This window comes from Pinus tabuliformis, chromosome 2_2, assembly GCF_031772625.1.
Source record: "Pinus tabuliformis cultivar Carrire ecotype Pingquan chromosome 2_2, CPIR1, whole genome shotgun sequence".
NCBI classification, from domain to species: domain Eukaryota; kingdom Viridiplantae; phylum Streptophyta; class Pinopsida; order Pinales; family Pinaceae; genus Pinus; species Pinus tabuliformis.
This window is the reverse complement of record NC_142300.1, coordinates 191058184-191122338: the sequence shown is the minus strand read 5'-3', so window position 1 is coordinate 191122338 and position 64155 is coordinate 191058184. Positions and strand designations below refer to the sequence as shown.

Sequence of the window (64155 nt, the reverse complement as noted above, 5' to 3'; positions counted from 1 at the left end):
CATGTTTCATCTTCAAGCAAAGAAGGAGTCGGTGTGTGTTGTGAATGATCCTTTGTTTCAAAGCAGCTAATCTCCGTTATTTTCTAATGGGAAGAAAGTTCATAAAGGGCCTCTATGATTTCATAATCTAGACATTATTCATCACCAGAAGTCTCTTAAATGTATTGAATGTAGTTATCACATGATTCACAACAATCTTCGAACATTAAGAATGAATGATGAGATTCTCCGTAAAAATCAAAGAATGTTGTGTGGAATTATTTACGAGAGAATAAGCTACCTGACTTTAATCCTTCATACCATGATCTTGCTTTTCCTTCTCGAGTAGCCATAAACATTTTCATCAAACAATCCTCATGAAACCTAATCCTGAGCTTATGTATATGCCAATGAAATTTTATTAGATGCAGAATAGCCTCATCCCCGTTTCCATCTATGAATTTGGGCAAATTATTTTGCCAATCTATGCAAGGAATTCGATTTGGAGAACCATGAATGTGAGCACGATTCATAGTAGCATACCTTCGAGCAGTTGAATCCATCTTGAAAACAATTAAGTCACCAAGAAGTTCTTCAAACTACCGGTTTTTGAACAATGGAGTCGCCATGAAAATTCTAAACCTTTGGATTCTTCAACACTGGAGTCGCCAGGTGAAATATGCGTAGCCTTTCTTGTGTATGGTCATTTTTCACCATCAACAATAAGATATGATCTTTCTCGATAACTTTATATTATTTATTTTTTTTAAATAGATAATTGATATTTTTGTATTAAAATAATTTTTATTTTATTGACCCTCTAAAGTGGGTCAATTCGAGTTAATTGAGTTGAAAGTTTAACTTAGATTAATTCACTTGGTTGATGTGGGCCCTTAAGTTTTTTTTAAGCAGTCGGAGAATATGTATTTCGCACCCCTATTATGCACCTCTCTCGACTTGTTAGGACTTTTCACCCTTTCCCTGTACCTAGGACTCCACGTCCTAGTAGAATCAAGATTTCACACCTGACTTCACGCCTTGATCTATTACAAAGATATTAGACTCCATGCCTTGATATTTTAGAAATTTTGGACTTTGCACCCTAATATTTTCCATAGATTCGCATCTACGTTTATTTCAAGCTCTAAGGCACTGGCTGTGAGTTCATACACATCTAATGATCTATTGGCAAGGTCTTATTTCCCTAGACTTGCATGCATCATAACCTTGTATATTAAAAAAATCAAGTAAAATTCTTAATGAATTAATTCGATTACATTTTACCCAATTGTATACTTGACCTCCACAATCATTTATTATATGAGCATCCTTCTCGACAAGTAACTAAGTTCCCTGCCAATTCCTGCTAAATACATGGTTAAGCATACATAATCATATAATTCATAGATCATCACCAATATATGGTCAGTTAACTACTTCGCGTAGTAGATATGTTCATGTGTCACAATCATAGACCATCATTTATGTCATGCACCAAAGTCAAAATAAGGATGCCAAAAGAGAAACATTGATAATATGCACTTAACGAAAATCAGTCTTTTACACACAACCATAGATAATATCATTAGCATGCAACAACCATGTGACCCAAACCAAGATTAGAGCATACAAGCTTACACATAATTCTGAGATATATAATATTTATACACTAAATCAAAATCACCCTCTCCATGTGTCACCAAAAATAACTAACCAAGAAGAGACACTACACTTATGCTAAACCAGGACATCATAGTTGATCCCAAGCTAAACCAGCACCCTGAGGTGCTTTTCTTATCCTCTGCACTTTGGGTCCAATCTGAATTAGTATATCCCTACAGCCTCACTTCACCACATAATACATATCTCAAAACATATCCAATTGTATCGCATAGGTAAATCAACACATGCTTTGTTGCAACCCAATGTATCTACTTTGGCTCAATTATATACTAGCTCAAGATGTTCACTGCAAATAAAATATTTGTCTTGGTGTTAACCAGATACATCAAGGATCCAATCAACTTCGTGTACATCATGGGATCCACTAAATATGAATCTGAAGCGAAATCACTCATCTTCTTCAGGTTAGAAACCATAGGAGTATCCATGGACTTGCAGTCCATTGTACCGAGTCTCCTCAAAATCTGGATAACATAATTTCCCTGTTCAAGGAATATATCATCAAGTCTCTGACACAGCTCTAGTTCCAAGAAATAATGCATAATTCTAAGATTCTTCATCTCCAATTTTGAGGTCAACTCCCTCTGACATTGAAGCGGGTCTTCCTCTGGTAATCTTGGTTGCTCCCTCCATCAGGAAAGCAAAACCTCCTACCACTACTTCAATGTTGCTCCCTTTATCACATAAGAAAGTCCTTTTGTTGTCTTACATGGTCCCTTCAAAGAAGGCATACTGCTCCTAAAGACCTTTTGTCTCTGATCATTTTGAAAATCTCAACCCATAACATCCTCTTGGAATGTTTTCTCTTCCACTCTGCCTAACTATTTGCTCGTTCATAACAGGAAGCTCTTCCAGTCATATGGTACAATCCTTGATGTCCTAAAAATATATACAATCCTCCCTCTCAAACACCAAATCACTCCTACTGAGTCTATGCTCGAGTCATTAGGTCATGCAAGAACCTAACCAACTAGAAACCCTATTTTTAGGAGAACCCTCTTGCCACGACTTTGCCTTTTACTTCTCGATGTTGTCATTTGCTGCATGAATAATCTACCTATTCTTCCTTTTTATCTCTTGATTAAGGAAGAAACTACTAAGGATTGTCAACTCCCTCTTTGACAAATCTATAAGAGAAACTTGGAAACCTATCATGTGCCTAGAAACACAACATCCCACAAAGATTACTAGTAGTAGATCCTAAAGGAATCATTCCTTTGACTTCTTTGGAGGTGGATTCTCATCCTCATCCTCTGTTATCCTCCACAATATCCCAAGAATAAGAAAGGAGATCAAAGGAGGTAACCTCAAACCACTTAGGGTTTAGTAGCTAGCCCTACCAAATGAGAGAGGGCTCTCTCTATAAAATTCACAGCCAAATATGATTGGAGTGAGAAGAAGATATTAGGCTAGATATGTTCAGCTCTAGGGTTCTGAAATTTATAGTTTTGTTGGATCGGGAGTGAAAATCAGGGAACTAGATCAAAAGATCAAAGGTTTCAGTTGCAAGAAATATAAAGGAGTAGGGTAGGTATGCCTTTGTGATACTTTGGGGTTTTTTTATGTAGTGTAGGGTGGAAAAGCAAAGATAAAAATGAGCATGGTAAGCATGAATTCATTTATCAAAAGATAGGTGACATAAACATGAAATTCCTAACATAATAGAGCTTAAACTTAAGAATTATTTTTGAAACCTCTTAGGAAAGTCACTTAAAAGAATAGATATGGATAGAAGATGAAATCATCATTCACATAAAACTATAAAGAGAGAAAAGATTATCACAAACTCACAACACAAGAATTCCTTAATAATAGTACCAACTGTCCTTTGATTTCCTGTAAAAAGTGATGAAGTGCAAGCTCCAAGAGTTCTACTCACTGATGTCCAACCCTGAATCTGATTGAAAACTAGATATAAATAAACCAAATAACCATTTCCCCTCTCTCAGGGTCGAATCCTTCAGTTCAGGAACTGATCACATGAAGTTCTCAACAAATCCTAATGTTTAGGGAGGTTAAAACAAATCCTCCTTTTAAACTTTTACTAAACTGCTCCTCATAAATGAGGCCTAAAATTACATGAAAATTACTCAAAAAAACTTATTTACCTCCTATTACATCATTTCAACTCATAAAAGAAGAATTGCATCAGAAAAAGTTGAACTGGACTGAGCAAACAGAGAAAAGTGAGTTCCAGGCAAAAACATAGCGAATTGCCTATAAACGCAGTGTGCATGGAGAAAACGTAGTGTGCTAATTGTAAGTGACTTTTGGAGGGGTTCCTGAGCTCCAAATTAGGATCTGAAAGATGATGGAGAAAGATATACATGTCTACTACATCATAGAATCTTCAAGCGCTGAAAATATTTCTTATAGATCTCCAAAACCATTTCTCCCACAGCTACACCAAAAACATAGCGTGCCTCTGAAAAACATGGTAGAAAGTTGTTTTTTAGGTACTTTTTCTACTTTTTGACTTAGAAAATTTGCTGACATGGATCTCTGGTTACATAAATTCAATGTGCAGGCCATAAGGAATCCAAAAATGCAAACTTTTCATGATTTTGAGGCCTCCGGCAAAAACGTAGCGTGGGGCACGCTACCTTTTCTGCCCAAAAACTATGTAAAAATTCCAAAATTGCCCAAAAATTTCAAAGAAGTCCAAAATCTGTTATATTTGTTTGAAATTTATTCCTTGGATCTAGGTAATGATTATTAAAGCTATGAGTGAAGCCTTAGACAATAACTCAAGCTTTACCCCTTGTTTTGTTGATTTAAGGTTTCCTTTAGTTTTCTCTTCAAGTTATGAATTCTGATTTGGGAAACCCTGTTTCTAGTGTAATAATGTCTAGCCATGTGTCCTTGCAAGTTGGTGGCCCTATTGGACTTTTGAAGGAGCTTCTCCAAGTGGAAATTGACTTTTTCCAGCAAATACTCCCTATTTGTCTCAAAATTTTGTTCAATGGATTTGTTAATGTCTTGTTGCTCCAAAGGTGTAGATGGTTCACTCATTTGGTCTCCTTTCCTCTTCATGCCCTTGGTTCTAGGCCTCTTTAGATTGACTTGAACTTCAGTGTCCTCCATTTTCTCTAAACCAATGAATTTCTTACCTTTGCCTAGCTCATCCTCTACACCCATTCTAGGTTTTGACATTAGCATTTGATTCACTTTGAGTTGCCTATTTTCCTATTGCAAAAATGCAATCATGTAGTTGGCTTTAGCCAAATCATCTTTCAAACCTCTAATCTCAGCCTCTTTCTCCATGACAAGCTGCTTAAATGATTTTCCTTGTTTTTCATGAATATTATCATGGAATTATGTCTCATGGTGATGTGGAGATGCTTCCCTATCGACTGAAGTAGGCTTGGCCCTTTCCTCTTCTCTAGGAGAAAACACAAGCCTCTTCCCTCTGATGTAGGTATGAGTGATTTCTGCCCTAGGTGTCTTCTTCACTGAAAAGCTGCTAGATGAGCCAACCTCCCTTGGTTTGGATGATGTTGGTAGTGTATTGTGGCTAGTAGACTAACTTGTAAAAGGCAAAAATATTGTGGACTGCATGAAGGTTTCCCAAGAGATGTTCCTCAGTTCAAGTTGGTGTAGGAAAGTGATTTTAATTAAAGCATGGTGGTATAGACTAGATTTGTGATCACCCTTTCTGTTTTGCACTTTCTTTTCCATCTTAACTAAATTTCTATAAAGGCAGTGAGGTAGGTTGACAGGCTTTACACAAGTGAAGTGTATCAACAATCTGATATGAGACTTATACACTGCTGAAAACTTTCCCTCGCATGTAAAATATTTCATGATGAACTTCATTAATGGAGAAAACTTTTCAAGCAACAGTCCAAAAGGAAGGATACTCTTGGGAACCTCTTTGAACTAAATTTTGATGAAAGCCCTGTAATTTGAAGTGTCCAAATCTCATTTTTTAAACCACTTTTCCCCACTATTTGGTATCCTTGTGGCAACAACTACTGTCTTTGATGAAATTATGAAGTCCACCCCTACAATCTTGACCTTATCTCCTCTAAGGTTTGTGGAAAACAGGTTGGTTAGTTTAGCATGATAACCCACTTGTTGGATTTGCTCACAAAACCGTAGGCAAGCAACATTCTGGAAACACTTCTTAGCAAATGGTGAGGAAACCAACTCCTAAGTGTTAAGGGGTTAAAACCTTGACACTTGTCCTCCCTTGTTGTAGGTTTTATTGTAATTTTCCATGTTCAAATGTTGCACATCAAGCTAGGTTATGAGGAATGGAAAAAACAGAGTTTTAATTAGGGAAACTGGGGATTTAAGTTTTGCAATTTGAAGTGAGGGGAAAGAGGAGTTAGGGAGGGAATTATGCAATGGAAAAAAATTTGGAGGTGGGTAGGGGTCTTAGGGACCTTAGGGAAGTGATAAATAGGATAGGGAGTGATGGGAAGTGTAGCAAATAATTTTTACATAGTCCACGCTACCCTTTCTGCTGAAAACATAGCGTGGGGTCTAGGGTTTGCCCTAGAAGCTATGGGGATGAATTATAAGGGTTAGAAATAATAGGTGGAATGTATATCAGTGTGAGGAAGGGTAGGAAATGTGGGGAAACTAGTTTAGTTGTGTGCCAATTAACTCACAGAGTGAAAAACTGAAAACGTAGCGTGGAAACCCTAGGAGAGGGTTCCACACCTTCAAACTAAAAATTTCACTTTTATGAGGTGGTGTTTGCCTTTGACATACCTGTACTGAGCTGAGAAGACATTCACCCATTGAAAAAGTGCTTGGAGATGTGTTTCAAGCCACCCTTTCTAGAAAATGTAGTGTCCAGATGAAAACATAGCGAGCAAGTTAAAAATGCAGTGTGAGAGTTTGAGATGCACAATAAGAATGAGATTCAATGTTGAATGAGTCTTTTGGGCTATGGATGATCAATTGGAGTCTTTTTTACATGTGAATGATGAAAAAAAATGTTTGGAATGTCTTTAAAACTTACAAAAACACCTTTTCTTGTATATGTCAAAGGATGACAATATACCCTTCCTTTTGCAGTAATATCTTCATAAATGTTGCTTGATACCTTTATTTCCTAACATGCTATCTCCCTTGGTGTGAAGACTTAAGACACATAACAATGATGGCTCTTTGCTTTGAATTTGGACATAGTAATGACAACACCAATGGAAACCCTAGACCAAGACTTATATGCTGACACTTCAACTGATCTGAGACCAACAATGACATGACCATGACAACTAATGAGAACCATGATTACTGAAGGGAGTAGCACTGACCTATACTCAACAACCAATGATCAAAATTTTTTATTTGAAGACCTAATGAAACCATTAAAGATTTGACCTAAGACCTTAGCAAAAACTTTGAAAGGGCATATTTGATCTCTGGTGACTTACATGACTGACAGGCACTAACATTGGCTCCAACTGTGGATGGAAACTCCTTTAGGAGGTGTCAAGAACACTGTAGACGAGGTAGCCTTATCCATTGGGCATGGAGTCAAAAACAAAAAGACCAAACTCAAAAATAAAAACTAACCGACAAGTCGAATTGACTTAACTCTAAAAATGACTACTAACTAAACTTACTTATGACAGCAGACCATCGAGATTTTAGGGCCTTCACCTCAGGCTTCAAATCCTGATGATAACCACCCACCTGTTGAAGGTATATATACAATCATGTGAAATGATCCCTCTAGTGTAACCAGTCCAGCAAATGGCTACCTATTTGAATCTTGCTCGTACTTTCCTTGAGCAAGCAGAAAAAACAAAAGATTGGCCACTCCCAGTGTCCACTGAACATGTGCTCGTGATCCATAAATATGAGAAAATCCATCTTGCCTGTTGACTGTAGAAAAATAGTGTAAGGATCCTTAAAAATCTGAAATTTTACCTTGTCTTGAAATCCAGCAAAAATACAAGTACTCCTTTCATTTTGATCGGAAGGAATACTTGGTTGTTGATCCATAGGAAGGCATAGGGAATTATGACTTTTGCTACCTATGTGTTGGCTGTAAATTCCTCAAGCATGAGAAAATTTGATTCTATCTCTGGCATACTGTCTATCTCAGACTCATACTCTTCCAATTCATAGTCTAAATCATCCTTGAATAGAAACCATTCTTCAAGATTATTAAACATGCCAACCCTATCCTCCTCATGAAAGAAAATAGACCCTTTTAGTTGATCTTCTTGCAGGAAATCTATATCATAAATCAGCTTACTCACAACAACTTCCAGTATAGTTTCATCAGTCTCATGACTATCATCATTTAAACCCAGATTTTCATTTTCAATAATGAAAGAAATTTCATTCGCACATTCTTGACTGTGTGAACACTCCAAACCTGCCTTAACTTGGGTTCTAACATGGCTTTTCAGGAGCTGATTTATTTCATCTTCAGACAGAGGAGAACACTGAGTTTTATAGAAATCAACATTGTGATTTTCATTTTCAAGATCAGGAATAGACCTTTCTCTTGTTGATTCTTGTTGGGAGGAAAAACCATAAAGGGATTCTAATATCTCTTGTTCCATACATTCTTCAAAAATCTCATCTTGGTCTTCACAAACCCGATCTTGAAATAAAAATTTAGAGAAAGAACAATCTAAAAAAACAAGTGAATGCCTATCTTCATACCTCTCATCCAAAAGACAGGATTTTGGATGGTCATGGAAAGCTTTAAATGTAGCAACCACTTCAAGTATATTTGATTCCTCATGTGCTTTAACAGGAATAATATCAATTTGACTGTCACAATAATCAAGGAAAACAACTTCTTGTTTACTATTTCCTTGCAAAAGTAGATGATCATTTCCATAAGATGGTTCGGTGCTTAAGTCTTTTGTACATGTAATTTCAGAATTCTAACTTGGACCAATTTCTTCTTGACTGTTAGGATGCAGACATGTTTCATCTTCAAGCAAAGAAGGAGTTGGTGTGTGTTGTGAATGATCCTTTGTTTCAAAGCAGCTAATCTCCGTTATTTTCTAATGGGAAGAAAGTTAATAAAGGGACTCTATGATTTCATAATCTAGACATTATTCATCACCAGAAGTCTCTTCAAGGTATTGAATGTAGTTATCACATGATTCACAACAATCTTCGAACATTAAGAATGAATGATGGGATTCTCCGTAAAAATCAAAGAATGTTGTGTGGAATTATTTACGAGAGAATAAGCTACCTGACTTTAATCCTTCATACCATGATCTTGCTTTTCCTTCTCGAGTAGCCATAAACATTTTCATCGAACAATCCTCATGAAACCTAATCCTGAGCTTATGTATATGCTAATTAAATTTTATTAGATGCAGAATAGCCTCATCCCCATTTCCATCTATGAATTTGGACAAATTATTTTGCCAATCTATGCAAGGAATTCGATTTGGAGAACCATGAATGTGAGCACGATTCATAGTAGCATACCTTCAAGCAGTTGAATCCATCTTGAAAACAATTAAGTCACCAAGAAGTTCTTCAAACTACCGGTTTTTGAACAATGGAGTCGCCATGAAAATTCTAAACCTCTGGATTCTTCAACACTGGATTCGCTAGGTGAAAGATGCATAGCCTTTCTTGTGTATGGTCATTGTTCACCATCAACAATCAGATATGATCTTTTTCGAAGATATGATCTTGCGTTCCCACCGAAGATATGATCTTGTGTTCCTTGGCAACGACTCCAAAAATGTTATCCTCCACAATCTTTGAAGGCTGAGAAAGGAGATCGACGGAGGTAACCTCAAACGACATAGGGTTTAACAGCTAGCCCTACCAAACCAGAGAGGGATCTCTCTATAAAAATTCACATCCAAATATTACTGGAGTGGGAAAAATATATTAGGCTCGATATGTTCATCTCTAGGGTTTTCAGATTTATGGTTTTGTTGGATCAGGAATGAAAATCAAGGAACTATGTCAAAAGATTAGTGGTTTTAGTTGCAAGAAATATAAAGGAGCAGGGCAGGTATGCCTTTCTGATACTCTGGGGTTTTGTCGATGTAGTGTAGAGTGGAAAAGCAAAGATAAAAATGAGCATGGCAAGCATGAATTCATTTATCAAAAGATAGGTGACATAAAATTGAAATTCCTAACAAAACAGATCTTAAAATTAAGAATTATGTTTAAAACCTCTTAGGAAAGTCACTGAAAAGAATACATATGGAAAGAAGATGAAATTATCATTCATATAAAACTATAATAGACATAAAATATTCTCACAAACTCACAACACAAGAATTCCTAAATAATAGCTGCAACTATCCTTTGATTTCCTGTAAAAAGTGATGAAGTACAAGCTACAAGAGTTCTACTCACTAACGTCCAACCCTGAATCTGACTGAAAACTAGATACAAATAGACCAAATAACCATTTCCCCTCTCTTAGGATCAAATTCTTCAGTTTAGGAACTGATCACATGAAGTTATCAACAAGCCCTAATGTCTAAGGAGGTTAAAAAAAATCCTCCTTTTAAACTTTGACTAAACTGCTCCTCATAAATAAGGCCTAAAATTACATAAAAAATACTCTAAAAAGATTTTTTACCTCCTATTACATCATTTCAACTCATAAAAGAAGAATTACATCAGAAAAACTTGAACTGGACTAAGCAAACTGAGAAAAGTGAGTTCCAGACAAAAACATAGCGAATTGCCTGAAAATGTTGTGTCCCTAGAGAAAACGTAGCGTGCTACTTGTAAGTGACTTTTGGATGGGTTCCTGAGCTCCAAATTAGGATCTAAAAGATGATGGAGAAATCTCTGCCTGTTTACTACACCATAGAATCTTCAAGCACTAAAAAATACTTCTTCTAGACCTCCAAAAACCATTTCTCCCACAGCTACTCCAAAAACGTAGCATGCCTCTGAAAAACATGGTAGAAAGGTGTTTTTTAGGTACCTTTTTTACTTTTTTACCTAGAAAAAGCTACTGACATGGATCTCTGGTTACATAACTTCAATATGCAGGTCATAAGGCACCCAAAAATGCAAAATTTTCATGATTTTGAGGCCTCCAGCAAAAACGTAGCGTGGGGCACGCTACCTTTTCTGCCCAGAAATTGTGTAAAAATTCCAACATTGCCCAATATCTTCAAAAAAGTCCAAAATTTATTCTAAGTGTTTGAAATTTTTCCATGGAGTTAGGTAATGATTCTTCAATTGATGAGTGAAGCCTCAACCAACAACTCAAGCTTGTCCCCCTTGTTTTGTTGATTTAAGGTTTCCTTTAGTTTTCTCTTCAAGTTCTAAATTTTTATTTGGGAAACCCTATTTTTGGTGTAATAATGTCTAACCATGTTCCTTTTCAAGTTGGTGGCAATGTTGGCCCTTTCAAGGAGCTTCTCCAAGTGGAAATTAACTTTATCCAGCAAATACTCCCTATTTGTCTCAAAATTTTGTTTAATGGATTTGTTAATGTCGTGTTGCTCCAAAGGTATAGATGGCTCACTCATTTGGTCTCCTATCCTCTTCATGCCCTTGGTTCTATGCCTCTTTAGCTTGACTTGAACTTCAGCATCCTCCGTTTGCTCTAAACCAATGACTTTCTTACCTTTTCCTGGCTCATCCTCTACACCCATTCTAGGTTTTGACATTAGCATTTGATTCACTTTGAGTTTCCTATTTTCCTGCTACAAAAATGCAATCATGTAATTGGCTTTAGCCAAATAATATTTCAAGCCTCTAATCTCAGCCTCTTTCTCCATGACAAGCTACTTCAATTATTTGCCTTGTTTTTCATGAATATTCTCATGGAATGATGTCTCATGGAGATGGTTCCCTGTCAACTGGAGTAGGCTTGGCCCTTTCCTCTTCTCTAGGAGAAAACACAAGCCTCTTCCCTCTGATGTAGGTCTAAGTGATTTCTCCCCTAGGTATCTTCTTCACTAAAACTCTACTAGATGAGCCAACCTCCCTTGGTTTGGATGATTTTGGTGGTGTACTGTGGCTAGTAGCTTGACTAGTAGAAGGCAGAAATTTTGTAGACTGCATGAAGGTTTCCCAAGAGATGTTCCTATGTTCAAGCTGGTGTAGGACAATGATTTTATTTAAATCATGGTGATAGAGGCTATCTTGGTGATCACCCTTTCTATTTTGCACTTTCTTTGCCATCTTAACTAAATTTTTGTAAAGGTAGTGAGGTATATTGAGAGGCTTTACACTCGTGAAGTGCATCAACAATCTAATATGATACTTATACACTATTGAAAACCTTCCCTCACATGTAAAATATTTCATGATGAAATTCATTAATGGAGCAAACTTTTCAAGCAACAATCCAAAAGGAAAAATACTCTTGGGAGCCTCTTTGAACTAAATTTTAATGAAAGCCCTGTAATTTGAAGTTTCCAAACCTGAGTTTTTGAACCACTTTCCCCTTTGTTTGGTATCCTTGTGGCAAAATCTATTGTCTCTGATGAAATGATGATGTCCACCCCTGAAATATTGACCTTATCTCCTCTAAGTTTTGTGGCAAACAGGCTGGTTAGTTTATCATGATAACCCACTTGTTGGATTTGCTTAAAAAACCCTAGGTAACCAACATTCTGGAAACATTGCTTATCAAATGGTGAGGAAACCAACTCCGGAGTGTTAAGGGGTTCAAACCTTGACACTTGTCCTCCATTTTTGTAGGTTTTCTTTTCAGTTTCCATGTTCAAATGTTGCACAACAAACTAGGTTATGAGGAATGGAAAAAATAGAGTTTTAATTAGGGAAACTAGGGATTTAAGTTTTGTAATTTGAAGTGAGGGGAAAGAGGAGTTAGGGAGGGAATTAAGAAATGGGAAAAATTTTGGAGGTGGTTATGGGTCTTAGGGACCTTAGGGAAGTGAGAAATAGGATAGGGAGTGATGGGAAGGGTAGCAAATAATTTTTACACAATCCATGCTACCCTTTCTGCTGAAAACGTATCGTGGGGTCTAGGGTTTGTCCTAGAAGCTATGGGGATGAATGATAAGGGTTATAAATGATAGGGTAAATGTATATTAGTGTGAGGAATGGTAGTAAATCTAGGGAAACTATTTTAGTTTTGTGCCAATTAACTCATGGAGTGAAAAATTGAAAACATAGCGTGGAAACCCTAAGAAAGGGTTCCACACCTTCAAACTGAAAATTTCACTTTGTTGAGGTGGTGTTTGCCTTTGACATATATGTAGTGAGCTGAGAAGACATTCACCTTGTTGAAGAAAGTTCTTGGAGATTTGTTTCAAGCCACCCTTGCAAGAAAATGTAGCGTCCATATGAAAACGTAGCGAGCAGGGTAAAAATGCAGCGTGAGAGTTTGAGATGCACAATAAGAATGAGATTTGATGTTGAATGAGTCTTTTGGGCTATGGATGATCAATTGGAGTCTTTTGTACATGTGAATGATGAAAACAAATGTTTAGAATGCCTTTAAAAATTACAAAAACACCTTTTCTTGTATATGTCAAAGGATGACAATATACCCTTTTGCAGTAATATCTTCATAAATGTTGCTTGATACCTTTTATTACCTTTATTTCCTAACATGATATCTCCCTTGGTGTGAAGACTTAAGACACATAATAATGATGGCTCTTTGCTTTGAATTTGGACATAGTAATGACAACACCGGTGGAAACCCTAGACCAAGACTTATATGATGACACTTCAATGGATCTGAGACCATCAATGACATGACCATGACGACTAATGAGAACCATGATTAATGAAGGGAGTAGCACTGAAATAGACTCAACAACCAATGATCAAAATTTTTTATTTGTAGACCTATTGAAACCATAAAAAATTGACCTAAGACCCTGGCAAAATATTTGAAACAGATTATTTGATCACTGGTGACTGACATGACTGATAGGCACTAATATCCTCAACATCAATTGTTGATGCATGCTACTTTATTTTCCTTTTTCTTGTATGAATTGTAAGGGCTATGGTTTCCTAATTCTATGGATTCATTGAGCTATTTGGCCACACCAAGGGCTCATCAACAAGCTAGCATCAACATAAAGTTGTTCCACATTCTTTCAAGGATATAAATCAAGTATGAATCACACAAACTCCACTTGCATATAGAACTCGAAGTCTTGCTCTAAGGTTTCATCCCAAAAACCCTAGGACTTTCTCATCCAAGAATTCAACATAATTTGTAACTTCCAAGTCTTTTATAGGGTTTACAAACCCTAAGCATTCTAACTCTGGTACCACACAAGCATAAATACTCCAATATTAATACATCAATATTAAAACCACGTACTTTAATACACTTGTTATGATAGGTTCTCTTCTTGGTTTATGTAAAGGTAAGTGAGGGAGGCTTTCTCCTCAGCTCCCTCTGGCTCTAGAGCAACTTCCTTATGAATATTTGTAACACTATCTTCCATTCTGAGACTTGGCACCACTTGAAAGGAAATCAAAATCTGGTCAAGTTGTTGAACACTTGTCTCTTAGGCTAACTTCAATGGTTGCTCTTTTAACAAATCTCTAAAACCATGTGAATTTTTCTACAAGATTCATAGTAGAAACCGATCTTTTGATTTGATAATTACTACCTAATGATCTTCAAACAATTTATTTCGTGCCATTGATATCATTGAGCAATTATACACATAAAATATCAACATTAAATGCAGCGGAAACAATAAATATCTTAAAGAGATAGCCATGCACAATAGAGACAATAATTTTACCCTGGGAAACCGGAATATGGGAAAAAATCCAACATAGTTTCTTAGCATAAATCATTCTTCAACAAGGTTTACATATCAATAATTTGTCTAGAAATTTGTGCTAATACCCAAGTCGAAATTCCAAACAAATCAAGTAAAACTCAAACAAGTCAAGTTTGGTTAAATTGACCAAAATAGTCAAAAATCAATGTTGGTCAAACTCCCAAAATTTGTGGTCATAGTAGCTTGGTTAAACTCCAACATGCAGTTATCTATGTGATCAATTTCAACCCTAAAATTGACTACAGTCAAATTTGGCCTGATGTAGCTCAGTAAACTATGGTCAAACTTGACCTCCTACAACTCAGTCAATTTTGGCAAAAGTCAACCCAAAATAAACTTCTTACGGATCGGCCAAACATGGTCAAACAACCCCCTTCCAACTTGATCAAACTCCAGTCCACTCGCCCTCTTTTTGTCACACGTACGAATTCTTTAGGAGAGAGAAGATGTGATGAATGAATTAAGCAAAATGAAGTGTCATGTCATGTATATATATTGATTGAATGGGTGTGAATTTTCTCAAGGGATACACCCTTTCATGGTGGGACCAACTTGTCCTTTTGAGCCTACATGATGCTCCAAAATAAAAATAAAAATTTATTTAATTGTCTTAGGTCGACTTGGATATTTCCTTTAGAAATGCAAGAATACCTCCTGATGCTACACAAAAAATCAACAAGACCATGGGTCTAAAATGTTTAATGGTGTTCTCATTTATGCCAACGTCGAGACTTGAATCCTCTTAATACTTGTATAGTTTGCATCGATTGGAAGCTCCAAAGGACAAGAAGCCCTTGAAATCCCTAGAATCCCAGCACTTGTTGAAGATTTTGAGGGTGAAAATTAATGATTTTTCCTTGGAAAATATCATCACTTGATGCTCCTTGTCATGTCGATTCTAATGGTATGTGGCAAGTCATGAGGCTCCTCACAGTTCTGGAGATATGATTGATTAAATATTAAAACCCCTATTTGTGGTCAAAATCCCCAAGGGAGAATATGTGGAGGCATATAATTGGTTAGAAATATTACTCAAAATTGAGGCCAAAAGGGACTCTTAATAAATAATTATATCAAATATTTTAAATATATTGGAGCGGTTTAAAATTCAACAAAAAATCAATTCAAAAGTGTATTAAATGTGGGTTTTGTTGGCTCGAATGAATTGAAGTTTAAATTTGAATTTGAAAGTATCCCTCCAAAACTTCATGTCGGTCAGCTATCTAGAAGGCACCTTGGCTCCCACATATGACACCTTCCAAATCTATATAAAGGGGACTCAAATGGAATGTTGATCTTATAGTATTTACTCTACAATTTATTGACCTGAAGTTATCTTGAAAATATTCTTAGAGGTCGAGAATTATGAAATTATTTTGGGCTTATCTTCTTGGGCTATGTTTTAGTAGGTGTTGACGGTGTTGGATGTCACCAAAAGTACGGGTCTCCCTGATATGAAGTCCCAATTAGACTTCACACCTTAGGATAGTATGCACATCCGGAACAAAGGCCTGACTGCCATTTATTACTATAGATTTTCCTTAAATGCAATTAACACATAAGAGAGCATACATATACTTTGAGATAAGCAAGTAAGTTAGCCCTGTGAAGCACACAATTGCAATTCATAGATGGTACTTCCATAGATAGAGTAGAGAGAATAAGCCTTTAGAAAAAAAAGTAATAGTAGTATCCTAATAAATACATGCAGATATATATGTAAAGAATCGTTAGTTAAGTTGCAAAATAGTTCACAACGTAACAATGATCATAAAAGCAAACAAGATGCACCATTCAACAAGATGTGTACTAAAGAGAACAAAATAGTTCATTGTCCTTAATACATATGAACACAAACATATATCATAAACATTAAAGGAATAATATTACAACAGCCATGATATGTACATGAAAGTGTGTTAGCTCTAAGAGCTTCAATATATTAAGTGAAAGTACCAAGATACACAATTACGATGATGCATCACTAGCCCTAATAATGGAACATTAAGCCCCCACTTGCTCCTCAAAATAATGATCTTCTCTCCTATGATAATCTTGACAAGCCAAGGTGAAAGTCCTTTACTTGAGGCATGAGAGCCTATTTATAACAAATGGGGTGACCTTTCACCTCCCATGTGACTCTTGACCTCCCTCGTGACTCTTGAGCTCCCTCATGACTCTTGAGCTCATACATGACCTTGGGACTTCCTAGTGACTCTTCATATTCCACGTGTGATCTTTAGGCTTCCACACAAATTTACATTTTCTTATTTTCAAAATTACATGATTACATTCCACCAATAATGTGGTGAAAATACATATAACAAAATAACACTCTTGTGTTCACACTTTGAGAAGCTACAATTTGGTGATTGTGACATGAGACTTCAGTATGGAAAGTTCTTCTCTTTGTTTATATGTATTCAACTTTTCATTATTAATTTGATATATGCTTCATCTTCACCCTCCAAAGGGTTTGGATAAGTATTGGAACCTTCTAAGTCAACATGAGTTGTCATCTCTCTATCGTGCTCCAAGATTCCTTTACTCCAACATGATAGCATCTAGGTTTCTCATATCCACAAGTGTCTACTTGAAACCTCTAATTAATTACGTCATTGAACATCATCTTTCCATGTTAGGATCATAACACCTGCAAATGAATTTCACTTATAAAAATACAATATCAATCCCAAAATAACTTATTCTATCTTGTTTTCTCATGTAAGTTGTTAATTGTGATGTGACAGTGCGCAAGGACTGAGAGAGAGGCCTTCTTCGGTGCAGATCGTAGATTCAAGAGGGAATAGGTTCATGTTTGGGCACTAGGGGTGCACAGTGTTCAATGATTGAGGAGGATACTCTAGGTATTGCACAGGTTTCCACTGCAAGGGTCAAGGGATGACCCTATTGTCCACTAACATTGTGTAATGCGCAATGAAGGGAAGTTTCATTAAGGCTTTGTGTAGAGGTAAAGTCCAGGAGACAAGGGTGATAAGATTACTCACTGAGGATACACATTTTGCAATGATAGAGAAGGATTCTATTGGTATTGTACAGGTTTCTATTGCAACGGGCTAAAGGAGACCTTACTATCCAGTAGGAATGCACAATGTGCAACACAAGCTAGGGTTGATCAAAGCTTTGCATGGTGGGAAAGTATAAGCAGTAAGAGGCTCATAATTGAGGCTTAGAAGTGTGTAATTTTCTCATCACTTGGATAAAGGCTAAAGGTGTTCATAACTTGCACATGATGTTAGGACAAGGAAGAACCCCAAAATTGACTAAGTGTGAGATTAGTGGAACAAATATGAGAGTAAGAGAATGCATAACAGGTTCTGAACATGATCTAACACATACAATAACTCTTTGAAAAGAATATGCACAATGCCCAAAACCAACATATTTTCATTGAAATGACAATAAAACGACACTTATCTCTAAGTGCGACAGTTATAGCGCAAGTCTGTACGACACAATGTCGACTACAATTAGAAAGTGTGTTATGCTATTGGAGAGTGTCCATCACATGTTCTTATCACAGATAACATCAATTAGTGAAAGTGAGTGCACTAGAGCTACCTCTACAAGGTGTTCCAAGATGATCTTAACAAGATATAAGAAAACAAGAGAAAGCGACACATGCAAGAGCAAAAGCAATACATGTGAAAGAAAAAGTGACAAATGCAAGAATGAAAGCAAGCAAAATCGACACTTGCAAAAGAAAAAGTGATGCATGCAAAAGAAAAAGTGACAACTAAGAAACTTACCTGGATGATGGCACACTTGCAACCATGAGTGAGAGAATTTTGTTTGTGATCAAAATTATGTAGAGCTCAAAAGTGAAAGATGAATTTGAGATTAGCTCTGGGCTGGTCTCTTTATATAGGGAGAGCAGGATTACAATTAGGGTTAGGGTTTTTGAGTGTGCTTAGTGAATGTCAGGAAACTAGGACTCAAGAGTGAGATGACAGCCACTAAGAGGTGTGACAGTACTATCTTGAAGAAGTGTGCTCTCACTATCACTAAGAATTGTGCATTGACTCTCAATAAGGAGTGTGTAGTCATTGTCAACAAGAAGTGCGCAATCACTATCTCCCGGCATTGTGCAATGATTGTCTCTAGGAACTACGTAATGTATATTAGAAACGCGTGCACTTGCTTGAACCCCAAGAGTGTGAATTGAATGTCAATAGGGAGTGTGTTAGGCTTTCTTAAAAGAAGTGTGATGTGAAGGCATCATGAGCTAAGCATGTGAAAGCAAGTAGTTGCGACACTTAGGAAGACAAATGCTTAGTGAAGAATGACCTTAATGACTTAGAATGACAGTTCACATGACATTAAGGGGCTCAAAAATTTAGATATAAGCAACATTTTAGAGGGGGGTGTCGTAGCTACACTAGTAGGGTTTCGTTGGGTTTTCTCAAGCCCATTTTTACAGGTAGCTCTAAGGAAGTCTGCACACAGTTGAAGGGTTTGATTCTTTTCTTTCTAGTGTATGGTTTTGGCAAGAAATATTTATGTTTCCTAAGGCATATTGGCCTATCTCTTAAAGGGAAGAATAGAGGTTCTTGGGATATGATATTCTATGTACTTGGATTCCCTCTTCTGATCACTTTTCGAGCTTCTTTGAATCATATTTGAGACAATTCGCTTTCATCTTCATTTTATGTTCATCCCAAAAGATTCTTCATTGAATATTTTTTCATCATTGTAGCATTTCGGCCCTTCTTTAGATTGGTTATGAGGCATTTTTTGAAGGTCATTTTCGGTCCACTCTTTGGCACACAATTTTGTTGCAAACCCCTATTAATACACAGATCTAAAATACTAGTTGATAAGGCACAATTTTAGGGTTACATCTCTACAACAACTTTGGCCTTCTGAAATCACCCCAAGTAACTCTTCCACAAAACTTCAGAATCTTAATTTCCATCCATGGTATTTATCAAGAATTATTTATGATTATTCTTAGAAATAACAGGTCAAACCCTTGAAGAACTTTGTTGGAAATTTAAGGCCGTTCATTCAGCTCATATAAACCATCTTCTTTGAACTTGTATTCATCCCACCTTCTATCTACTGAGTAATACCCTTTGGCACTTGATCAAACATTACAAAGGTAGTTCATTAGGATCAACTCTGCAATGTCAAGTCTAAATCCTTGGGTCTTATTTGAGCAAGTATGACACTGATGAATATTTATTATGCCTGAAGATTGTTGAACAAATTTATGTGGCATCGTTTGAAGCAAAAACTCCATCTACAACAAAGAAGTGCTAAATTAGTGGAAGTCAAATACAGGGAACAATAAAAGTGTTTTTGATAAGTTATTTGGCACCAACAGGTTCGAAATGGGAGGAATCAGCAATGTTGTGTTCACCTGTAAAGACAATGGATAAATATTGTGCACATGAAGTGATAACACAAAAAAAAGAGTGTGTACTCCCTAACCTAAGTGATGGAAAATGACAGAGACAGAGGCGCTGTGCGTGGAGAGACATGGGAGAGGTTGGACAGAGATTTGATAAATGGAAAATATGTAGAGGTTATGGATGTAACTATTGACACAAGTGTGAATGATCTCTTAGCCATGCATCTGGAATAAACATTACAACTGGCCACTGTCAAGTCATAAAGTGGGATAAATAAATTAATGTTTATCTTGTCAATCTAGGTAGGTAAAATTTGAGGTGAAACACAGTATGCGCAAACTGATTCTTAATGCTTTCCTATCAAAGTCAATCACAAGGCATATACAGGTATATCTCAGAGTTGATTCACCTAATACTGATTTCCAGATTCTTAAATTGAAAGAATTATTTACACGGAGTTACAGATTTAGCGGGATATATCACACTTCCTCACCAGATGCTCCATCTGAATTATTTGTTCATTTAAATCAATTAAGATTGTTCTGAAAATAAATTTAACTAAAATCAGTGTTCTGAGTTTCAAAAACAAATGCTAATTACAATCACTCTTTCTATTCTTAAAACATAAATCAAATAACAAAGATCTAATTAATTAAATGATTCAAAGCATCAATGTTAAGAAAATTACTTGAAAACGGCTGATAGGATTTTTTTGTTGCATAGTATCTGTGAGCACGTTTGTCCTATAGAGGCACTGATCTGGAGCTGCGGGAGCGCCCTGCGACTGTGCATCTGACTGCATCCGAGGCCGTCACCTCAACCCTGAGACCGCTTTGGAGGGCTTACCCTTCTCCGCGAGGCGCTGCTACTGTGAGGTGTCGATCTCCTTAACGATGGTTCGGCCTCTGCTATGTTTTCCTGGGGCTTCTTCTTAGCAGATCTGGGGGCTATGTCCATTGATCTTGGGTGATCTCGATTAGATCGAGCTATGGCTGCTTCAATGGAGACTCCTTCGCCCCCTCTCTCTGAAGCCGAGGCTTTTTTCAATCTACTGAGCTCTCTTCAAAAAAAGAAAACGACCGAGGCTTTGAAATTTGTAAAGTGCTTGGATGACATCCCTGAGATCTCGCTTCCCCCTGAGAAACCGGTACAGGTCGCCCTTTCTCTAGCGGAGCGGGCTTTGGTTGGGCAGTTCACTGGGCTCTAGCCCTCCCCCAAATCTACGGAGAGCTGGGTCACAAGGAACTGGGCGCCGCTCATTAAAAACAGAGTCACTTCATATTTTCTGGGAAGGGTTTCTTCCTGTTTGAATTTGCTGTAAAAGAAGATAAGGAGTTGATATTTCGCAATGGCCCCTATTTTATGGGCCCTCAGGGGCTGTATCTCAACAAGTGGACGCCTAACTTTGATCCAGCAGTTGACGTCCCTGTGTGGGTTTGTTTGCCCAACCTGCCAATGCACTGCTGGAATTGGGAATCCCTCAAGCACATCGGAAACACCTTAGGTAAATTCATCGATCGTGCCAACAGCAAAGATCAATTTGATTGCGCTAGAATCTGTGTTGAATTTGACCTTGAGGTCAGTCTGCCTGAGGCAATAAAGCTTAGGGTCGGAGGTTGGACGCATGTTCAAAAACTGGATTACGAGCAGCTTCCGTTCAAGTGCAGGAAGTGCCAAGTCTACGGCCATTTTGCTAGAGGTTGTCCAAAAAACAGTGAAGAAGAGAAAGGCAAGGAGGAAGGATGGACGTAGGTTAAAAGAACCAAAAACAAAGCCCCAAGAACTGGCAATAGCAATGCCAAAGCCCCCCAGACTGGCTCTGGGCTCCAAACCCCTCACATGGAAGAACAAGGTAATAAATTTATCCAGTTAAGTTCAGCAGCAGAGGACTCTCAAGGAATAGAGATACAGAATGAAGAACCACCCTACAAAGAGCCCCCATCGGAGCCAAAGCAATTCGAAAGCAATGTAGACAGAATGGAAGAGATACCCACAGAAGAGGTTAAGGAAGTGCAAAGCTCAGAGGACTCAGAAGAAGAAGGAGAAATAGCAGGTTCACAATCCTCGGCCAGAAGATCACTGAGAGGCCGAAAATCTGCCCACGAAAAAAGGGAGCAGGAGACCTACAAAGATAAATTACAAGGAAGCCAGCCTACCCTAGAGAAACTCTTGGCTAAAACACCGAAGATGACTAGAAATCAGCTCCAGAGCTCTAAAGGAGCTCCCCACTCCAAAATCAAGTGATGAAGATCGTCTCCTGGAACTGTAGGGGTATGGGGAGCAAAATAAAAGAAGAAGCCGTCAAAAGTCTGATAAGATCCGATTCTCCTGACATACCCCTCATCCAGGAGACTAAAATGGAGGATAAGACCTTCCTCCATATCGGCAAAAATCTATGGAAGAGAAGCGAAGGACAAGCAGTCTCAGTCCGAGGTGCCTCAGGAGGTCTGGGCACCCTTTGGAACGCAAACAAATTCTCAAAGGTTAAAGAGGTTGCCAACTCACATTGGCTGTTCACAAAGCTGAAACATGTGGACTCAAAGGAGACCCTCTGTCTCTTTAATGTGTATGCTCCAGTTAGCACAAGAGAGAAAAAGAGTTGTTGGGACTCCATTAGAGGATTGGCAGATTCTGAAGATCTAGAAAACATCACCATTGCCAGGGATCTAAATCTCACTTTAACTTTGGCTGAAAAACGTGGAGGAATCTTAGTAAGGGATTCGGTGCGCGAATGGGTGGAGGATCTGCTCGAGGATTGGGATATGATCGACATCAAACCTTCATCGGGCAAGTACACCTGGTCCAACAGAAGGCTCGGTCCGGGCCACATTGCTGCAAGGTTAGACAGATTTCTTGTTCAAAGTACTTTCCTTCTTCTTGGTTCAGAATCTAGAATGCACATCCTCCCTTGCAGTGTATCTGACCACAGGCCCATAAAACTTGATCTTGTGGCCCATATGGACCAAGGCCCTATCCCTTTTAAATTCAGTCCACTTTGGGTCAAGGAGCAGTCCTTTATGCAATTAGTAAAAAACACATGGAAGCAACCTGTCAATGACTGTACCTTCTACGTTTGGGAAGAAAATCTTAGGAGAGCGAAAGCTGCATTAAAAATTTGGGTTAAATCCCTTCCCAACCCACCAGTGGAAAGGAAGAAGATTCAAGAATGCCTCGAGAACCACCATCTGAAAGCGGAAAATGAAGTGATCACAAAAGAAGTCCTTGACAAGGAGGCGGAACTTCAGCAAAAGCTTCTTAAAGCAAGCTTGGCCGAGGAAGAGTATTGGAGGGTCAAATCTCGTAGACTTTGGCTCAAGGCAGGAGATAGGAACTCTGTTTTCTTTCACAAGCAAGCCCAAGCTCGGAAAAACTTCAACTCTATCTCTGAAATCAAGGAAGAGAACACCACCCACAGAGATATTCAAAGTATAAAAAATGTTGCCTTCCTTCATTTCAAAAATCTGTACAGTGAAAAAGAGGACCTGGGGCACACTTCAATCTTAGCAAATGAGGTGCCCACTCTGATTTCGGCCAGGATGAATCAGCCTTTGGAAGCAGAAGTCACTAGTGAGGAAATCAAAACCACCCTCTTCGCCATGGAGCCTGATAAGGCTCCCGGCCCAGATGGCTTCACTGCTAGATTCCTGCAGAACTGTTGGCAGATTGTGGAGAAAGATTTAGACAGAATGGTTCCAAAATCTCAAAATTGTCAGAAAATAGGAGGAAGCACCAACTCAACTTTCTTTGCCCTCATCCCTAAGGAAAAAGGAGCCAACACCTTCTCCACATTTCGCCCTATCTCCCTTTGCAACATAGGCTACAAACTGATAACAAAAGTGATTGCCAACAGGTTGAAAACTATTCTCCCTTCCATTATTCTAGAGAATCAAGGAGGTTTTATTCAGGGAAGACAGATAGTGGACAATTTTATCCTGGTCCAAGAGGTGATTCACTCAAGCTTGACCTGGAAAGAGAAACGAATGGTTGTCAAATTGGACCTTGAAAGCGCCTTTGATAGAGTGAGGCACAGATTTATGTTGGATGTCTTGCACAAATTTGGGTTTGGACCCAAATTTATCAACTGGATCAAGGCATGTATCAGTGAGCCATGGATCGCCCCTTTGGTGAACGGGAGGGCCACAGACTTCTTCAAAGCCTCTAGAGGGCTTAGGCAAGGGTGCCCTCTATCCCCCTTGCTCTTTGTCCTTCAAGCTTCTGTCCTCAGTTTCCTCTTGAATAAAAAACAGGCAGATCAAGAAATAATGGGACTTAACATCGCAAGAGGTGTCAAAAGCATAAATCATGCACTATTCGCAGACGACTCTCTCCTGCTGGGCGCTGCCTCCTTACCCTTGGCTAAAAGATTCAAAGAAGTGGTGGATGTTTATTGTGAAGACTCAGGAAGTAGCCTCAATAAAGGCAAATGTCACATTTTCTGCTGGAATGCATCGACCAGAATGATCCAAGCCATTTCTAACTGTTTTGGTTTTGCAGCCTCCTCTACTTGGTCATCCTTCAAGTATCTGGGTCATCCTGTCTTCCAAAAAAGATCCCTCAGCAGAGATTGGCTGCCTCTACTGGAAAAATTCAAGTCTAAAATTCACTCCTGGGGATTCAACTGGCTCAATTTAGAAGGTAAGACAATGCTAATAAAAGTTGTTCTAAATAGTCTTCCCATTTATCAGGCTGCAGTGATGATGGCTCATATTGGCATCACGAGGAAAATGGAGGAATATATAAGAAATTTTTTCTGGAAAGGTGGTAAAGAAAATGAGAAGAGAATTCCATTAATAAGTTGGGACACAATCTCCTTGCCCAGAATGGAAGGCGGGCTGCACTTCAAGAACATCAGCAAACAAAATATTGCTTTGGGGGCAAAACTGTTATGGAGGATCATCGCTCCAAATCCGGGTTGGGCTCAGCTTGTGTTATGGAAAAAGTACTTCCGTGGGCAGAGAGCACGCTGCCTGGACAATCCTATCACCACCCCTGGTACTATGATACATAAGTTGTGTGAAAAAGCCTCTGTCTTAATTAAACAGCATGCGCACTGGATTCCTGGAAATGGAAAGCGCATCAACATCTGGGAGGATCGCATTATGGGCAGCAACCCCCTTGCTGAGGATCGCTCTCTGGTCCTGTTAAAAGATTGGATGGATAGAGCAGGCGTTAAAATGTTGTGGGACTTATCCCAATGGGAAAATAATAACTGGCAGAGATGGAGAAACCTTGAGGTGCCAACGCATCTGTCCAAAGAATACACCACCTTCCTCGCCCACTTAAAAGGCAAAGCTCCATTGGATATCAGGAAAGCAGATGCTCGGGGATGGGGATCGATCCCGGGTAGTTACACAGTTTCGCAGGGCTACAAACAGCTTACTCAGCATCCGAATGTGCCGCCTGATCCGAGGCCCTGGCAGGGGATCTGGTCCCATACAACGATCCCCAAGATAGACATCTTTTGCTAGCTCCTTTTTCATCACAGGATCCTGACAGAGGACAGACCTCGTAAAAGAGGCATTATCGGTCCCTCACGCTGCCCGTTGTGCGAAGATCATGAAGAAACTGCCGCTCACTTGATGCTCTCCTGTAAATACGCAGCTGTTCTTTGGAAGGAGGCGTTAAGCCCTTTGAACTCTGACTTTGCTCCTCCTAATCATTGCTCAGAATTGTTTTCAAACTGGAAGCGCTTATATCCTGGTGGCATTTCTCAGAACCCTCATGTCAAAAACACCTGGCTCGCCCTCCCTAAATTAACCTGCTGGCACATTTGGTTGGAAAGAAATCAAAGGATCTTCAATGACAAAAAGAGCGACCCCAAGATAATCTGGGTCAAAATCAAAAGCCACTTGAAAGAGTGTCTGGGAGAACAGCTAGACAGGGCAGACCTTAGTGATCAAGACGCAGCTTGGGGAGACTCTCTGGGCCTTCATTTTGTTGATAATGTCAGGCTTCCCCCCCCCACTAAAGCATTGGAAAATCCGTCTCAAGGCTACAGAACTCGTTGAGTTTTGCAAAAAGAAGGCAAGGAAAACTCTCTTCTTTTACGGTGCTGCAAAAGGCAACCCCAGCAGCTCCGAAGCAGGTGGTGTTATTAAAAATGCAGAAGGCAAAACTGAATCTAGATATGCTTGGGGAGTGGGCTTCAACTCCAGCATTCAAGCTGAAGCTCTGGCTCTCCTTCAGGGGCTCAAGCTGCTCATCTCTCTGGGTATCAAAGATGCAATTATTTTTGGGGACTCCCAGTCCATTATAATGGCCATGGTGGTTAATTCCTCTCCTTCCTTTTTAAGATTATCAAGACTCCTGAGCAGAATTAGATTCCTAACAAATACCTTTCAGAATTTGGAGTTTCTTCATGTAAAGAGAGAAAACAACAAAGAAGCCGATGTTGAAGCCAACAAAGCGGTTCTTCTCCCCCCCGGAGCGCTCCTAAGAGACGGAGACGAAGGCTGGGATCCCATCCCTTAACTGTCTATTTAATATGTTCTACTGTCTTTTATTGAAGCATTTTGTTTGTATTTGCAAGTTAGGAAAGATAGATAAAGCTACAAGAATTACAACTAGCAAAAATCGCAAACTCATTAGAAAGGAAGTCAATTGGATCGTGACAGATGAGAAATCTGATCTCTGTTTACCTCATTGTATTCTGAATTAAGGCTTTCCAGCCAAGAATCAATACATCGATCTAACCGTTTCTGTGTAAAAAAAAAAAAAAAAAAAAAAATTACTTGAAAACACTATAATATGTAATTACAACAAATAAGTAGGATCGTGTGTGATTATAGGATCACTACAAGAAATCATGTAATTGCTACAGCTTTTCCTATGTGATTACAAAGTCACTACAAGAATTCTAATAGGTATTACGGGAGTTCTTGTTGTGATTACAAGATCACTACAAGAATTCTAAACAATTTACAATAATTTAAGCACGTGATTATAGAAATAGTAAGTAATTACAATAATTAAAGTATGTGATTACACGAAAATAATAGATGATTACAAGAAAACGGAGCATACTTCTCACAAATTTTAAATAAAATTCATGCCAAACCATATGAAAGCTTAAAATCATATAACAAAATACAAGCAGCACGTACCAATGGGCCCTCCTGGTAAGTGATGATATAAATATTTCAAACAATTACTGCAACTATATCATAAATTCGTTCTAATATTACTGGAAAAATAGAGTTTTGATACAACAGACTATGTATAAATATACGTCTCCTTTTCTCTCTAACATCTCTATGTACCATATGTCTACTTTTATACAAAGGAAAATCGCTTAACAGAGTTTCCCAAAATTAGGGTCAATGCCATATTTTTATGCTAAATTGACTTAACACAATTGAAACTACAATGTGTATTCTTTTGTTGGAGAAAAATGATGACAATCCCATGATATTATGCCCAATTTGACACCTTGTGTTATGAAACCAACTCACAAAAAGATAGAAAAGAAAGATCAACGCCTTAGAATTCAGCGTCTTCGAGGGGGCAACCTCCTTTACATTACACAAATGAACAATTCTTGGATGATACAAATGACAAGACCTCCTTTCTATATATAGGAGTGTAAGGAGTCATAATATAATTAGAGTTGAGATAACAATAATAATGTAAGGGCGCAATAATAACAATAGTGGGCTTATATGGGGCACAATAATAACAATATGGGGACTACATGGGCACAACAATATAATAAGGGGGTTGTACTAATAACAATAAGGGGTTACACTAGTAGTATAGGGACCTAATATGCCCCTCTCCTTCAAAAAGTGTTGTCCTCAATGCTTGAGTAGTTCTTGATGCTTCTGTATAAAATTCTTGTCCTCTCATGTGGAATCTTCAGCGGGTAAGTTCTTCCAATTGATGAGATACTCTAAAATTGATCGATTTCGTAGTTGTTGGGTTCTTGTTTTTGTGACTGCTCCAGGTTCCAATATGATTTTTCCTTCCTCATCAAGTTCTAGCAATATTGTTTGAACTGGGATCTTCTACAACTTTTGAATGAGTGGCCACACTTCTTCATCCTTCTTCCATTCATCCCTTGCTTCATTTATCCAATCTAGTTGGATAATAGAAATAACACAAAACAATGCTTCCACATCCTCATCCTTTCTTGAGAGTGCATCTGCAACAACATTTTTCTTCCCTTTTTTGTAGATGATTTCAAAGTCATAACCCAACATATTTGTGGCTCATCTTTTTTGTTCTTCTAAAGATAATATTTGTTATAAAAAGTAATTAAGACTATCATAATCCATTTTTACCTTGAAGTGTCTACCCATTAGGTAAGGTCACCATTTCTTAAGTGCATGTAGTATTGCCAACATTTCCTTCTCATAAATAGCTTGCTTGAGATGTAGCCGTAAAAATACCCATTCGCCTACATCAAAACTTCTTTCACTGCGATGTTGATCTTCCTATTGTTTCATTCGATTCTGCACCAAAGTGGCGTTATCCTTTAAAAGTTTGAGAACTTATTGTTGATGCTCGATGTGATCTTTCACTGCTTGAGTCTTTTTCTTCTTGATATGTCATTCTATATTGAGAGTTTGAGGAGTGGTAATTTCTTCCAATGCATTACAAGATATGGTCGGATTCATTTGTTGATGCTCGATGTGATCTTTCACTTCTTGAACATTTTTCTTCTTGATATGTCCTTCTATCTTGATAGTTTGAGGAGTGGTAATTCTGGCCAATGCATTACAAGATATGGTCGGATTCATTTCTTCTTTCTCTATATGATCTTTCACTCCTTGAACCTTTTTCTTCTTGATATGTCCCTCTATCTTGAGAGTTTGAGGAGTGGTAATTCTTGCCAATGCCTTACAAGATATGGTCAGATTCATTTCTTCTCTCTGGGGTTGGTTCCTGGTGTATATCCTCTTCTTTTGATGTTTCTTGATCTTTCTTCCTCCTCTTCATAATCTATGTAAAATAATTTCTTCTCAGCACACTTATGACCTTTAGTGTATTTGCTATCACAATTGTAAGAAAGCCCTTTTTCTCTTTTTCTTCCAATTGTTGTGGTGTAAACCTTGTAGGTTGTGGAAGGCTAGGAGAAAAAACACGTCCATAATTATAGTCGTGAGTGGTGGGATTTCTTGTTTCCATAATTTCGCTTTCAATTTTTCTTGTCAACTTGAATGCCTTCTCCAATGAATCAAGTTCCTAAAGATGAACCTCATGTTGAATGTTATCCATTAAAGTCCCTATGAAGACATCAATCCTTTTCTTTTATGGAATATCATTTACCCTTATATTCAATTTTTGGAAGTCCTCAATGTTCTCTTCCATTGAACCCTTTTGTTCAAGATTTATCAATTGGCTAAAGAAGGTGTTACTCTTTGTATCCTCATAATGTGCTATCATTTCTTCCATGAAAATTGACCAAGTTACAAGTTCTTTACAAGAACAAAGCCCTTTATACCATAAAAATTGGTTCAGTTCTAAATATAAAGATGCAATATGTACCTTTTATAATAGTTGCACCTCATGTAGATCAAAATATTTCTCCATCTGTAGTATCCAATTTACCGGATCCTTGCCATCAAACTTCCTCATATCGCTTTTTCTTGATTTTAGGAGCTCGATCTTGAAACGACTGTAACTCTGTAATTTCATATCTCCTGGTTCTGAAATTGCGACCTATGGTAGACCTCTGCGTCCTCCTTCCAATGCCACCAGTCTTATAGAAATTGGATTCTCCAAGAAAGGGTTAGAAACAATCTCCCAAGATGACCTGATTATATACCTTTTCAGAAGAATGATCCTCTTTCTATAACTTCTTACGAAATTTCAATCTAATGCTCAGAGAGATAGTTATGACGATTTTCCCGAAGTCACCTGTTTGGGATGTAATTTTGGAACCTATAGAAACCCTAAATGTCTTGGACTGTATCTCCGAAAATATAGCACAACAAGATTTGAAATTCGGGCCCGAGCTTCCCCGCAATTTAATATCAAAGGGGTTTTAATTTTAGAGTCTGAACCTTCATAGAAAACAAATTATAGTGAAATTTCCATGATGACCTGTTTGAGATTGAATTTGGGAGCTTGGAAAAACCCTAACTTCCTCAGATCAAATATCTGAAAATATATGAGACAAGATCTGAAATTTGGACTCAAGGTTTAGACTAATTCCATCTCAAATGGGTTTCTTTTTTAGTTTTTGAAACTTCGTAGCGAAAAAGTTATAGCGAAAATTCCACGATGACTTGTTTTGAGCAGCGAAAACCTATAATCCAAAGCTCTGATACCAAATGTTATGAAACCAACTCACAAAAAGATAGAAAATAAAGATCAATGCCTTAGAATTCAGCCTCTTCGAGGGGGAAACCTCCTTTACATTACACAAATGAACAATTCTTGGATGATACAAATGACAAGACCTCCTTTCTATATAGGAGTCTAAGGGGTCATAATATAATCAGAGCTGACATAACAATAATAATGTAAGGGCACAATAATAACAATAGTGGGCTTCTATAGGGAACAATAATAACAATATGGGGACTACATGGGCACAACAATATAATAAGGGGGTTGTACTAATAACAATAAAGGGTTACACTAGTAGTATAGGGACCTAACACCTTGCCTTCACTTGGATCAGTTCTTCTGGTACAAGAATCCTTCCTATTGATGTGGAACAAATTGGTGACTTGACTCTTGTATCAACATAATTGGTACCATTCATCCTTATTAGTAACAAAACAAATTTTTATAAACATTTGAATATTAAAAATAAAAGGATAATATTGCAAATGGTTTTTACCTTAAACTCATTCTTTAAACACCAAAAATGGATAAAAATGGTGTAAAGTGAAGGTTCAAATGAAGATGTGATGTCAAAAATGGGATGGTCATGGATATGAAAATTGAAGCCCAACATTTTCCCCCATGTTGATCTTTTTGCATGACCCTATGCAACCAAAATTGGAGACTTCTGCTAGTATTTTGATCATTGGTAAAAATTGTTTTTCTTCCTTGTCTATCTGTCAAAATTTGACTTCCTTGTTGTCCTGCACTACTCCAACTGCTTGGATAAGAAGATTCATATTGGTGTTGGAGGGTTCTGCTATGTCAACTTTTTCTTTCAACTTTTCCTTCAAGCCACTAATCCTTATTACCAACCTTTTGTTAATTTGGATGCTATGGAGATTTTCTCGATATAGATATTTTCATTTTCTTTTTAGATTTTGGCATTTTTCTTTGTTTCTGTAAGCCATGTCCTTCAATAATTCATTCTCTAACTTTATTGTTTCATTGACCATTTCTTCCCTATGTAAATTTTGTTTTACTCTTTAATGATCTTATTTCTTTTCTTCAATTTATTCAACATGTTTACTTGACTTTCAAGGCCTTCTTACTTTTGAACTTGTTCAGTTGGTTGTCCTTCATCTGCTTCCTGCACTTGCTGTGGTGAATGAATTTGAAGCGAGTATTCCTTTGGTTCTTGTTAAGGGATTTGGCTCGATTCTACAAAGTATTCTTTAGTATAATCTCCATTAGTGTATAATTCTTGTTCTTCTTGAAATTTTTCTATTTGCTCAACTTGCACTTTCTTAAGAATTTCCTCTCAAAGCTCTTCATTTTGTTCAGCTTGTACCTCCTCGAGATATTTATCATACAACAGTTGGGCCTTAGTTTTTGCTTTATTAGAAGGATTTTGTGATCTTATACAGGTGTATTTTTCTCTATAGGTTTATCTTACTAGTTGTATTTGTCTCCTTGTAAGCCTACTAATAGTTGTTTGCACTCGGCTAAAACTGGTTTTTTTCTTTCTTACCAATAGAGGAAGACCCAATAACCTGTAACATCCCTGGTCAAATTTCCATGTAATAAAGTTAATAAAGGAAAAATAATAACCAAGGTCAAGGGACATGTATTCCAAGCTGAGTGTTGGGAAAAACATCCTAGTGTGGGTGTTCATTTGGTTTATTATGGCTAAGGAAATTGGCAAAGGCAATGGAAAAGGCTTTGGAAATGCATGAGTCATTAATTGGCATTTTATTTATGAAAATAATGTAAATTAGGAGAAAAGGAAGGTGAAAGGTCACAGGTTGCATGTGAGGAGAAAAATGAAGGAAAATAATGGAAACTTTAAGAAAATGGAGGCCTCATTAATAAAAAGGCTTATGAGGATCAGTTGGTACTTTTTGTCAGTTCAATTTTGGAGCTCTTTGTATTCTCTCTCTCTAACTCTATTCTAGAATTGGATCAAAGAAATAAAAGGAAGGACAAAGAATGCAAAGGAAAGCAAAGATCAAGCAAGGAAGAGCAGCATCTAGAAGCTACATCAAGATTATTTGCAGGTATCGATTTGCATGTGTGATTTCCTTACTAGTTTTGGCATGCATGGTACATGCATGTGTGTATTTGGATCTCTTGTTGTTACTGGCATGGGTTTTTCCAGGTGTGATAGTGTTCTTCAGCCTTGCCTTTCCATTTCTAGATAGCCATGGTGTGATGGGTTCTCTTGTATATGGTTGAGTTGGATTGTCAGATGGTTTCAAAACTGAGTGAGGCGGTCTATGAAAGAAGGAACACAGGGCCTAGGAATCCTTGGATCGGAGAAGGTGGGATTATGGTAAAGCTGGATTTTATGTGACTCGATGGGCCTAGGAATCCTCGATCAATGAATGGTGGGATATATGGTAAAACTTATAGGTGTGTGCCCTCGATCGGGCCTAGGAATCCTCAACTGATGAATGGCAAGATATATGGTAAAGCCTATAGTGTGGAGTCTTGATTAGGCCTAGGAATCATTGATCGTTGTATGGTGGGATATACTGTAAATCCTAGAGACTATGAGATAGGAAAATTCCTCACGGTGTAAGTGGAGAAATCTGGTGGCATCCATGCTTGTTTAGGCTGTAATGATCTGGTGGGGATTGCGGTAAAGCCTAAGGAAACCTAGTGTGGTTTGGTTTTGAGTCCCGCAGCCATGCTTGGAATATGGCATGAGGGTGGTTCGCTGAAAGAAATATTTGGTTCAGCCAATCTATGGTCAAGTGGTTTGTGGAAGTCCCATACCTGGTTGGCTTTTGCTTTCGTCAATAAGAGCTTTTTCTCCTTAGTATTTCATGTGTAAATGTATTGCCTTATAGGTGGATTTTATGGTTGTTATGTCTTTGTTATTTATGTTGGTTATGAGTATGTTTTATGATAGACTTGATGTATTTCTCTCATCATGTTTTGATTTGTAAGTGTGTACAATGAATATATGACCTAATAGATGATAATGCAACTATGGTGATAGAGCAACAATGCTTCTTTATGAATCTCAAATAAGTATGAGACCCCTATGCTCATATATGTTGTTATGACCTGTAGATTACATATTGGTGACATGTTTGACGAAATACCTGTCATGGCTAGTAGGGGGTTTATGGCCTTGTACCAATTATTACATTAGTATCCTTATTCCATTGTTATTTATCATTTTTGAAAGTTTCATGATGTTCTGGGCAGTGGCCTGAATCCTGGCCCTAAAAAAGTGGCATGGAATCTAAGGTCGCTGACTCAGAACTAGCTAAAAAAAGTGCATAGTCACTGGCATGCCTTGTTTTGGGAGTGACTGGAAGGCCTATGTCACATGCATGGCTTGTCATGGGAGCGATTGAGGGTCTACATCAATGAAATGCCAAGTTTTCTCGAGTGTTGGTCACCTGGAAAGGTTGGTTGGCTCCTGAACGTTTTGTATCATGTGTGGAAGGTCAGAATGGTTATGTTTTGTTGGTTCCACTTCCTTAACTATACATGGGCAGTCAAATCACATCATAGTAGTCTTTCGTCACATGTTTACCCCAGAGGACCAATTAACTTGGGTAAATGTGGGAGGGTGGTGTTATAGAGTGGTATTAAAGCATGGTTCACCCCTTGGACTGGATGGGCGGTATGTTGGTCATGCATTCATGTCAGTTGCATATATGTGTTATTTATGCTTGTGCTCTATGTATTTGTTGTGTATGCATGGTGGTGGTCATGGTTGCAATGGTGTCACCATGTGAAAGTGGATGGTGTGTTGTTGGATGTGTTAATCATAAGTGTATGTTGGTTATGCATGTCAGTGCTTATATATTGTTATGCATACATTGATATGGTTGTAGTTGTCATGCATGAGGTCATGGTATGTGGTTGTTATGATCAAGAATTGATAAGTGGATAGTGGTTAAATAGATGTTATATGTTGATATAATTATGATTATACATGTATCGTGCTAATCTAGTTGATCTTGTAGATTAGATATCCTCCCTGAACTATACTGAGGTATCTTGATTATGTTATGTTTTGGTTTTAGCGGCGTGTTTTACTTGCAGGAAAGAGATCAAAGATGACTAGCAAGATGGTAGAATACAGTTCACGAGACTCTCCCTATGGATCATATGAGCAGCATGGTGTTGGGAACTCTTTTGACTTAGAAAACACATTGAGAAGTTTGAAGCAAGAAATAAGAAGTTGCAAGGCAGATAATGACAAAATCATGCAGGCACAGGAAAAACAAACAGAAATCAATGTAGTAATCCTTCAAATTTTGTCAGATTTTCAGAGACAGGGACAACTTTGTATCAGCCATAGGCAGGAAGACATAACTAATGGGGCATATGGTAGTATGTCTCATGGTGGGCACAGTTCAGATAGGAATGACACGATCTAAGATGGCGGGCTCTTAGACACTCCACATAGGAGAGTTGATGGACATAAGATATATTCTATTTTTGGTTATGATTGGCATTATGATCATTATCGTTATCATCCTTAAAAGAGGAGTGGCAAGGGATATTTTCAAACTGAGTTTAAAAAAGCAAATCCACCTACCTTTGATGGATATTTGACAAAGTCATAGGATGCAGAAGCATGGCTACTTGGGATGAAGAAGTTCTTTGAGTTACATGATTACATAAAGAATATGAAGGCCATAATAGTTATCTTCAGCCTCAAAGGGAAAGCATACATCTGGTGGGAAGATGTGAAGCAGGTTAGAGACATCAGGACAAAGGAGTTGAGTTGGCATTAATTCAAGACACTTTTCAGGAAGAAGTATTTGTCATAGCAGTACTACGACAACAAAGCTAATGAATTCTATGAGCTAAAGATGGGGTCGATGACAGATGAGGAGTATATGACCAAGTTCTTGGAGTTATTGAGATATGTACCATATCTTAAAGATGAGAAGGAAAAAGTTCAGATATTTTTCAATGGATTACCATTAGAATTTAGAGATCGGATTGAGTATGATGAGCCTCAGTTGATTGAGGAAGTTATTGGGAAATTGAAGCATTGTTATGAGCTATCAAAGCATACGATAGAATCTTAGCAAGGTTGGAAAGGGAAAGACAAAGCTAAAGGTAAATGGCGGTTGAAAAGAACAAGGCCTCAGGATGCAGGTGAGAAAGAAAATGTTGCACATTACAAGAAGTTTAATGGGTCATATCATGGAGGGAAACAGAATAAAGGTGATGGTATAGGACGGTTGCAGTGTTGGACATGTGGTAAGGAACATCTTAAGAGGGATTGTCTATAGAATCAGGGTGGTAGGGCTCAGATCTATAGTGCACAGGAAGTACAAACTATTGGGGATGTTGGGCAGAGTATTCCTCGTATCTATGCAACATTGGATAACAAGCAGGAAGAACACCAGGCAATTGTTATCGAGATGGATGGTAAGATTTATAATCAATTTATTTCCACTTTGATTGACCCTGGATCTAATTATAGTTATGTTAGTCCTGAAATGGTGGATAAGTGTGGTTTGAATAAAGAAGTGCATGCAGAATCTTGGTTAGTGTAGTTAGCTACAACTACAAAGAAGAGACTGTATCATTGGTTAAGAGCTTGTTCATTCGAGTTGAACGGTATGCCTACCTTAGCAAATTGAATGTATTCCCATTGGGATCATATAATATGTTTTTGGGTATGGACTGGTTGTATCTTTATAGGACCAAAGTGGATTGTTATGACAAGTCCATTGAGTGTTTGGATGACAATGGAGAACAAAGAATCTTGCAAGGTAAGAAGAAGGCAACATCAGTTAGAATGGTGATAGCTATGAAAGAAAAGTGCAATTGCATAAAAGGGCATGTGTTATTTGTAGTGCATATTTCTAGTGATAAAGGTAAGGATGTTGAGGATACAGAGATGTTCAGAAGGTACCCGATCTTGCAACAGTTTCAGGATGTGTTTCCCGTAGAGATTTTAGAGTTGTCACCTCACAGAGAAGTGGACTTTTCCATTTAGTTGGTACCAGGGGTAGCACCAACATTGAAGGAAACATACATGATGAGCACACTAGATTTAATAGAGTCGAAGTCGAAGTTGAAGGAAATGCTAGACAAGGGATACATTAGGCCAATGTATCACCTTGGGGTGCACCGATGTTGTTTGTGAAGAAGAAGGATAGTACTCTCAAGCTATGCATTGATTACGGGAAATTGAAAAAGGTGACCATTAAGAACAGATATACATTTTTTAGGATTGATGACTTGTTTGATTAGTTGAAAGGAGCAGCAATGTTCTCAAAGATCGATCTGAGATTTGTATATCATCATGTACACATCAAGAGGAGGACATTTACAAGAAAGATTTTCGGACTAGGTACAGGCATTATGAGTTTTTTGTATTTCCATTTGGTTTGACTAATGCTCCAGCTACTTTTATATGTTAGATGAATAGTGTATTGCATCCTTATCTGGACAAGTTTGTTATTGTGTTCATTGATGACATATTGATATGTTCTAAAAATGAGGAAGAGTATGTCGAGCACTTAGCAACAGTGTTGAGATTACTGAGAGAGCCTAGTTGTATGCCGAGCTTAGTAAATTCATTTTCTTTCAGACATAGGTACATTACTTTGGACATGTTGTTTCCAAGTAAGGCACAATAGTGGATCTAAAGAAGATAAGGGCTATCATGGAGTGGCCAACTCCTAGAAATGTGGATGAGGTAAAATCATTTATGGGGCTTGCAGGTTATTATAGGAGGTTCATCAGTAACTTCTCTCACATTACATATCCTATTACATCACTGTAGAGGTAAAGTAAGAAATTTGAATCGACAGAGGAATGTGCAGCCAGTTTTGAGCAATTGAAGCAGTTGTTGACAATTTCTCTAGTGTTAAAGACTGCAGATCCAGACAAAGAGTTATTGGTGTGTACAGATGCTTAAAAGAGAGGACTTGGTGGATTCTTGATGCAAGTATGCTATGAGTCATGGAAACTAAATGAGCATGAGCAGAATTATCTAACGCATGATCTTGAGTTGGCAGCAATCATCCATGCATTGAAGATGTGGAGGCACTATATTCTTGGTAGGAGGATTGTATTGATGAGCGATCACAGTGGATTTAGGTATTTATTTGACCAACCAAATCTGAATTCCAAGCAAGCTAGATGGTTTGCCACGATTAGTGAGTTTGAATTTGAGATCAGGTATATCAAGGGTAAAGAGAATAGGGTAGCAAATGCTATTAGTAGGAGAGTACAAGTGAATCACATAGCAGTTATGAGTTCTTATGGGATAGACTTACAAGATTGGATCTTATAGGCAGAACAATAGGATGGTAGGTACATGGAGCTTATGCATAAGTCACAATAGGGTAAAGGTGGTCAGGATTTGGAATATCATCTTATAGCAGATGGTTTGGTCAGATTTAGGGACAAGATATATTTGTCAAATGATAGTGGGTCCAAGAAGACTATCTTGCGAGAGTTTCATGAAAAACCATATTCAGGTCACCCGGGATACCAGAAGATATTAACAACAGTGAAGAAGTTTTACCATTTTCTGAATCTGAAGAAGGACGTGGCAGAGTTTGTGGCTAGATGTTTGGACTATTAGCAGGTGAAAGTGAATGTAGATATACAGGTGGACTACTACAGTCGATTCTGATTCTAGGGTGGAAGTGGGAGGTCATTTCCATGGATTCCATCAGAGGTTTATCAAGGACATCTAGACAACATGATTCCATCATGGTTGCAGTGGACAGGTTGACAAAGGTAGCACAGTTCATTCTAGTGAAGTCTTCTTATTCAGCTAATGATGTAGCACAGGTATTCATCAAATATGTGGTGAGGTTACATGGTTTTGCGTGAAATATTGTATCAGACATGGATGCTAAGTTCACTTCCAAGTCTTGGAAGGAGTTATTTGCAGGTTTGGGGATAGAGTTGGCCTTCAAAATAGCTTATCATTCGTAGATAGAGAGGGTCAACAGGATATTGGAGGACATGTTGAGGATGTATGTGATGAATCAGCAGAGGAGAAGGGAGTACCTTCTGTTGGTTGAGTTTGTTTATAACGACGGGTATCAAGAGTCACTAAGGATGATTCTATATAAGGAACTATATGGGCATAGTTGTAATACTCCCATTAGTTGGAGTGATCCAGTGCAAATGGTATTGATAGGACTGGACATGTTGGCAGAGATGGAACAGGAAATGCAGGTTATCAAGAAGAATCTATAGTCAGCACAGGATAATAATAAAAAGTATGTAGATCGAAACAGGTTGTTTAAGGAGTTTCATGTTGATGAACAGGTGTATTTGCGCATCAAGCCCAACAAGAGATCTTTGATGATTGGATCATGTGCCAAGCTAGCACCTCGGTTTTGTGGACCTTTCAATATTCTTGAAAGGATTGGACCAATAACCTATCGACTTGCATTGCCTCTGAAAGTGAAAGTCCATCATGTTTTCCATGAGTCATTGCTTAAGAAGTATGTTAAAGATGTTGATCATGTGATTGACTGGTTTGTATTGCAGGTGGAGCCAAATGGAGAATTCCAGCTAGAACCTTAGTGCATATTGCAGAAAAAGATGCTCATGCTTTGGAACTGAGCAATCGAGCAGGCTAAAGAGTAGTGGACACACTTTGGGCCCGATGAAGAAACATAGGAGATGGTGGATCAGATGCGGGCTATGTATCCCTCCCTATTCGTTGTTTGAGCGAATGTTTTTGGTATATGTACATATGTATATGGATGTAAACACCACCATGAGTTGTGTTATAATATCCAATAAGTGGTATGGGTATCATGTTTTTATGGTTTTTATGTTGTTATGTGTCATGTTGGTTTGCTTCTCAACAGGTTGATCATTGCAAATATTGCATCGAGCTAAGTTATAAAGCTCCATGGGCACTATGTTTTTCTTCTCAGCAGTCTTGTTGATTATAGGTGTCATTGAACATCGAGGACGATGTTCCCCCAAGGGGGAGGGTTTTTTAATAGCCCTGGTCAAAATTCCATGTAAAAATAATAACCAAGGTCAAGGGACACATATTCCAAGCTTAGTGTTGGGAAAAACATCCTAGTGTGGGTGTTCATTTGGTTTATTGTGGCTAAGGAAATTGGAAAAGGCAATGGCAAATGCTTTCGAAAGGCATGAGGCATTAATTGGCATTTTATTTATGAAAGTAATGGAAATTAGGAGAAAAGGAAGGTGAAAGGTCACAGGTTTCATGTGAGGAGGAAAATGAAGGAAAATAATGGAAAATTGAAAAAAATAGAGGCCTCATTAATAAAAAGGCTTATGAGGATTAGTTGGTACTTTTTGTCAGTTCAGTTTTGGAGCTCTCTCTATTCTCTCTCTCTCTCACTCTTGGAATCTTAGAACATTCTTGGAGCATTCTAGCATTGGATAAAAGAAAGAAAAGGAAGGACAAATAGGGCAAAGGAAAGCAAAGATCAAGCAAGGAAGAGCAGCATCTAACATCTACAGCAGAATTATTTGCAAGTATCGATTTGCGTGTGTTATTTCCTTGCTATTTTTGGCATGCATGGCACATGCATGTGTGTATTTGGTTCTCTTGTTGTCATTGGCATGGGTTTTTCTAGGTGTGACAGTGTTCTTCAGCCTTGCCTTGCTATTTCTAGATAATCATGGTGTGATGGGTTCTCTTGTATCTGGTTGAGTTGGATTGTCGAATGGTTTCGAAATTGAGTGGCGTGGTCTCTAAAAGAAGGAACACGAGACCTACGAGTCCCTGGACCAGAGAAGGTGGGATTGTGGTAAATCTAGATTTTGTGTGTCTAAGTGGGCATAGTAATCCTTGATTGGTTAATTGTGGGATATACGGTAAAGCCTAGAGGTGTGTGCCCTCGATTGGGCCTAGGAATCCTCGATCGGTGAATGGTGGGATATATGGTACATCTTGGAGGGTGGAGTCTTGATTAGGCCTAGGAATCCTCAACTATTGTATGGCGGGATATACAGTAAATCATAGAGACTGGGAGACGGGAAAATTCCTCACGGTGTAGATGGAGAAATCTGGTAGAATCCATTCTTGTTTAGGGCCTAGTGATCTGGTGGGGATTGTGGTAAAGCCTAAGGAAACTTGTTTTGGTATAGTTTTGAGTCCCACATTCATGCTTTGAATATAGCACGCGGGTGATGGGTTGAAAGAAAGATTTGATTCAGCCAATCTATGGTCGGGTGGTTCGTGGAAGCCCCATACCTGGTTGGCTTTTGCATTCATTAATAAGAGATTTTTCTCCTTGGTATTTCATGTGTAAATGTATTGGATTATATGTGTATTTTATGGTTGTTATATCCTTGTTATTTTTGTTGGTTATATGTTGGTTATGAGTATGTTTTGTGACAGACACTATGTATGGATCTTATCATGTTTTTATTTTAAAGTGAATGTACAATGAATATATGACATAATAGATGATAATGCAACTATGGTGATACAGCAACTATGCTTCTTTACGAATCTCATATAAGTATGAGACCCCTATGCTCAGATGTGTTGTTATGACATGTAGATTACATATTGGTGACATGTTTGACGAAATGTTTGTCAAGGCTAGTAGGGGGATCAAGTACTTGTATTAACGATTGCATTAGTAGCCTTATTCCATTGTTATTTATCATTTTTTAAAGTTTCATTAAGTTTTGGGCAGTGGCCTGAGTCCTGGTCCCGAAAAAGTGGCACGGAATCTAAGGTCGTTGGGTTAGAACTAGCTGAAAAATTCCACATTCGATGGCATGCCTTGTTGTGAGAGTGATTGAAAGGACTTATTCGCATGCATGGATTGTCATGGGAGTGGCTAAGGGTCCGTATCAGTGAAATTCCAAGTTGTCTCAGTGGCTGGTCACCTGGAAAGGTTGGTTGGCTCTTGAAGGTTTTATAGCATGTGTGGAAGGTCATAATGGTTTTGTTTTGTCAGTTCCACTTTATTAACTATACATGGGGAGCTGAATCACATCATAGTAGCCTCTCGTCATATGTTTACCCCAGTGTATCGTTTAACTTGGGTAAGTGTGGGAGCAAGGTGTTACATAACCTCAATGGATGGTGGGGATTTTGGATCCCCCTATTTCTCCTGTAACCCTTATTCTTCATCCATGTTTTCCCCAATTTTATTTTGGTTTTGTGGCTCTAAATTATCTTGTTGCTGGGAAATTGGGTTTTCTAGTCTCTTCGATACATTCCCTCAATCTTTTCTTCATTAGGGCCTGGATTAATTTCATCTAGGTTTTCAAGAGTTTGTGCTTCTTCCACTCCAAATTGATTTCTTTGTAGGAAATAACTCCATGTCTAATTCATTCTAGCCAACTTATCTATCATAACTAATTTAATCATACCATTATGATACAAGAATATTTCTTTGTTTTCTTGACACTTCTGAAAGTTGACTGAAATTTCAACTTAACATGTCAAGTCATAAAGTGGGATAAATAAATTAACATTTGTTTTGTCAATCCGAGTAGGTAAACTTCAAGGTGAAACACACTATGTGCAAACTGATTCTTAATGTTTTCCTATCAAAATGAACCATAAGGCATATATAGGTAGGTGTCAGAGTTGATTCACCTTATACTGATTTCCATATTCTTAAATTGAAAGACTTGTTGACACAAAGTTACAGATTCAGTAGGATATATCACACTTCCTCACTAGATACTCCATCTGAATTATTTGTTCATCAAAATCAATTAAGATTGTTCTGAAAATAAATTTAAGTAAAATCAGTGTTCTGAGTTTCAAAAGCAAATGTTAATTACAATCACTCTTTATATTCTGAAAACATAAATCAAATAATAAATATATAATTAATTAAATGATTTGAAGCATCAATCTTAAGAAAATTACTCAAAAACACTAGAATATGTAATTACAGCAAATAAGTAGGATCCTGTGTGATTACAGGATCACTACAGGAAATATTGTAGTTTCTACAAGAATTCTTGTGTGATTACAAAGTCACTACAGGAATTATAATAGTTATTATGGGAATTCCTATTGTGATTATAGAATCATTACATGAATTCTAAATATACAATTTACAGGAATTTAAGCACGTGATTACAAGAACAGTAAGCAATTACAAGAATTTAAAGTATGTGATTACATGAAAATAATAAGTGATTACAAGAAAATAGAGCATATTGTTCATCACATATTACTCACAAATATTAAATAAAAATCACGCCAAACCATATGAAAGATTAAAAATGTATAACAAAATACAAGAAACACGTAATAAGGGGCCCTCCTGGTAAATGGTGTTGTAAAGATTTCAAACAATTACTGCAACTATATCATAAAATTTGTTTTGATATTATTGGAAAAACAAAGTTTGATACAATAGATTATGTATAAATATATGTCCCTTTTTCTCTCTAACCTCTCTATGTACCATCTGTCTTCAAAATATCTTACCCCTTCCCATAGGATGTCATGTCCCAATTCCCTTGTAATTTCTCATATGGTGTTATGGATGTGTATTATGTTTGTGTAATTATGAAAATCCTTGAATTTTCATCTACTTATTAAAGCCATACAACTCTACTTTTGATTCTCCATTTTCCCTCCTCTATTTTCAATAGTTCCCTTTTTTCTTCTTCCAATTATTTCAATTGTAGATTCTCTTATTTAGAAAAATATTTCTCACGAAGTTATTTATAGGCCAATTCCAATTTCCCTTATACCTTCAAAAGTGGATCCTTAGATTACTTGAACTTTTCATGAGCCCATTTGATTGATGTTTTTTCACCTTTAACAGATTATCCCACATAGTAGAATCCTCTACATTCTCATCGTGTGGTTCTTATATACACGGTTTATCATTTCTTAATAATCCTCTTAAGAAATATAGGAGGTATTGTATCTGAAAGGTGTTGGGGCTTTATTGTCTCTTTGTTCTGTATGAAGTACAATAAGTCATATGATCAGATGATCCTCCAATTTCTCTCTAAGTTCTAACCCATCAAACTTCTTGCAATAATGTTATTGACAATAGGAATATCTCCAATCATTTTTCCAGCCCATTAACCCCTCTATTATTATTACCCCATGTCGTTATTGTTGGAATGTGTCACTTTGGAAGTTGATAATGTCTAGGTTATGTCGGAATAAACTCTAATTTTATGTAAAAATGTTATATCCCATATTCATCATGAAATAAAATACCCTTGCAATAATCTATTATATAACGAGGTGAAATTACATTATCTCACATGTATTATTGGGATGTAGTTCCTTAATATATCTTGGTATATAATAAAGTTAAGGAAGTCCTATGAGTCATACAAGAAAGATGTATGATAGCTTTATCATAGTCTTATCTATTAGTTCTACATCATAGAGCCCGTTATCTTTAATCTTTTAAAAAGAGATATTATACCAAGTGATCTACTCTTCTGTCTTCCCCCAATATTCTAGTATCACTCAAAACAAAATATAAATCTCCTCCACATATGAGGTTATCTCTTCCACAAAGCAATATTGATATTCCTTTCTTGAGAAATACGGCCCATATATGTTTACAAGTGTGAAGTTCTTGTTGAGTTCCTCTAAAAGTATTTTTATGTAGATGGAAGAGTTAAGGAACGAGGTCTTCAATCTTTTTATTGTATATTTCCATCTTGTCACCAAGATTCCAAATCTTCCTTCAACCCCAAAAACTCCAAAGCCCCATCCTTAAAGTAAATTGATTAAATTATTATTAGCTTCCTCACATCCTATCATCTTTTCTTGTTTTTTTCTAGTGAAAAAAAAACTATAATTTCAATAAGATAATAAAATTACATCAACATGTTATTAGGCATTAATTTTGGCATATGTAGCCCATCTAGACTATCCCAGATAGTTTTGAAATGTTCCTTCTCACAATGATAAATTTCAAAAATTATACATTTAGTTTCCTCATAAACTTTTGGTAATTAATATCATAAAAATCCTTAAAACAATGTCCTAATAGCCTCGTGAATAGGTTGGTATAAATAGTTGAAACAAAACTAATGTATACAAATATTGATTGTGTGAATTATAGTGCCTCTAATTGAGTTTATTTCTCATGAAAATATTCTTCTTATTGTCCATCTATCTTTGTTGTAATTATACAGTTGTTGGAGCCTATTTCCAATCTAACACCATCAGCTAGTTGATTCATGTGCCTGTAGATGTGATCAAAAGTAATGTTGGAAAATATTGATGTTAGTTGTCACAAGTGTTGCAAAAGAGGTTTTGGGACATATTTTTGTAATCTGAATGTCCCTTTCATCTAATTATCACCATATTTGAATCCCCATAGATGTGATTTTGAGAGAGATTTTGTTCAAGTGCTATAAGAAGAAGAATATTCAATGTCATTAACTTTACATAATTGTTGGAGGTTGGCCCAATGCTAGTGCAAAAGAGACAGTATGATTATTTAGGAGTGTAATATGCCTCCTGCCCCTTCCTATAGGAGGATTCCCTCGAGAAACCCCATCGAAGAAAGCCCAAGGATGGTCAATAAGTATGTGAACTTCTACATCATTCCTTCTAGGCTATATATTTAATTCCAGTTGATCCCCTTATAATATCATTAGACTCTGAGATGTTATCTTAAGTGAAAGGCTGGGGGGGGTTCAAAAATGGCTTGGTTCCTATCTATCCATGTCCCCCAAGCCACTTTGAGGGGTAAGGGAATGTGTCGCATTAGCTTGGGAGAAGAGATCCAAAGGTAAGAGTTTTTTTACAATGGAAGGATTTTTCCATATATAAGAAGGTCAATGAAGCCTTCTGATTTCAAACCAGACTTCTTAAGTAAAAGGAAAAGGTATGAAATATGTTCAATAGTTTCTAAAGCTTGACCCAAGGATGGGGGATAGACCAAAGGATGGTGGACAAACCTACCCATGGTTTTCGTGCATGGTTTTGGGCATGCTAGTTTTTTCCCATGGTATTTTGTAGATCCATTCAAGAGAAAACGTATACGTTCTAATCCAAGGTTAATGGATTGGGGTTTATGAATGCTCGACATGTGTATAATGTATTGTAACATTGAAAGGAATATAATGAAAAATCAAATCGGTTTTCCCGGTTTGGTTTCCAGGAGAAAGTCTGTGTATAGTTTATGTTCTCGCCATTGTATATTTTTCTATTTTAAGAATCTGTTTGCAGGTAATTTTTGTACAAGGTTAAAACCTACAATGCATATCCCAAGATCTTAGAAATATTTTTTTATAAATTGTCCCAAGTAGGGGCCTTATTATTTATTAATAGCCACAAAAAACATCCTTTTTTTGTTGGACATTTGAACTTCCAAAGTTTTTCCCCTCACCAAGGAGGAGACACTTGCTGATATTCCTAAGATAAACATATAAATATATAAATATATAACTATATATGTATACAACATTTGGAGAGTACTTTCGAGATTGGCGATGTGCCCAAATGAGTTAGTTTGGATGATCAAATATAGTCACATGAGACAAAAGTAGGTAATGGATGAATTATACCAAACTTTTGTATATTCTTAGGCAATTGTAATTCCTAACTAGATATCCATCATCGAGGCTCTATATTGTTGTCCCTTTGAATATAAGACAAACAAAAATATATTTCTTTGTTTGATATTTGAATTAGAGGATTATGAAGGATATGATTTATTCCACCATTGATACAACGATTCCTCCCAATGAATAATTGAGATCCATTGTCAACCTTCCAACTGAAGCTCGAGGAAATGAGAGAGAAAGATTTCATGGGTGATTTCTAGAATATGGTGATATTCCTATGGGATTGTAAGGGGTTTCCAAAAAATTCCATCAAGGAAAAATTAATAATGTATTCAGAATACATAACAATTTCACACAAGCTTTTTCAAGAGAAATATTTCAAACACTTTTGGCTTCCAATGCTTTGGATAAATGATGACTGTCGTTTAGGCCCCATCATCCCTAGGATTTTGGGAGAGCGATGGATTTCCAATAAGTCAATACATATGGGCACTTGACCTCTATGCCTTCCTAGAGAAATATAAAAGAGAGTCATTTTATATTCTCTAGAATGCCTTAGGGAGTCTAAAGGAATACCAGCAGATTAGGGTGGCTTCATTGACTAATTTGATCAACAAAAGTATACTTGCCTTGGAAAACCATTTATTGCACCAGTTGGTTACTCCTTTCTTAATTTTTTCCACTAACTAGAACCAATCTATTTTTGTATAATTGTTTGGTTTGAAATTAAAGCCTGAGTACTTGAACATATCTCCAATTTCTTCTAGATGAAGATCCAAGTGGTTATGTGTATCAAATTTTTCCCTATTAGACAAACCCTAAGTATATAGAGAGGAATTATCTGTGTTAATGTTTATGCCTCTATCATAATAGAATATATGGAGGATTTTTTCTAGATGTTTTTATATTGCACATGATCTCTCATAGAATATTAAGATATCATCTACAAAAGGTAGATGGGAAATCATATAGTTTTCACCCACCAAAATACTTTTGAAGTTCTAATGACTGGTAGCATCATGAATAAGTCTACTAAGGCTTTCTATTAGTAATAGGAAAAGAAGGTAAGAAATAAGATAAATCTATCTAAAGCCTTTTCTAACTTGAAAAATGAGGAATTTTTTCCATTTATTAACATTGTAAAAGATGTTGTATTTATACAATAGAGAACCTAGGTCACAAGATTATGGTTGAAACCTAGATCTAGTAGAAGTAGCATGATGTATAACCAACTTATCCTATAAAACGCCTTAGAAAGATTGACCTTGTACACCACACATTTTTATGCCACACTTGGATAGAGTGGAATCGTTCTTGAGAAATTACTGTGGCCTCATGTATTTCTTCTTCCCATCTAGAAGCCAAATTTTTCAGGGGAGATATTTTCAAAGAGAATATATTTTATACAGACAACTATAACCTTTGAAATTATTTTGTAGATTGCATTACATAGGGAAATAGGTCTAAAATGATCGAAAGTTATAGGGTTTTCTAGTTTAGGAAATACAACAATCAAGGTAGCATTGAAGGAAGCTAAGATTTGACATAATATTCATAAGTATTAAATTATTTTGAGTAAGTTTTTTGTCATGAAATCAAAACATCCAAGGAAATATTTAGGAGGAAAGCCATCAAGACCTAGACTTTTTCCTCTATGGGAGTAATGGAGATATCTTCTAATTCAGCTTTAGTAACCTTTTCCATAAGTATTTCATTTCATTCTTCATTCACAAATATAGGAATAGGGTTGCCACATATAAAATTTGAGCTATATTAATTCAACGATCCTCTAGAAAAATATTTGAGAAAAGAATTGTACCTTCCATCGCTATGTTATTAAAGGAGATGGCTTGAGATCCATCTAACTTGTTAATAACCCAAATTGTATTAATATATTTTTGGTGGTTTACAAATTAATGGAAGAAATTAGTATTCTTATTTCCAGCATAGAGGTAAAGGGCTCTACATTTTATTCTCCATTCCATTTCATTGTCCAAAAGGATTTATTTCTTCTTCTACTTTACACTTTTCAAAATAACACATTGATCATACAGGATAAGGTTCACACTTTCCTTTTTGTATATTTTTCTTATTTTCACCTCCATTTCTTCCATTTTTTTATTATCCCTCTTCTTCTTGGCCTTTTCCCATTCAATAGATACATATTTATCTCTTTCCAAGTTCTCCTAGAAGTGGAGGGATGGGAATGCTTTGTTATCTGGATTATGATCCTGCCTCTCTGATAACCTGGACAACGGAAGGATCCTCTAGCCAATGAGGATTTATTTTAAAAGGGATAGAAGGATTTTTCTAGAAAGTGGAAAGTTCCAAAACAATAGGGTTGTGATCAGAATCATATCCAAAGGAAACCCATTACCTCAATCAGAGATTGGATTCTATGAAGCCCTAGAAAATTAGAAAATATATCAAATATATTTACAATAGGATTGATTGCATATTTATTATTCCTCTGAATGGGGAGTATTTTTGGACGATATATATCTAGGATCCCAATCCCTTAAATATTGTCAAGTAGAAAGTCAAAGAGTGGATCAAACAGAGCAACTAGACCCCAAAATTCTAAGGCACCCAAGGAGAAATTAAGATGTCTTCCTAATATGGATTAAATGATTGTAGAGAAGGGTTATTGAAAAATGGATTCTTGGAACTCCTTTTATCATGGTATGAACCATACATGTTAAATAATTTTATCTCTACATGAAGTTCTCTAGAAAGGATGTCGAGAGTCAACCCTCTAGTTATCAAGTAAGATGAAAAAAATTTGAAATCCCCTTTATTTCATCCTAACAAGAGCCCTTTAAAGCATCCCCTAACAACAATAGTGGTGAAACTCCAATCTAGAAGGCATGGATTAGGGATATGAGATTCCTTGTATATATCCATCATTGTCTCCCAAAGGAAGATTACATATGGATCATGCATCTCCACAAGTCATTTAATAACCAATTTTTTAATCGGATTGGTGATATCCTGACAATTTAATGAATTTTTTTTCATTTGGGAACAATGATAGGAGTTTATGCTCTAAGAGCCTTGTATATAGATTCTGTTTGCTAGCTCTTATATCAAAATTTTCTTGACATTGTGCTTGTTATATATATATATATAGATATATGGAGAGAGAGAGAGATAAGATGGCCTTTGCTTATAATCTTTGAATGTTCCAAGTTGACAACCAATGCTAGAGTTTAGAATAGGAGACCTGAAAGAATCTGAGTCTAAAGGATGGGAAATAGGGTTTCTCAATCGAAGAAAATAGTGATCTTAAGGGGGGGCTGGTTGAATCTTGGGAACCTATTTGGACCCCCAAGGAATAGAGTGAAGGTTTTCATCAATTTTATGGTTAGGTGAAATAATAGTCTCTTGAGATGATAAGTTAGGAATGGGAATGGATTCAACTAGTAAGTTAGGAATCATAATGGGTTCAATTGGTAAGTTAGGAATGGGATTGGATTCATAATGTATAGATAAATTTGTGAGGAAATCATGGGATTTCACGAAGGATGAAATCATTGTAGGGGATATTATAAAATTTACTTAACAAAAGGAAAAGGAAGTTGGACAGAGAGATAGTCCAAGGACATATCTAAAGAAGGTGAAATGGAAGCCACATTTGTGTTGTTGACCACCTACTTGTACTTTGTTGTGACCCTTAAAGAGCCTTATTTCATTGTTTTACTCATTTTTTCACCAAATGGAGCTACAAGGGAGGGATAATCATCTTGATTCAATGTTCTTATAGGAAAGCTCCATAAGTGTTGAAGCTCCTTTGGAGGAGTTTTTGTTTCCAATTTAGATAGTTACTTACAAACCCACTTATAGTTTTTGAATAAAGCACAAATTTTCCCTAGATTTATGTATGTATGGAACCTTCTGCATCAAAAGGATATCCCCTTACAGTCCAAGGTTTCCTTAAAAGTATGACCCCCCCCACCCTTATGATGGATAGAGAATCTAACAAACATGTGGCCATATTTAACCCCATAAGGATGTGTGTCATTCCCATGTGTATAGTAACATAATATGTGATGTATTCCTCATAAAATAATCCTATATTATTCACAAATTCATCAAAGACATCCATTGACCAATAGATCAAATCCAAGCCCAGAAGTGTTACCAAACTAGAATTATTTCCATATTTTCTGACCATGCATTAAGTTCTATCTTCCATTTTTTCATGAACAATGTTTGTGATCCTCAATACCATCAACATTGTAACATACTCTGAGCATCCCTTGCGGAGTGTATTATCTAATCCATCCATCCTCTTTCCAAAAGGATGGTTTTTTGGGTGTATCTAAGGACTGGTTTACAATGACAATCTATCCACCACCTCTGAATAACGATTGGAATTATCTTACTCGAAAATGGCCAACAACAACTTTTCATCCATGGCCTATAGGTCATCAAAAGATGTATGGAACCTTCTGCATCAAAAGGATATCCCCTCACAGTCCAAGGTTTCCTTAAAAGTATGACCCCCCCTTATGATGGATAGAGAATCTACCAAACTTGTGGCCATATTTAATCCCACAAGGATGTGTTCCATTCCCATGTGTATAGTAACCTAATATGTGATGTCTTCCTCATAAAATAATCCTAGATTATTCAAAAATTCATCAAAGACATCCATTGACCAATAAATCAAATCCAAACCTAGAAGTATTACCAAACTAGAATTATTTCTATATGTTCTGACCATGCATTAAATTCTATCTTCTGTTTTTCATGAATAATGTTTGTGATCCCCAATACCATCAACATTGTAAAATACTCTGAGCATCCCTTGCAAAGTGGAACAGTGATTGTGATCCCCAAGACCATCATCACTGTAACATACTCTAAGCATCACTTGTAGAGTGTATTATCTAATCCATCCATCCTCTTTCCAAAAGGATGGTTTTTTGGGTGTATATGAGGACTGGTTTGCAATGACAATCTATCCACCACCTCAAAACAATGATTGGCATTCTCTTACTCGAAAAATGACCAACAACAATATTTTCATCCATGGCCTATAGGTCATTTAACTGAATTGCTTTCATGATAGTAAGCGTGGGTTCCACTTGCTTCTACTTAAAACATTTTCTATTATATTTTGTTGTTTCCTTACTAGTTGTAACCCTTGGAAATTGAGACAAGATTTACTAGTTAGCCTCAAAACCTCCAATTAACATTTTAAGAGAAATGAAACCTTACAATATGGAAAATTATCATCGAACTACAAGGATAAATTTGTTTTTGCGATAATATTATTATGTGTCAATCTTTTATTACACGATGACAAGAAGTCATTCGTCATCATGGGAAAATTTGGGATGGAAGGACCATTGGATAAGAAGGGAAAGGAAAATTTTGTGGCAACTTCACCAACTAAAAAAACGTCATTATGAATAAGATGGGAGTAGGAAGTTGCAGATCTATCCTTGTCAGAGAATGTATGGAAACCTAGATCTGATGATTGCAATAATGAATCTGTTATAAATTTGTGGCCCCAACCTCCATCGATTTATGGAGATAGCCCATCCTCCAAAGCAAAGTTGGTGTTTGCATCAATCTTAATAGTTGTATGCTAGCAAAAAGTGCCTTTGCATGGGTCCATAAAGTAATCCACCAATTCTTCATTTGCTTACATGCTTCCTCAAATCCATCTATATTACATATTATATATTGTATTTTAACACTAAGTGTGCTGGAAAAACATAGAAGATAACTCCATTCTCCATGGCCAATATTGCAACTTAATACCTCCTATCACAATTTCTTGTACCAATAAAACATCATGGTTTATACTTCACCACTACCTTCTTAATGCATTCTTATTCCTGGGGTGATACAAACTCATGTATATTTATAGAAAGAAAAAATATTTTTTAACCCTTAGGGAGGCATTTCATGCTCTAAGGACCCTAATGATATTATTTGTTTGGTTCATTGTATTTCTTCTTCGATGATTCACTGGGCTAAAGTAAGGAAATATCTTCTCCCTCATGTTGATTAGGAAGAAGGCTAGGTTTGATCATCACCTAGTCCCCCTCATATAACTTGAATTCCTTCATTTCACATCACTATTAACCTTAAATGCAATTCTTCCCATCTCTAGGAAAATGTTTTGGACAAAAATTTAGAGAAGTGTTATGTTATGAAACCAGCTCACAAAAAGATAGAAAAGAGAGATAAACGCCTTAGAATTCAACCTCTTCGAGGGGGCAACCTCATTTACATTACACAAATGAAAAATTCTTGGATCATACAAATGGCAAGACCTCCTTTCTATATATAGGAGTCTAAGGGGTCATGATATAATCAGAGCCGACATAACAATAATAATGTAAGAGCACAATAATAACAATAGTGGGCTTCTATGGGGCACAATAATAACACTATGGGGACTACATGGGCACAACAATATAATAAGGGGGTTGTATTAATAACAATAAGGGGTTACACTAGTAGTATAGGGACCTAACATGCCCCTCTCCTTCAAAAAGTGTTGTCCTCAACGCTTGAGTAGTTCTTGATGCTTCCGTATAAAAATTTTGTCCTCCCATGTGGAATCTTCAGCGGGTAAGTTCTTCCACTTGATGAGATACTCTGATATTGATCGATTTCGTAACTGTCAGGTTCTTGTTTCTACGAGTGCTCCAGGTTCCAATATGATTTTTCCTTCCTCGTGAAGTTCTAGCAATATTGTTTGAATTGGGATCTTCTGCAACTTTTGAATGAGTGGCCACATTTCTTCGTCCTTCTTCCATTCATCCCTTGCTTTGTTTATCCAATCTGGTTGGATAATAGAAATATCACAAAGCAATGCTTCCACATCCTCATCCTTTCTTGAGAGTGCATCTGCAACAACATTTTGCTTCCCTTTTCTGTATATGATTTCAAAGTCATGACCCAACATATTTGTGACCCTTTTTTTATGTTCTTCTGAAGATAATCTTTGTTCTAAAAAGTATTTAAGACTATCATGATCTGTTTTTACCTTGAAATGTCTTCCCATTAGGTAAGGTCACCATTTCTTAAGTGCATGTAGTATTGCCAACATTTCCTTCTCATAAATAGCTTGCTTGAGGGACATTTGCTTGTATGAATGTAATCGTAAAAGTACCCAATCACCTACATCAAAAATTATTTCACTGCGATGTTGATATGCATGTTGTTTCATTTGATTCTGTACCAAAGTGGTGTTATCCTTTAAAAGTTGGAGAACTTGTTGTTGATGCTCGATGTGATATTTCACTGCTTGAACCTTTTTCTTCTTGATATGTCCTTCTATCTTGAGAGTTTGAGGAATGGTAATTTATGCCAATGCATTACAAGATATGGTCAGATTCATTTCTTGATGCTCGATGTGATCTTTCACTTCTTGAACATTTTTCTTCTTGATATGTCCTTCTATCTTGAGAGTTTGAGGAGTGGTAATTCTTGCCAATGCTTCACAGTATATGGTAGGATTCATTTCTTCTTTCTTTGGCGTTATTTCCTAGTGTATATCCTCTTCCTTTGACGTTTCTTGATCCTTTTCTTCCTCCTCTTCACAATCAATGTAAAATAATTTCTTCTCAACACACTTATGACCTTTAATGTATTTGTTATCACAATTGTAACAAAGCCCTTTTGCTATTTTTTCTTCCAATTGTTGTGGTGTCAACCTTGTAGGTTGTGGAAGGCTAGGAGAAACAACACTTCCATATTTATAGTTGTGAGGGGTAGACTTCCTTGTTGCCATAATTTTGGTTTCCACTTTTCTTGCCAACCTGAATGCCCTCTCCAATGAATCAGGTTCCCAAAGACAAATCTCATGTTGAATGTTATCCTTTAAAGTCCCTATGGATACATCAATCCTCTGCTTCTCTGGAATATCATTTTCTCTTATATTCAATTTTTGAAAGTCCTCAATGTGCTCTTCCATTGAACACTTTTGTTTGAGATTTATCAATTGTCTAAAGAAGGTGTTGCTCTTTGTATCATCATAATGTGCTATCATTTCCTCCGTGAAAATTGACCACGTAACAAGTGGTTTACGAGAACAAAGCCCTTTATACCATAAAAATTGGTCTGGTTCTAAATATGAAGATGCAATACATACCTTTTGTAACAGTTGCACCTCATGTAGATCAAAATATTGCTCCATCTGTAGTATCTAATTTACTGGATCCTTGCCATCAAACTTCCTCATATCGCCTTTTCTTGATTTTAGGAGCTTGATCTTGAAACGACTGTAACTCTATAATTTCATATCTCCAAATTCGAAAATTTTGTCCTGCATTAGCCCTCTGAGTCCTCTTTCTAATCCCGCAAGTCTAATCAAGATTGGATTTTTCAAGGAAGAGTTATGTCAAATCTCCCACGATGACTTGATTATAGACTAGTTCAGTAGAGCGAACTTGTACGAAGTGCCACGTGTCACTGTTTCAGCCTTAGGTTCTGAAACTAATACCCAACAAACTTTAGTCCGTTTTATTTTTGTCACTTTTTATGAAATTCGAATCCAATGCTCTGAGAGAGAGTTATGACGATTGTCCCAAGGTCACCTGTTTGGGATGTAATTTGGGGACCTATAGAAACCCTAAATGTATTGGACTGTATCTCCGAAACTATAGCAACACAAGATCTGAAATTTGGGCCCGAGCTTCACCCAGTTTTCGGCTCAAATGGGTTTTAATTTCACAGCCTGAAACTTTGTAGAAAAACAATTATAGTGAAAATTCCACGATGACCTGTTTGAGATGGAATTCCGGAGCTTGCAAAAACCCTAACTTCCTCAGATTCTACATCCTAAAATATAGTGATACAAGATCTGAAATTCATACCCGAGGTTCAGCGCGATTTCTTCTCAAATGGGTTTTTTTTTTAGCTTCTGAAACATCGCAGAAAAAAAAGTTATAGCGAAAATTCGACAATGGCCTGTTTGGAACAGCGAAACCCTAGAATCCAGAGCTCTGATACCAAATGTTATGCAACCAGCTCACAAAATAGAAGAAAATATAGATGTAAGTCTTCAAAATAAGCCTCTTCGAGGGGGAAACCTCCTTTACATTACACAATAATAACAATAGTAGGCTTCTATGGGGCACAATAATAACAATATGGGGACTACATAGGCACAACAATATAATAAGGGGGTTGTACTAATAACAATAAGGGGTTACACTAGTAGTATAGGGACCTAACATGCCCCTCTCATTCAAAAAGTGTTGTCCTCAACACTTGAGTAGTTCTTGATGCTTATGTACAAAATTCTTTTCCTCCCATGTGGAACCTTCAGCGGGTAAGTTCTTCCACTTGATGAGATACTCTGAAATTGATCTATTTCGTAGTTGTCGGGTTCTTGTTTCTGTGACTACTCTAGGTTCCAATGTGATTTTTCCTTCCTCGTCAAGTTCAGGAAATATTGTTTGAACTGAGATCTTATGCAACTTTTGAATGAGTGGCCACAATTAGTCTTCCTTCTTCCATTCATCCCTTGCTTCGTCTATCCAATATGGTTGGATAATAGAAATAGCACAAAACAATGCTTCCACATCCTCATCCTTTCTTGAGAGTGCATCTACAACAACATTTTGCTTCCCTTTTTTGTAGATGATTTCAAAGTAAGAAACTATCCTCTCATTATCCCCGTGGGTGTGGAATGTAATTCTTCTTTGGGTAAAGGTATTTTTCTTATCCTTTCTAGTTCCCTTTTGAAAATTTCATGTAATTATAGGATTCTTATTCTTCTTTATTCTTCTTCCCTATATTCTTCTTAGACACGAGGCCCTTCCTACCTTTAAATACAACTACGTCAACAAATGTCTCCTCCTTTAGTAGGGCTTCTAGAGAAAAATGTTTATCCTTGTGACCAAACACCATCTGAATCCCTTAGTCACGATTGAAACCATTAACATTTTGAGTCTAACTCCACCTTTCCTTTGACTTTTCTAGGTTTATAAGGACCCATTCACAATGTCTTTGGAAGATAATTTTGCAACCATAGTCTCTAGAAATCATTTCTTTCTCCGTAAATATTAGGTTTTTCCATAGGATATCCATCGATTCCTTTGTATGAATTATATGTGTATTTTCCTTGGAGAAATTAGTTAAAAATATGATATCATCATACTTTGTCTTTCTCCTTGAAGTTCATGTCCTTCCATGGGCTCAAGTATTTTCCGTTGGACTTTAAGTGCTTTTACAGATTCATCTTTTGAATGAAACTCAAGTTCAATTTTCTTTAGGGAAGCTCTTTTAATATGTCCATATCATTTGAAAATAGTACGCCTAAAGGAAATTTCCATATAGTTTATCAATTGCTTGTACAATCGCCTCCCTATTTGAATGTTCGTTGCACCTCAAGACCCATCCCCTAGATTAAATCCTACATAGAGCCTAACCATTGATGTTACCTTTGTTCTACGGGTTTTCTTACCTGTATCAATAAATCTTCACAATCTATTGTTAATGGCCCATACATTTATAGAATTACAAAGAAATTTACCAATATTGTCATTATGTCAATAGACTCCTTTAAAGGGTCAAAACAAGGACATAAATTCATAAGGGAAAGAATGCACTATCACTGTACCAATTGTCTTCATTGATCACTTGTTTGTCCCTTCCATTTCTAAATATGAATGTTATCCTAACCCTTTGAAATAATTTGGAAAATGAGAGTGTTTGTTGTCTCTAAATTTTTCCAACCCATTTGGAGAGTCTTTTTGTCTAAAATGACCCTCCCTTGAAATCTTACAAACAAAACTATTTCTTGTTATAAGTTCACTTGATCGATGACAACATCTTCTTTTAAAACTAACTTCATCCTTTCTTTTAACAATTTTATGCAAGGATTTCTCCTCCTTTTCTTCCTTAATGACTTAAACTCCTCTTTAGATTCCTTCTCCCTAATCTATGAAATTCTTCCCTCCCAACAACTCATCTTCAGATAGTCACTACCATATATAGCCTCCTTTGCAAAGATAATAATAATGGGGGTCCAAAAACTAGTTGGCATAGACATAGTCCTCACTAAGATCTATCTTAATGCATGCAAGTGATATATCGCTCCTACCGTCTTCTTTAAAGTCATTCCCAACATTCTCCTTTGAAGAATCCATCACCTTAAACTTTAAAAGGACTTTTTGAGGGTTTGTTTGGCAATTCAACAATTAAGAAGAAATAGGATACTATGAGACACATGACCCTTCAACTAAAACTTCACTCATCGACATCACATTTCCACCTTATGTGATCATTTCAGAGCTTGGCCTAATCTCATATTGATGGTCCATTATGGTTCAATGAGGCCAATCATCCTTGCTCATAAAGTGATCAACCTTCATTCTAATAATTCATGGCTATAAAAAGGAAAATGTTGGAGGGAATTGGGATTCCTACATTGCACATTGATTGAAAATGGTCCTACCTAATCCTCGAGGATCCCCACCCTATTGATTCACATGCGCTATAGATTGCTCTAGCTGTGAATTTAGTGTAGATGGGTCACCTTTAAACTCAGAAAGTAGAGGAGAAAAAAAATGACCCTAGTGCATAAACATAACTTTAAGAGAAGGAGATAATTTCCTTACCTTGACCTCTTATTTCCTTGCACCAAGGATCTATTGTCTTCTTCATTATCGAACCCTCCTTCATCACCTCCTTTAGCAAAAATAAAATGTAGTTCCCACGTGACCCTTCTAATGGATCAATGGAATAATCCACGATCTTCGATTCTGCCATAGGTGTTTACAATGTTTAAACTATCTACATAAGCATACATATAACAAAAGGTTGAGTTGCTTTGAAAGAAATGATTGTTCTCAATCATATATTACATTTGTTTCTTAGATGTATTCAATGTTGAAAAAATTAGAATCGGAAAAAATCTGCGAGGGTCCAGAAAACATCGTTTTGGAAAAAATCGAGAAAAAGAAATGAAAAACATAAAAATTACATAATATATTCATTTTAAAAAAACATATAAAACAAAAACATCATCAAATAAACACAAAATATTGAGAAAACATTTATACACGCACGTATGTGTATGTGTATGTGTATGTGTATGTGTATGTGTATGTGTATGTGTATGTGTATGTGTATGTGTATGTGTATGTGTATGTGTATGTGTATGTGTATGTGTATGTGTATGTGTATGTGTATGTGTATGTGTATGTGTATGTGTATGCGTGTTTATATGTATGTGTACATGTATATGTATATTTGTGTGTGTAGTGAATGCCAAATTAAAAATGATCCATCATAGTCGATATTGAATCCTGAAGTTTGATAGTTGTCCAATCAAGGACTCAAAAATAGAGAACCAATACAAAATGACATGACATATATAAATGTATCTCATCATAATGAGGTAGATGTACAATGACAACAAAAACAAAACTAGCAACTAGCTAATGCCCTCTCCCCCTTTTATGGGAAAAGATGATGGGATGTTTCCCAGGCCTACCCCTAACATAAAAAGGCCCTAGCACCACAAAAAGTGTCTAATGATGATTGGTGGGTGTAGAACCACACTCATCATTCTCTCTAAAAGGTGGTGCTAATACTACCACATCCTCCCCTTGCTCCTCCTCCTCTTGTTGCTCCTCCCCCTCTTCATCCTCTTGGTTCTCCTATTATTCTACTTGTCCTTCCTCTAACCATCTAGACGCCTACTCCATGATAGGTTGCTTAGACTCCACCCTCCACTTTGACAATACATCAATATTGTCCAAGGAAATGGCATCCACATATAGTGTTCTATCAATCTTCCTCATCCATAATCAGAAGTTGTAATGAAAATACATTAAGTCATCGAGACATGAGAACTTCAACCTATAAGAGGTTCATAGAAAATATAATGAGTCTTGAGGGTCACAATATATTAAAGGGTCATAAATTACAGTAAATGTAATTTCTCTATTCAAATTTGAAGTTCTAACTTTTTGTGTTTCATTGAGTGTACTTTTTCAAATACACTCCAATTGTGCTCGCATCCCGAAGCACTACAGGTTTGACTGATGATTCTGATGGCAATTTTTTGTAAATTTGGTGCCCTTGCAACATAGTTTCACCACCAAACATCTATAACAGATAAGAAAGAAAGCGAACTAAATTACATTTCATTAAAATGGAAAATAGAAAATAAAGAAACTATAATTAAACTTTCAAATAAAAATAAGCAAATTTTAAAAAAAAATATGAAGTTATAAAGTTTAATGACTTACATTGAATCAAAGTGGTCCTTCAACTAATCGCATCATCAAAGGAAAATAATCTAGTACTCTCCAAATATATTTCTATCTTGTGATTGATTGTGTTGTGAAACTCGGCATCAAGTACCATCCTAAAATACAAGCATGCATCCCTTCCATCACCTCGCCTTCAAAATCAAAGTTCCATTTGTAGGAAAATGTGGGGTTGAGGAAAAGTTTTGTTGCGTGAATGAGTTAATGGGGCATCCTAGTTCACCGATGATCAATCAAATCCAAAAAAATCAACTATTTATTAAACCCATGGGTGCCCTTGCCCATATAATAAGGTTTGATAATTTCTTTGGACGTATCCATGGTCTCATAAAAATAGCCCATTGCAGGATTGTCACCATCAACAAATCTCATAAACTTTAGAAAAGGTTCACTAACCAAGAACACTTCTTCCACACCTTCCTAGAAGTACTCAATGTGAACCAATTTAACAATGCATTTTCCATCATCTCTCCTGCGATATGTACATGCATGCCACTCATCACATAAGAACATATGCTTCAACTCAAACTGGAATTGAAGCAAACAATAAAGAGTAAGGAAGTGTGTTGAAAATCATGTGATTGAAAGACTTTGCAACTCCTTGTTTTTGTTGCATTTCCTCATGAGGCTAAGAACAAAAGCATGACTATATATGAACTTGGGGATGTTCCTAGCCTCCTAAATCACCTCCTAATAAAGGAAAGTTTTTCCATATCCTTGAGCATCAAATCAATACAATGCGTAGCACGTGGAGTCCAAAATATTGAACGATGCATGTCCATAACAATCCCGCCAATAGCCACATAATTAGTTGCATTATCAATTATCATTTGTACCACATTAGCCAAATTGGTCCCCTAGAGGAACCCATTCAAAAACTCACATAGTAATGTTGCATCTTTTACGTGTGCAAATGCATCCTTTGATTTGATAAACATAGTATCCCTGGGATAATGTAGCAAGAAATTTAAAAGGGTCCTACCCTTCCTATCTATCCAACCATCAAACATGACTATGCATTAAGTGACCTCCCATGACCGCTTCAACTTTTCCAATACATAGTTGATGTCCCTCTTTTATGCTTGAATAATTGGCCTTCGTAACTCATCATATGTAGCACTTTTATACCATGGGCCAAAAACAACAATGGCCTTACACATCATCTGCCAAAATGGATTTTTTTTTGAGATGCTGAGAGCTAAGTCACTCCAAAAAAAATACCTCCCCATAACCCTATTTACTTCTTGCCTCTCACTTTTTATCACTAATTTTATGGAAGGTTGTTCTCCAACTCTAGTTTGTGGAACAAAAAATGATGAGGATTATTCGGGTCTTATAATTTATAGGATCAATTGATGATTATTTATTGATTTTCTCCCATGAGGTGTTGTAAATAATTATTGCATCCTGCAAATTATTTTCAAAAGTTTAAAGAAAGAAGAAAAATAAAAAATATGATATTCAAAAAAGTGAGAAAGAAAAAGGCAAAAGAAATAAATAGGGGATATATATATATATATATATATATATATATATATATATATATATATATATCTCTGTGTGTGTGAAAACAAAAGAAAATAAAATAAAAAATAAACCCCTATAGCGAGCGAATCAAAATGTCAATTTCATACATTATTATCAAACTTTGGTTATAATGTATTATGTTATGAAATAATACAACAAGGTTCGTTTGTCATTTACAGTTAAATGGTGCGCTCCAACCAACGGCCCTGAGCATTCTTAACAAGAACTGAGGCGAAGGGATAATCCCCCCCCCCCACACGCGACGGTTAACACAGGGGGGTGAAAAGTGTTTTCTGCCCAAACCACTTGGAGCAAAGTGGTGGCTCTTGGAGCATTTTGGGGGGTTCCCTTAGGAAACCACTTACCACCTGCAGCCCCCCTGAAATACCACCATCTCTCTCCAACTATCTGTTACCTCCACTCGTAAACTCCCGCCACCTGTCTTCTCATCTGCCACTCCACTATCGTCGTTTTTCATGCCACGTCACACCCTCCACGTCAACTAGTCATTCAACGTTCAAATATTTACCACCAAATCCAATATTGAACGTTGTTGCATTTAAAGTTCTCGTTGTTTATTCGTTTTCTCAATAAATTGCCCCTGCTCCATAACGTTAAGTTTTTCGTTATACAACTGATCGAACTGCTATAAAAACCCCTGGAAGCCTACAATTCGCTCCTTTCACCACACCATTGATTTTGCAGGTCGAAGATCGAGCTGCCACCAACTGTCAACATTCTACAACAATTTTTCCTCCACGAAGTCGACCAAATTTCACCCGGGTAACCTTGTCCTTTAGAATTCTTTCTATCAAGAATTTTATGATATTGTTCTTCCACCTTCCTATTGTTCCATTTCCAAGATGTCGACACGCAAAGGAAAGGGGAAAGTTCCATAGAAAAATCCCATGATTCCCCTTGTCCCTGATTTTGATAAATCCCCTCTAATCGACACCCAGTATAAAATTGTCGAGACCCAATGTGAATTCGACCTTTACGAACTTCACAACTGGGCCAAACAAAAATTCCTTGACAAAAGTGATGATCTAAACGTTTGGGAATCCCTTCTCCCTTAGTTTATTTTCCCCCAAACTCATTTTTTCCTGAATTCTCCACTTGGTGCCATCTCCAATACTTGCCAAGCCAAAAAGTTGTTATTTCCCAAAATAATGAATTCATCTTCTCCATTTCCCCTGAAGGTATTTTCCAGGCCCTACAACTTGAATACCAAGCCTCCCATCATCCTTTCTCAGCTGATGTATTGATGGAATTATACAAAAAGTTGACTTTCCCTCAGAGAGCGCAAATCTTTGAATGTTTCCTTCCCGAAAATGTTGAATTACCCCAGACCAATCCCCCATACCCAGTCTCGATCTTCCCATAAATGTCCAAACAAGTAATTTCTATGGTAACTTGACTACTTGGGTATTATAATGATTAATGGGTAGATGAAATAGTTCTGGGATTTTTTTCAAGTTTTGTAGTTGGAAAAAATATATCCATTCTTTTCAATTACAGCTAATTTTTTTCCAATGAAATGCATGATCAATTTGTAAATTTCAAATCCAAAGGTGTTTTAAAATATTAGTTGGTATTGGTTTAACTTATGTTATTTCATCAGTTAGACGGGTTCAAATTTCATTTACAGAAGACAGATAATGAGGCCAATCCTTTGTCAATGATTCACTGGACTTCTCTAGTTAGAAATAACTCAGAGGAGTCTACTTACACTAATTTTGTTGATAAGTTTCTACATACCTCATTATGCTTGCTTTGCAATGATGTGATCCCGACGATTTCACCAGAGATAAAGAAGATATTTCACTTTTCAAAGGAATCAAAAGTTGGAGACTGGTATTTATACCAGAATTATACTGAAATTAGAATATATGGATCATAGTTACCTCATCAAAGGTTACCAGTGTTTGTACCAGTCAGAATATTTACACTAGACAAATGTTGAACATGGATGAGCTGCACTTTGTATCCTACAAAATTAAAGCATAGTTCAACCTAAAGGCTCATATAGGTCCTTATATTGTTAACACCAGAGCTACAGCAAAGGAGGAGGAAGTTATTTTAAGTCAAATGAAATTTAAGCTTAGTTTCTCTTGGTCTTATGATCCTCTAGGCATCATTTCAAAACTTAGATTGGAACAGAAGAGTACTTCCTATGCACATACACCAAGGCCCAAAATTGAACAGTATGATAAGCAAGAGGAATGGACAAAGGGTACTTTACAAGAAGCTGAAGAATGATTGGTAGTTAGCCATCCACGCATACACCTATTCATAAGGAAAACGAGGTCAAAAGGGGGAGAGGCCATGTCCCCTACTGACTCTGAAACACAAGGTGCAAAATTTGTTGTTTTTAAAAGAAGAAAAAAGGACCCAAACAGTACTAAAAAATCAGACCCTCAAGTTGATCCTCGGGTGATTGTTATCCAGGATGAATCTCCAGAAGAAAAGGATACACAACATTCGCCCACAGTAGTTTTGACAAGAACTCTTGTCACTCCTTTTCCTCAAGCAAAAAAAACAATTTAGTCACCTACTATAGAACCAACAATTCAGTCTCCAGTATCTTCTAGTTCTCATATTTCAACTCAGCAAAGTATATTTTCAAGATACGGGGAGATAAAGTTTAAAAAATAAGCTTTAAAGGCTTCAACTTACTCAGAATTTTGGAAGTAGACAGTGAAAACACGGCATAGATTGTTCTTTTCATTCGACTCGGAGAAAGGAAATTTCCAAATGGCCTTCATGGAACCTTTAGTTCCAGCTCCTAGGAGTGTTCAAGACTAAAAAGCCTCCATTTTCTCAATTGATACAAAGAAGATTCATGAAATCGATCAAATCAATTTACACAAGAAAACAGTGGAGTTGATATTTTCAACAATTACCATTTTGGCCATGACTTCTTCCAAATTACAGTAATCCTTGAACAACATGCATTCTCAGTTGAAGATTGAGAAGATTTCCTCCATTGCTAAAGACAATAGAATCAAATCTCTAGAAGATTTGATAATAAAGCTAGGACATGACCCTGCTAATATCAAGGCAGCAGAAGAGCTTATAAAGAGAAAAGAGGCAGATATTCAAGCATTAAGAAAGCAACTGAAGCTACCATCCATGGAACATCCTCAAGCTAAAGAAGTTGATAGTATAAAAATGGAAAAGGAAAAATTATTTACAATAGCTATTGCGCAGAATGCACGAATACAGAAAATGGAGCAAGACATGGAAACGATGTTAAGAGAAAAAGAATTGTGGGAAGCAGCAGGGACATCTACATCAAGCACAGGTATGTTGGAAATAATACTAAGAGGGGGGGTGAACCAGTGTTATTAAATCAATAAAACTTTTTCATTTCCATATTAAGATTCATATAAACTACTTTAGTTAAGGCAAACCGCGTGTAAACGCAACTGTGTGTAATGCAACAAGCGTACATCCAGTAAACTTATGATTCAGTTAGTTGATCCTTAATGAGTGCATCATAACATTATTAACCATATGAAAAGTAAACAGGAGCAATAAAATAGAATAGATAATCACACACATGAACACCATGATGTAAGGTGGAAACCCAATGTGGGTGAAAACCACCTGCTGCAAGTCGTCTCAATCTTATTTTTAATAAGAAACTTCTTTATACAATAGTTCTGTACTGGTGCAGTCTTATACCAGTACACAGGCTTCTACGTGCAGAAGGCTACAACCTTCTCTCATTCTCCAGACTCTCCTAGAAGGGAGCTACAACCCCCTTAGCTCTTGTACTAGCCGATCCATTTACTAGTATGTAGGTGCTGGCCTACTGAATGCTCCAACCTTCCTTCATTTTCCAGCTGCTACTGGAAGGGAGTTGCCACCCCCTTA

The 64155-nt window shown here is 36.9% G+C and overlaps 1 protein-coding gene across 1 annotated transcript; it reads left to right on the top strand.

The window, feature by feature from the left end:
- The first annotated feature begins 25693 nt into the window (after positions 1–25693).
- Positions 25694–26221, top strand: LOC149192040 (uncharacterized). Its single transcript, XM_089406819.1, has one exon. It carries the CDS (start codon positions 25694–25696, stop codon positions 26219–26221), a length of 528 nt encoding a protein of 175 aa, XP_089262945.1.
- Positions 26222–64155: the final 37934 nt, after the last annotated feature.

Excerpts from the sequence above, each read along its gene's own strand:
- LOC149192040 (XM_089406819.1), top strand. The coding sequence starts at position 25,694 with ATGTCAGGCTTCCCCCCCCCACTAAAGCATTGGAAAATCCGTCTCAAG.